This window comes from Dipodomys merriami, unplaced genomic scaffold, assembly GCF_024711535.1.
Source record: "Dipodomys merriami isolate MVZ:Mamm:240054 unplaced genomic scaffold, mDipMer1.0.p SCAF_10, whole genome shotgun sequence".
Classification (NCBI taxonomy): Eukaryota; Metazoa; Chordata; class Mammalia; order Rodentia; family Heteromyidae; genus Dipodomys; species Dipodomys merriami.
In genome coordinates, this window is record NW_027202271.1 from 29,720,984 (window position 1) to 29,792,894 (window position 71,911).

Genomic DNA, 71,911 nt, shown 5'->3' on the forward strand with positions numbered 1-71,911 from the left:
GGACAAAAAAAGGAAAAGTTTGTGAGACCTCATCTCAACCAATAAGAAGTTAGGAAAAGTTGTAGGACTAGGAAGGTGGCTCAGTGGTAGAGCCGCTTGCCTTGCATGCCTGAGGCCCTGGGTTCGATTCCTCAGCACCACATAAGAAAAAGAAAAAAAGCCGGAATTGGTGCTGTGGCCCAAGTGGTAGAGCGCTAGCCTTGAGCTGAAGAGCTGAGGGACAGCACCCAAGCCCAGAGTTCGGGCCCCATGACCGGACCCAAAAATAAATAAATAAAAGAAAAGAAAAATGAAGCAAAAGGTGCTTGGGGTCAAATCGCAGTAAAACACACACACACACACACACACACACATACACACACACATACACAACACACACACACACACACACACACACACACACACACACCTACAAACACCTAATGTTCTTAAACAGGAAAATATTTTTAGAGTGAACAATTAATTTATTATCAAAAGCCTTCTTGAAGCTTTGTCCAGCAAGTTGACATTCTATCAGGTTAGTTATAAATAGTTGGGGATAATCTGGTTATGTATTCTTTTTATTGTGTTACTTTTATTATTAATTGTTCCAAATATATAAAATTAGGTATTAATACAATAAACAGCCATATAACTTCAATTTAAAATTATTAATATTTTCTTTTAATTGCTCCTTCTGTTCAGGATTGCTAAAGTAAGAATTATTACTAAAAATACTTTCAGGGGTATTTTAGATAAACTTTTATTTACTGCTTGGTTTTTAAGTGAATTATCAACAACATATTTTATTTATAGCTTATATTTCCAAAAATATATTACTGAAATAGTCATGATCACATCTAACAAAGTAATTCATAGATTATTTAGGATGAATTTTTTTTTGGTCAGTTGTGGTGCTTGAAATCAGGGCCTGGATGGTGTCCACCAGCTCTTTTAGTCAAGCACTCTACCACTTTACGCCACAGCTCCACTTCCTTGGCTGTTCTTTAGGAAACATTTTAGTTATATAATTTCTGAGTAAAAAAATTACTAGAGGGCTGGGAAGTTGGCTCAGTGGTAGAGCGCTTGCCTTGCATGCCTGAGGCCCTGGGTTCGATTCCTCAGCACCACATAAGCAAAAAGAAAAAAGCCAGAAGTGGCGCTGTGGCTCAAGTGGTAGAGCGCTAGCCTTGAGCTGAAGAGCTGAGGGACAGCGCCCAGGCCCAGAGTTCAGGTCCCACGACTGGACCAAAAAAAAAAACAAAAAACAAAACAAAAAAAAAAAATTACTAGATTACTAGGCATGTTTCTTTTACAGTGATGGGCACACAGAGGCCCTTCCGTCATAATTAGTTAATAGTTCTAGTGCTTGTTGTGACTAGTAAGTGAGAAATAAAATGCTTTAGTTCATGTTAAACGGGACAGAATGAGTTTCCCTCAATTATCTTTTTTCATCATCATCACCATCATCATCATCATCATCATCACTAAAGTACTTGTACAGAGGGGTTTCAATTCAACATATTTTACTTACTCCTGGAAAGTAATTTCATAGTCTTCTTCTCCTCAGTGTAATGATGAAGCTTGCTGCATTTAAATTGAAAATGAAATTTTTACTTCAGTGGTTCTCTTTCCTCACCCCTCCCTTCTAGATTTGTTGAAAGATGACATCACTCAAGCGATAGCTTGTGCAAAGAGGGTGGTCCGTGATCCACAAGGCATTAGAGCATGGTATGTATTAAATGTTCAAGGGAAATCTGTGTACCTACCATTGATGTACACAGGAGAGAAGGCTTGCAAACATCAAGGATCATTGTGAAAACTGAGAACTGCAGGTTTTGACTTAACAAAGCAATGTACTACCTCCACCCTTAAGGAAGTAATTATTGTGACTGATTCAAATCTTATCCTTTTATTCTTGACATTCTTGAATGACCACTCAGGGATTTTAACACTTTCCTCACTGTAGTACTTCCTTGAGAAATCTTGAAACTATCTGCAGAGTAATTAAATGTGCAGTGTATATAACTCAACATTGTGTTCAACATTCTGCATTCTATTGAGACTCTTGGAGGAAGCAATGTACTTTGGTGATATTTCTTTCATTAACAGAAATATCTGAGCCAAGCTATATCTGTACTTTATTTATTGATTCCATACTTTATGGATCCCATGGGATATGAATTGTATGCATTATGAGAGTATGTGTTCTAACCTTTTCTCCATGTTCCCTTTTCTCCATAGGGTGGCATGGAGAAATCGCTGTCAAAACCGAGATGTCAGCGAATATGTTCGGGGCTGTAGATTGTAATACAAAATTTTGTCTGCTTATTATCTCACTTTTTTGCTTTGTATGAGAAGGTATTCAGAAAGTATAACTGAGTTTGTATTCAGTAATGCAATTTAACCACATCTGAGGTAGCAACTAACCCCAGGACTGAGATTACGTATACTGTAATAAATACTTTAATCAAATAACTACCATGTCTTTGTTTATAGGTCTCTGTCTCTGGGGAAAATTATATATACATATATGTATGTAAAAAGATATAGCATCCTTTTTCATTCAAGGCTGGTTCTCTGTCACTTGAGCATAGCCCCACATCTGGCTTTCTAGTGGTTAATTGGAGATAAGAGTATCAGGGATTTTTCTGCTTTGGGCTGGCTTTGAAATTTGATCCTCAGATCTCAACCTCCTGAGTAACTAGGATTACAGGCATGAGCCACTGGTACCCACCAAGAAATGGCATTCTGAATATATTCTGTATTGTCACCTGCACATAAACAGCTGAAGGAAAATCCACAAGCATGCTGGCAAGTCTCAGTTGGAATCCATAGACACAAATCTTAGATGGACCCATCGATCTGCTGGGCCACCTGAGTCACTTCACTGTGATTCTGTGCTGTAGTCTCCACTCTCAAAAATGACTACAGTGACCTTAAGATTCTCTTCTGTGTTCAGAACCACAGCATACCTCTGGCCCCATTTGTGCTCCCTCATTCTCTCCTCTCAACAGTAAATCTTGCCTCATCTCATCCTGAAAGAAAATAAGCAACTTCAGACAAAGTTGTCCCCTGCCATTCACCAAAACACCACCACCATCACCACCACTACACCCCCCTCGTCCCCCCCACCCCTCCTCCGCCCCAGGCTGATCCTGTTTTCCTTCCCCCCATTTCAGGAAATGAATATCCTTTGGCCTTGTCAAAGGCACTGTCTCCACATGAGGTCCTGTCCCAGCCCTCTTGATGCTCTAAGCCAGCTTGTTTCTCTCCCCTTGCTCCGTCTTCTCCATCATGGCCTGCTGTCTTAAAAACAGTACACTCCCCATACAACTCATTCCTCTGCTCCCTTCACAGGGAGACAAGATAAACCTGTAATCACCATTTCCATGCCCTCACCCCTATTCACTTTTTTCTTTCTAGTCTACCTTCTGTCCTAACTCAGCTGAAACTGAGTTAGCCCCCAGGACGTCTCCCATGACTCCTTATTGCAATCTCAGTGAACATCTATCTGTTCTGAGGTCATCTTACTTGGTCTCACAGCATTTGATAATGTGAACCACTCATCAGACATCTGGAGTATTTCTACCTCAAAGAATTTTCTATCTCAGTTCTTTGTTGTTGTTGTTATTGGTGATGGTGATGGTGGTCCTGAGGCTTGAACTCAGGGTCTGGGAGCTGACCCTGAGCTTTTCTCCTCAAAGCTAGAGCTCTATCACTTTGCACCACAGCATCACTTCTGGTTTTCTGCTGGTTAGTTGGAGACAAGAGTCTCATAGACTTTCTAACTGGGTTGTCTTTGAACTGTGACCCTCAGATCTCAGCCTTCTGAGTAGCTAGGATTACAGGCGTGAGCCACCAGTGCCCACCTCTTACTCAATTCTTTATGGTTCTTTCTGCTACTCATTTCTAATTGTGGAAATGCTCTAAGCCTTTTTGATATACCACAGATTTTACTTATTTTGTGTAGCTCCCCCTTACTGACAGTTAATTCTCTGTGGACTCAGTTATAAACATAAAATGAAAGTATAAAATGGAATATTCCAGAAATAAACCATTTCTCCTCCACAACATGCTTGCTCTGTTGTCTTAAAATCCCTTGGTGAAGAAGGGCACTATTTTCCTTGGTAAGTGAATGAATTCAGGTTTGATTAAACACTGAGACTTTCTTACTAAAGTATTGGTGCTTGAATGATTTCAAAGAGAGACTTCTGTGTACAGATGTATGTGAGAGTCTTCTGGAGACCTTTGATCTCTTGATATCTTCATTTTGGCCATGATGGCTTCTCATAGGTTATTAATACTATAGGTCTACCACATGCAAAAACCAAGACTGTGTATCATGGGAGAAAGAAACAAAAGATCTTCTAGTCTAGTACAGGAAATAGATGTAATGGAGAGCATAGGACAAAACATTGATTCTGAGGCATCCCAGTGAGGTGGGGTATAAACAGGAGGTTTCCCCTGGCCATGTGGATGGGCGGAGACTGAGGAAAGAGTGGCAGTGAGGGTTAAGGGGCAGTGAGTAGACATCCATCACCAGGATCTGCGAATGCACTAAAACTAATGGGGGTCTAAACCCTGGATCCAAAACTGTTTTCAAAAAAACAGTTTAAACACTTGATTACTCCAGTACTTCTTGTTTCCCTGTTTCCATCCTCATTCTAATCAGAACAATCGTGTCTAAATGAAATAGTGCAGTGGGTGTAAATTTACAGTACTATAAATGGATGCAGGAAACATTACTTTACTTTATTTTCCTAAATCAAATAAAACGATGTACCAGAGTTCAAGCCCCACTACCGACAAAAAAAAAAAAAAAAAAAAAAAAAAAAGAATTCAAATAAAGCGATGCTTTATCTTCATTTCCTCTAGAGAGGTGAAATGATGCTGTTTCTAATGATTTTTAGTACATTTTCTGTTTGGCAACTTCCAAACTACAAAAATCTGGGAAGGGGCTGGGAAGGTGGCTCAGTAGTAGAGCGCTTGCCTTGCATGCCTGAGGCCCTGGGTTCAATTCCTCAGCACCACATAAGCAAAAAGAAAAAAGCCAGAAGTGGCGCTGTGGCTCAAGTGGTAGAGCGCTAGCCTTGAGCTGAAGAGCTGAGGGACAGCGCCCAGGCCCAGAGTTCAGGCCCCACGACCGGACCCCCCCCCCAAAAAAAAAAACACAAAAAAACAAAAATAAATAAATACGCTAAGTATGACTCTGAAAGAGTGGAGTTTAAGGTCTTTCCAGATTTTTTTTGCGGGGGGGGGGGGGGGGGTCCGGTCATGCAAGGCAAGCGCTCTACCACTGAGCCACCTTCCCAGCCCTTACTTAGGGTATTTATACCCCAGTCATTACCCAAGCTGAGCTGGTCATTGAAATAGCAAATTAGCTCCTGTTTTGAGCTTGTTGACTCACAAGGTAAAACATTGATTACTCCAGTGTCCTAGCAGCTACATGGCATCCAATGGGCTTTTGCTTTTTTCCTGAGCACATGTATCAGTGGAATGCATATTTCTTTTAACTCTATTAAAGGTATTGTTAATGTGGTCTTATTTATAAAAAATATTTTTATGTTTTTTCCTCTTCAACTTTTTCTTTATTACAGTATCTTTTTTTAATTGTTCCTTACATACAATATGAGCTCTTATTTTTTCTGGAATACTCATTTGTGTTCATATTTTATTCTCTGTTGCCTCTATTTTTTCTGAGTTTGTGTTCTAAATGTTTGTTTTCATCTGTCTTTCACATTAGTGGCTCTGATACTTGATTAATCACATAGAAGACTTAAGCACTAGCTTTCATGTAATCCTAACTATTCAGATGGCTGAGATCCAGAGGATCTCAATTAAAATCCATCCTGAGCAAGGAAGTTCATGAATATCTGTTTCCAAAATAGCCAGCAAAAATTCTACTTGGAGGTGTGGAGATGTGGTAGTCTGCCAGCTGTAAGTAAGGAGGCTGGGCGAGCATGAGGTCCTGAGTTTTTGAGAGGTACACAGCCTCTGCAAATGATTCTTTAAGGTCATCTCTTAGCCAGGCACTGGTGGTTCATGCCGGTAATCTTAGCTATTCAGGAGGCTGAGATCTGAGGATTAGATTTCAAAGTCAACTAAGGCAGGAAAGTCCTTGAGACTCATCTCCAATTAAACACCAAAAGCAGAAAGTGAAGCTGTGGCTTAAGTGGTAGAGGGCTAATAATACACAAGCTCAGAGTTAGTGCCCAGGCCCTGAATCCAAGCTCTAGGAAAGGTGAAAATAAACAAAGGTATTACTTAGCTGGCTATATGTTTTTGAGTCAACTTGTTGTTGAAACTCTTGCTGCTTTTTAACCAACTTTTTTTGGGGGGGTGGGGAGGGAAGGGGTCCGTTGTGGGGCTTGAACTTTGGGCCTGGGCGCTGTCCCTCAGCTCTTTAGCTCAAGGTGAGTGCTCTACCACTTGAGCCACAGCGCCATTTCCAGTTTCCTGATGGTTAATTGGAAATAAGAGTCTCACAGATTTTACTGTTGGGGCTGGCTTTGAACTGCCATCCTCAGATCTCAGCCTCCTGAGTAGCTAGTATTACAGGCATGAGCCACCAGCACCCGGCTTAATCATCTTTTATATTTCAACAGGAATCAGGAGGCAAACTATTATGGAAAAGGAGTTAGAAATTTTTCTTTACATTAATCTTATTTATAAAACACTGGCTTATAAACATATAGAACCTATGATAGTAATGTTGTTTAAAGTCTAGTGTTAGAAAACTGAATAATATGGGTCATACTACATGCCCTTTAAGGGATTAGGTATATGTGACATGTGCATTTTGTGTACAAGTATATCAGTTAATTTAAATGAAAGGGATCAATATAAAATAGTGAATGCATATAAAATAGTTAAGTAAAAAAATGAATGTGTGTCAAAAACTATAGCTAAATTTAAGCCAAACAAAAATCATTGTATTTCTTTATGGTTGTTCAAATTCATAATAAAATAAAGGAGAGTTCTTGTCTCAGAACCAATGTTTACTTCTATGTTCTGCCTTAGTCAAGTTTTTAAACAATATCACTTCTTTATTTTCGATAGATTAATTCTCAGCGTATCAGGTTATCTCTCGTTAAACATTAAAGAAAATCCTTTTGAGTCAACAAGCACGTGCTTCTTTGTACACAGCTCAAAAGGTGGAGCCCCCAAATCACTACGGCAGAAGGAAATTCAAAGATGCTTAAATACTGGGGCCTGCTTAGCTTCGTCATCCTTGTGGTCTGGCTTCTCAGTCAACATGAAGGCTCTCCTTATTCTGGGCCTTTTTCTACTTTCTAATACTGTCCAGGGCAAGATTTATGGAAGATGTGAATTGGCCAGAGCTCTAAAGAAACTTGGAATGGATGGCTACAAGGGAATCAGCCTGGCAAACTGTGAGTCTGCTCTCCTTCATACTCTCCAGCTAGTTAGCTGTGTCTGGAACAGAAACCAGGACAGAATGAATGATCAGAAGAGCTTTGAATGAATAAACTTCATCAGTGGTTACTTACCTAGTTTAAAACATTAGTTTTGTCCTTCAGAACAATACATCCCTCCTGAAGGAATAGTAGAGAAAATTCTATGCCATTCTGGTAAAACAGGACACAATATACTCCTCTTCTTTTCCAAGGGGTGGAGAGGGGAGAGAATCTTACCATGTAGGATAAGCTAGCCTCCAACCTCCAAGCAAACCTAGCCTTGAACTAGATTACTCCTGTCCTAGCCTCCCTAGTGCTGGAATTACAAGCATGTACCATCATGCCAGCTCTGATAACTTTTTGATTACCTTCATGTTCCCCCTCAGTGATTTTTTTTTGGGGGGTGTGAGGCTTGAACTCTGGGCCTGGGCGCTGTCCCTCAGCTCTTCAGCTCAACGCGAACACTGGACCACTTGATCCACAGCACCACTTCCAGTTAATTGGAGATAAGAATCTCATAGACTTTCCTGCCCAGGCTGGATTTGAACCTTGATCCTCAGATCTCAGCCTCCTGAGTAGCTAGGATTACAGGCGTGAGCCACCAGTGCCCAGATCAGTAACTATTTTTTAAGAAATGATTGGGCAAATACATGGAATACAGATATGGTTGGATGATATCACAGAAAAGCCTTTCTGGTTCTCTAATTCTTGATTTCAACATTCTTCACATCCAAATTTAGGTAATATGAGAAAATACTATATATTATATATTATAAGAAAATATCTGGGTCGGGCACCAGTGGCCCACACCTGTAATCCTAGCTACTCAGGAAGCTGAGATCTGAGGATCACAGTTCAAAGCCAACCTGGGCAGAAAAGTCCAATAAACCACCAGAAAACCAGAAGTGGCACTGTGGCTCAAGTGGTAGAGCGCTTGCCTTGAGCCAAAGAGCTGAGGGACAGCGCCCAGGCTGAGGTCAAGCTCCATGACTGACCAAAAAAAAAAAAAGGAAAGAAAGAAAGAAGGGAAGAAAAGAAAGGAAGGAAGGAAGGGAGGAAGGAAGGAAGGGAGGAAGGGAGGGAGGGAGGGAGGGAGGGGGGGAAAGGAAAGAGAGAGATAGAGAAAGAAAGAAAGAAAGAAAGAAAGAAAGAAAGAAAGAAAGAAAGAAAGAAAGAAAGAAAGAAAGAAAGAAAGAAAGAAAGAAAGAAAGAAAAAGAAAATACCTGGCCAGGTGCCAGTGGCCCACGCGTATAATCCTAGCTACTCAGAAGACTGAGATCTGAGGATTGTGGTTTGAAGCCAGCCCAGGCAGGAAAGTCTGTGAAACTATTATCTCCAATTAACTACCAGAAAACCAGAAGTAGTGCCTTGGCTGAAAGTGATAAAGTGCTAGCCTTGAGCAAAAGGAGCTCAGGGACAGTGCCCAGACCCTGGGTTCAGACCATGATGAACAAAAAAAAAAAAAAAAAAAAAAAGAACAAAACCCATATATATACAGTTTTATTTTGTTTTTACTATATCAGCCTATATATCTCCAGCAATCTACAAAACTGATGATTCTTGTATTTATAAGATTACTTTTCTGAGGGATGAGAGAAGACAAAGGTTAAATGGACTGCCATTAATATGTTTTAAGTAGCTTATCTTCATCAGTAATGCAAATTTATTCACATAAGGAATTTCTTGGGGACCCTTTAAAACCAAAGTATTAAGTTGAGGCATGTTTGCTTATTTATACCTGCAGTCTCAGCTGAGGTGAGATTATCACCTGAGCTCAAGAGGCTAGACTCGGCAGCATAGTAAGACCTCATCTCAAAACAACAGAAACCACTGATGTATTAAGATATTTTACCAGTTAAATATATAAATTTGTGAAAGAAGGCACTAATGAAATTCTGGGTATATGATGTATTGCTGTTCTTTAGTAAAATCCTTTCTTTCAGGGATGTGTTTGGCCAAATGGGAGAGCAATTATAACACAAAAGCTACAAACTACAATCCTGGAGACAGAAGCACTGATTATGGGATATTTCAGATCAATAGCCGCTATTGGTGCAATAATGGCAAGACCCCAAGAGCAGTCAATGCCTGTCACATATCCTGCAATGGTAAGACAAGACTGTATTTGAGGAATGGCAAGGGACCCTAAATTCCACTGCATATAGGACATGACCTTGAAGAGAACAACAGAGACTTTAAAAACTTCATCTTTACTTCTAGGAGTTGACTGTTATCCCCTTTAAATTTTCCTCCATAAGAAATTTGGGCTAGCTGGGCACCGGTGGCTCATGCCTGTAATCCTAGCTACTCAGGAGGCTGAGATCTGAGGATCATGGTTGAAAGCCAGCCTGGGCAGGAAAGTCAATGAAACTTATCTCTAATAAACATCAAAAAAACGGAAGTGGCGCTGTGGTCAAGTGTAGAGCACTCGCTTTGAGCTGAAGAGCTGAGGGACAGCACCCAAGCCCAGAGTTCAAGCCCCATGACCGACCAAAAAAAAAAAAGAAAGAAAGAAAGAAAGAAAGAAAGAAAGAAAGAAAGAAAGAAAGAAAGAAAGAAAGAAAGAAAGAAAGAAAGAAATTTGGACTAAAGTATAGCTCAGACAAATAGTGCTTGTTCAGTATGCAGGAGTTCCAGTTTCCATTCTCAAAACTGGAAAAAATAGATAAATAAAGAGCTGGTATTTTTTAAGGAAGAAAAAAGTTACTGGGTGCTGGTGGCACACGCCTGTAATTCTAAATGGTCAGGAGGATAAGAACTGAGGATTGCAATTCAAAGCCAGCCTGGGCAGAAAACTGTAGATGGCACTGTGGCTCAAAGTAGTAGAGCAGTAGCCTTGAGCAAAAAAGCTTAGGAACAGCACCAAGATCCTGAGTTCAAGCCCCATGACTGACCAAAAAAAAGTGTTGTTTTTCAATATATAAAAGGTTTTGGAATTACTTATAAATTTATTGTAAATGCCTTTATTCATGTTTTGTCCAAAACAATGTCATTCCTTTTATTTACTGAGGGTTAGTTTAAACATAATTTGAATGTGTGGTCCTTTTTTTTTTTTTTTAACTTTTTTTTGGGGTCCAGTCGTGGGGCCTGAACTCTGGGCCTGGGCACTGTCTCTCAGCTCTTCAGCTCAAGGCTAGCGATCTAACACTTGAGCCACAGCGCCACTTCCGGCTTTTTTCTTTTTGCTTATGTGGTGCTGAGGAATCGAACCCAGGGCCTCAGGCATGCAAGGCAAGTGTTCTACCACTGAGCCACCTTCCCAGCCACATGTGGTCCTTTTTTAATTGTTTTACCTTTGTTATGTAGTGTTGTAAAATACCATAATAAGCAGCCATATAACTGTGTACTATTAACAACATTTTTTTTGGTTTGTCCAGTGCTAGAATTTGAACTCAGGGCCTCAAGCTTGCATGGCTGGCTGGCTTGGCTAGCACTCTACCAGTTAATCCCTACCTCCAGACTGGCTTTTTGCTGGTTAACTAGAGGTGGAGTCTTGCAGATTTTTTCTGGCCCAATTGGGTTTAAATCATAGTTTCCAGAGCCCAGCATTCTGAGTAGCTAGGATTAGTCTATCAGCACTCAGTTGTTTCTATATATTTTTGCTGAAATATTTTTAAATAAATTAAAAACTTATGATTTTTTATTTTTAAATTCTTTAATTTGAGCCTCCGAAAATACAGCTCATATATAACTATTATTTCACCTAACAAATTAACTTCTGGGTTTATGTAATTAGATTTATTAATTTATTATGCCACTACTGTGGCTTGAGCTGAGGGCCCCATGTTTTTGCTTGGCTTTTCTGCTCAGGCTGCACTCTGTCACTTGACCTATACCTCTACTTCCTGTAATTGAAATTTATGTAAATATATCATATAACCTGTGATTAGTGAATACAAATTAGAATAAGCATGTAAGAAAATGTGCCACCCATGAGTTCCCAATTTCCCAATAAATATATTCTTCCAGAATATATTTATCAATTGTGTATATAAGTACAAAGTTATGCCACACATGTATGTACCCTTTACAAACATGTAAACAATTTGTATGCTCACAAAGACATAATTCTGCATTGTAATTTATGACACAGAATTCTTTCCATATCAACAAATACAAATCTGTACTATCCCTGTAAAGGATGAAAAGAATTCCACTACAAAGCATTTTCTAATTTATTGATTCAATTTTTTTCATATTAAGCACATATTTATTTCCATTTGTCCCTTTTATAAATTTCTAAGAACAGCTCTGTGCATAAAATTTTGTGTATATTTCTTATTATTTCTTTTGGATAAATCTTAAATAGTAGAATTGTTAAACTAAGCATTACTCAGAAGTTTTATTATGTTGTCTGAAGACAAGCAATATGATAAAACAGTATATTTTAACATGAAATGATCTTGTATTCAAATATAATAGTTGACTACAAAGAGATCTTTTTATTGGTGGGGGGGGGCGGAACTCTGGGCCTGGGTGCTGTCCCTCAGCTCTTCAGCTCAAGGCTAGCACTCTACCACTTGAACCACAGCACCACTTCCGGCTTTTTTCTTTCTTTTTATGTGGTGCTGAGGAATTGAACCCAGGGCCTTCATGCATGCAAGGCAAGCACTCTACCACTAAGCCACCTTCCCAGCCCCACAAAGAGATCTTTTATCAGATTACTTCACAATTCCAGAACATTCAATGGCTTTAGTAAAGCAAAAGCAAAATGGATCAAATGAGTCAGAACTGGGTAAATGAGATTCTGCTAGCTAAATCCAAACTGAAATCAGATTCCCAGGACAATCTTTTTCATTCTTCACCTCTCTCTTTCAGCCTTGTTGCAAGATAACATCTCTCAAGCTGTAGCTTGTGCGAAGAGGGTTGTCAGAGATCCACAAGGCATTAGAGCATGGTATGTGTTACGTGTTAAAGAGGAAAGTGTTTATCCCACCACTGATAACGTGCAGTCAGAAGACTTCCAAAGGTCACTCTGAGATCAGAAATTGTAGTTTAGGGGCTTATACAAAAATGTTTTACCTCCATCCAGAAGAATAGTCTGCATGTAGAACTGAACAAGAATCTTACTTTTTGGGTTTTCAATTTGTTTATTTTTTTGCACTGCTACTGGGGTTTGAACTAAAAACTTCACATCCTTGCTTAGGTTTTTTGGGTTTTTTTGAACTCTTATAACTTGAGCCACATCTCCACTTTCATCTTTTTGCTAGTTAATTAGAGATAAGAGTCTCTTGGATTTATTTGTCCAGACCAGCTTGGAACTATGATCCTCAGTTCTCAACTTCCTTGGTTTTAGGATTACAGGTGTGAGCCACGGCTTCTGGAAAACCTTAATTTATTTTAAAAGATTTCTAGAGCTTTTAATATTTTTATACTTCTACTAGCTCCTTATCATATCTTGAACTTATTTGCAGTATAAATAAATGTGCAGTGCTCTTGATTCAACATTTATGTGCAGCATTCTGAATTCCACTGGGGCTTTGGGACTGAGCCAACCATCTTTGATACCTACCTTCATGTAATTACCAGCAATGCCTGGGTCTATCACCAGTATTTTACTCAGATTGAATACTTTATGTCTCTAAAGGATGTGAAAAGTGCACAGTACAATCTGACATGTTCTAACCTTTTCTCTGTGTGATTCCCCTCTCCCTACAGGATGGCCTGGAGATCGCATTGCCAAAACCGAAATCTCTCTGAGTATGTTCGGGGCTGTGGTGTGTAACCACAAAAGTTTTCCTCTTCAGTTCATGCCTTCCCTCCTTCACGTTTTAGGAGTAGTTGTTAAATGAGAGGTCACACTGCTATTGTTTCTCCTTTACACAGAATGTTACAGAAACAGGAGTAAAATATAGCCTTTCCCTCGAAGGAGTCTTAGTGTTCATTGACATGGTTATAACTTGATATGAACACTACATTTTTTCCCAGTTTGCTAAGAGAACCAATGTTGGTGAAAGTGTTTCATCTCAAATTCAACTCCGGTGCACTTTTTGGCTTAGGTTTCTTTTGTGAGGGAAGAGGCATGGTTCCTTCTCCATTCCACTCTGGCCTTGAACTCAAGATCCCCCTGCCTCTGCCTCCCAAGCGCTGGCATTAAGGGTGAGCACCACCACACCAAGCTTACCTTCACTTCTTCATCAGTGAAATCAACCAGACTTAATAGCAATTGATGGAAATGCTCTACAATATCAGATGATATCTATTATAAAACAAGTTTATCTTAAAACAAACTGGTCTTACACCAACCTCAACTATGTAGGTATCTGATACCAACAAATAGCCACTCTCGGGCTGGGAAGGTGGCTCAGTGGTAGAGCGCTTGCCTTGCATACATGAAGCCCTGGGTTCGATTTCTCAGCACCACATAAGCAAAAAAGAAAAAAAGCTGGAAGTGGCGCTGTGGCTCAAGTTGGTAGAGTGCTAGCCTTGAGCTGAAGAGCTGAGGGACAGCGCCCAGGCCCAGAGTTCAGGCCCCACGACTGGACCCCCCCCCCAAAAAAAATAGCCATTCTCTTGGCATACCATAAACATTTTACAGAAGTGGAATTCCAAATGGCTAAAATTTCATAAGGTATGTTACCTTTGGCTTCACTAATTGCTTGAAATGTTTCAGTTATAAATCTTTAAAAATAGACTCACAACTGATATATCCGTGTTAACACTTAAACGTGTTCAATTTTGTGTATCTGCATAAATATAAAAGAATTAAGGAGGGATTAAATGAGCTGCTGCTGGTTCTTAATTTGGATATCTTAGATTTGTGCATATCAACTAAATCTAAGATAGATGATCTCATATTAGTGATATTATCCATATTGTAAAAACTAAAAATACTATCATTAAACGTTTGCAATGCATACATTGTCTGTAGTTATTTAGACCCATCTAGTGTCTCTGGTAGAAAAAAAAAAGTGATCATTACCTCTTAAAGAAGAATATTCGGTTTGGCCAGAAAACTAAGTTGCTGTTCCTTCTTGACTTCAGAAGAATGGGAAGATCACTCTTTGTGGAGGTGAATCCAAAATTATAGACATGAGACTTAAGGTACTGCTAAAGGGCTGGGGATGTAGTTCAGGGGTTGTGTTTGCCTACCATACACTGAGCTTAGGGTTTGAGGTAAACACTGAAGAAGAAGAAAAAAAGAATAAAAACAACAACAAAGTAAGGGTTATAATGCTCTAGTGAAAATAAAGAGATGAAATGAAAGTCTACATTTTTGTAAGCTATACCCTTGACTTTCAAGTTGCCCCTACTGAGCTTGTTGACTTGGGGATGCCACTGTTAACCCCAATAAAGCAGGATTCATTAGGAGTCTTTTCTGGGTAAGTGTCTGAAGTAGGAGACAAGAAGTATTACTACTAATATTTAGCTCCATAATGAAATGTCTACTATTGCTCAATTTCCTCTGGTATGACCCATCAGAGATCATAGATTTTGTCTTCAGCTTTAGTATTTAAGTCTATATATATCTATATCTATCTATCTATCTATCTATCTATCTATCTATCTATCTATCTATCTATATCTATATCTATATCTATATCTATATATATACCCAACCGACGATCTCCAGATACATGGGAAAAGCAATTAGTGTGAAAGACAGATCAAAGTAAACACTTAGAGAACAGGAACTCTGAATAGAGATAATAGAAAACAGCTATGAATTACATGACTATCTCAGAGGCTTAAAATAGCATATCCAGGGAGCAAGAAAGCTAATGCAATATATAAATAATCAGAGCTGGGCACCAATGGCTCATGACTGTAATCCTAGCTACTCAGGAAGCTGAGATCTGAGGATCGTGGTTGAAAGCCAGCCCAGGCAGGAAACTCCATGAGACTCTTATTTCCAATTAACCAACAGAAAACTGGAAGTGGCACTGTGGCTCAAGTGGTAGAGCGCTAGCCTTGAGCTGAAGAGCTGAGGGACAGCACCCAGGCCCAGAGTTCAAGCTCCACACCCAACAATAAAAAAAGAAAGGAAGGAAGGAAGGAAGGAAGGAAGGAAGAAAGAATCAGAGAATTAAAAATTTACAATAAGGAAGTGGCGCTGTAGCTCAAGTGGTAGAGCGCTCGCCTTGAGCTGAAGAGCTGAGGGACAGCGCCCAGGCCCAGAGTTCAAGCCCCACAGCCAACCAAAAACAAAAAAACAACAACAAAAAATTTACAATAAGACTACACTGGTGGTACATCTAGTAGGAAAGCTAAGAAATGTCCTGCATCCCACATTTTCTTAAACAAATTTCAAATAACCACCCTTCCACCCTATTTCCATTCCTCCCCTCCTACTTCCTTTCTGAAACAGTGTTTGGTGGGTTTCATTGTGCTCTATTCTTACATATACACATATTCATTCATATATGTGTGTGTGTTCTTCAATCCACTTCACCCTTCAGTATCCCCTCCATCCCCTTTCTCCCATTGATCTCCTCCTAGACTGGCCCCTTTCCATTCATGTGCCACTACCATACCAGTATCATCTCCACTGTCATCTTTCTAGATGACACAAACGAGCAAGGAGACCTTTGTCCCACTTTTATAGGTGGCCCTCCTACTGGAGGGCATCTTGCTGCTGTAATAACTGAGCACTCACAGTTGCCTTGAGAGTCCACAAGTTCAGGAAAGTTCTATTACTGAAAGACCACTTTAGCCCAGGCAAGGACTAGTGTGTGAACATCTGAAATGTGGCCATGGAAGACTGAAGCACCGAGTTCTACCCAGGTTTTCTGATTGTGTAGTTTTGTGAGACTCTTGGAAGCTCCTGAATACAGATTCCACTAAAGCAGTTTGGGGTTTTTTGTGTATTTTTCTTGTCAATCATGGGGCTTGAACTCAGCTCTTCAGCTCAAGGCAAGTGTTCTACCACTTGAGCCACACAGAGCCACTTCCACTTTTTTTAAATTTTTTTTTTTGGAGTCCGGTCGTGGGGCCTGAACTCTGGCCTGAGAGGAACTGGGAATTTATTCCACATAATATTCCCAACCACTCCTACTCTTCGTTATACTGCCAGCCAGTACTTCTTGCAGAGTTATAGGGCAAGAACCAACCTGATTTTCACTGATTTTTCCTTCTGCAGGAACTTGGATGTTAGCTTCCCTGTATCCTAAATTACTCCTCATCCACTGAGGATCACGAAATTTTCTTGGTGTTTCTTATCTGTTATCTCTTTTGCTTTGCCATTGCTTTTGGTAGCTTATATATTTTCCTCATTCCGACTCCTTTGCTCCTTCACTTGTTTTTTTCTTTGTTAGTTTTGAGACAGTGTTGCCCATGCTGGCCTCAAACTTCTGGACTCAAATGACCTTTCCACGGCATCATTTTATGTAGATAAAGGCATAGATGATCCTGCCAAACTTGGATTCAAGAAACATCAGGTGTCAAAAGGTTAAGGTAAAGTCTTTCCTTTCTGTGCTGATGGAGCTGCCCCTCACACAGCTGTGTCTTATGACACAGAACCCAGAGCCACTGCTTCCTGCGCGGGTCAGAGTGGTTACCTGTGGGCACGGTCTGCCTCCGCAGTGTGTAAAATTCTGGTCTACGAGAACCTTGAGGTTCATGGATTACTAGGAAATTTTATACGGTTTGGGTTTGCCAAATCCAAACCAGAATGCCAGAATGTGTCTCTGATCATGTAAATAATGTGTCTCTGATCATGTAAATAATATTTATCCAAATGAGCTGCAGAAAATGGAAACAGATTTTTTTCTTTGTTTTTTTTGTTTACTTTGTCTTGTTTGTTCATTTACCCGTCTTTGGTAGGATAAGGGGAGGCACTGAAATTGCAGGACACAGGGTAAGCAAATGCAGCAGTGGTACTCACTATGGAGAAAACGAACTATACAACTTGTAGGTCGCAATGGAAGGGAAAAACTGTGAGAGAGTGAGGGAAGGGGTGACATCCAAAAAGAAATGTACTTCTTACCTTACTGTAACCCCTCTGTACATCACTTTTATAATAACAATTGGAAACTAGAAAAGAAACTAGGAGCTGGGAAGGTGGCTCAGTGGTAGAGCGCTTGCCTTGCATGCATGAGGCTCTGGGTTTGATTCCTCAGCACCACATAAGCAGAAAAAGCCAGAAGTGGCGCTGTGGCTCAAGTGGTAAAGCACTAGCCTCGGGCTGAAGAGCTGAGGGACAGCGCCCAGGCCCAGAGTTCAGGCCCCACTACCTATATATAAAAAAAAAAAAAAAGAACAAAAAACAAACAAAACAAAATGAAACAAAAAAAACTATTCAACCAGTAAACTGGGGATTCCTTAGAACCTCAGGCTGTTATGATCACCCATAAGAAGTTCAAATAGTGTTCATTGTCCAAACTGACCTGGTCATTCAAAAGCAAGAGGCTTCTTTACTGAGCTTCTACACTCTCCCCAGCAGCTACATGGCAACTGAGAGGACTTGTACCATTGCCCAGAAAACATTTTAGGAGAGAGATACTTTTACCTCTTCTACTAAATATGTTGTTAATGTGTTCTTATTTATAAATACCAGTAGTTCCTTTTAAAAAAAACACTACTCTGATTTTTTTTTTATTATAGCACCCTTTGCTTGTTGCACGGACATAATATTTCTCTAATCTCTCATTCTCTAATCTCTCTTTCTCACTAGGGTTTACATTTTATTTTCAGTTGCTTCCGTTTCCTCTGCGTTCCTGTCCTCTCAATGTTTCAATCTGTCTTTCACATGAGTGGCTTTGATATTTGGTTAACTACATGTAGGACTTAAGCACTAAATAGCTGAATGCAAAAATCTGTGAGCTTGGGTGAGTCCCACTACAGGCTACTGGGCAAAAGTGGCTATGTTATTGGAGGGCCCAAATACTGGTATGTATGTCTTTTCTCCTGGCTCAGATAATGACCACATCTAAATATCCTCCTGGGCCTTGCCTAGAAGGTCACTGGGACAGCCAGAAATGGAGTTGCTCAAAAAGGGGCAGACTGGGGCTGGGAAGGTGGCTCAGTGGTAGAGCGCTTGCCTTGCATGCATGAGGCCCTGGGTTTGATTCATCAGCACCACATAAGCAGAAAAATAAAAAGCTGGAAGTGGCGCTGTGGCTCAAGTGGTAGAGTGCTAGCCTTGAGCTGAAGAGCTGAGGGACAGCACCCAGGCCAGAGTTCAGGCCCTATGACCGGCCCCCCAAAAAAAATTTAAAAAAAAAAAGGGGGCCGACTGAAAGCTAGGAGGCTGGCTTGGGCCTGAGAAGACAGCTTTCTACTTCATCTGCTTGTTTGCCTTTAGCTGGTATTGAGAGAGATCCCAGTGCCTTGTGGATTTTAGCCAAAACTCTATCACTGCCCTACATCTTCTCCTCATCCTTTTATCTGCCTGGAATATAAAGCCCAGAATCTCTGCTTCATCCTCTCCTCTGGCAATCTTTCCATCCTCTTTCTATGGTGTCTACAAAGGACAGCAACCCAGTTTCCTGGCCTAGGGGAGAAGAAATGGAAGTTTAATGCTCCACATGGAGACCCCACCAGGCTTCCTGCAGAGTTACCTGGGGTTTTTTAGGTTGTAGGTCAAGAATGCTCTTTGTTGATTTCTCCTCTACAGCTATTTGGGTTTCTTCTCTGCTTTCTCTAATGTTTCCATGTAGCCATCTCTTCTGAATTTCCATTGTCATTGTTGCCTTTATACCCTTTTTTTAAATGAATTTCTTTTTTGAGACAGGATCTTGCTATGTTGCCAAGACAGTTCTCATAATAGTAGGCTTAAGTGATCCTCTGATGTCAGTCTCGTAAGCAATTGGGAGTCTTCGACTACAGATAAGCACCAAAGTACCTGGCTCTGTTTACACTTTTTTTTTTCCTTCGGTCGTGGGGCTTGAACTCTGGGCCTGAGCGCAGTCCCTCAGCTCTTCAGCTCAAGGCTAATGCTCTACCACTTGAGCCACAGTGCCACTTCCGGTTTTCTGGTGGTTTATTGGAGATAAGAATCTCACGGACTTTCCTGCCAGGGCTGGCTTTGAACCGTGATCCTCAGAGTAGCTAGGATTACAGGTGTGAGCCACCAGCTGGCTACTGTTTACACTTTTTGAAATGTCTTTTGTTGGTATTTAATGGCATTTTAAAGAGAACAATAATCCACCTGTTATGAATAATAGAAAAAGGAAAAGGACAGGCTCAGTCTCAACAAGCTCTGATTGTTTATTGAGGAACAGGAAGGGGCAACAACTTTCCTATGGGACTAGAGGTTGTGCAGGGAAGTGGGGTTGGAGTTAGGCTTTTATAGGGTCTGAGCAAGGAGACAGAGGTTACTTTAGTTCAATACAGAGAAGATGACTGCAGGTGTGGGCAGAAAATAGGGTTAGTATACGTAGTCATAATTGATTCCTAATCATTAGGGAGCAGAGAAAGGGGATTTTACTTCCAAGGTCTCAAACTTCTTAATGTTCAGACAACTCTACATCTTTCTTGCTTTTTTTTGTTTGTTTTTATTGTCAAGGTGATGTACAGAGATCCGTCTTGCTCTGACTCAACTTTTCAGGGTTCAGTTCTCAGCCTTCTGGAATTCTAACCTCTTAACCCTTTTCTGATCGCTCAGCTGGGCTTCAGAGTTCTCTATGTGTTAGGCCACAATGGAATGTTGATGGGCAAGTTTAGGCCATATTTCCCTGCTTGAGTCAAGCACATTTGTGCATATCTGAGTTTTGCCAGAGACTTGTATGCACATGGGAAAACAGGGTGCAGTCAGTTCTTCACTATTTACCATCTTTAACAAGCATTCCATACAACATTCTTTAGGTGGCAAATATTTGTCTTTTACGGTTGATTTCAATTTGAGAATGTAGTCAAAAGTCTGAGAGATTCTTGATCAAAGTCCTATTCCTAAACCCAAAATCCCCACTATGCAACACAATTAACTCTTTTTTCTCTATCTTGGGAGACAAAGATTCTGAATAACTTATGACCTTTGCATAATTAATAAGTCATTCTCCATCCTAATACCTAAAATCTCAGAAATATGAACCTACTGTAAAATTACAAAACAGGCATATTATATCAAATAAAACATGCATACATGCAAACTTTCTGGGAGAAAATAAATCTCTGCCTCCAACTAATCCTGTTTGCTATTTTATCTTTAAATAGCTTGTTGATTATTTCAAATTAGAAGGTAAAATTATCACTGAGTCTTATCACCACTAACTCTTGATCCAATTTAGGGCATCAAAACCACCTCCTATCCCAAACTCATTCTATGAAGCCTATATCACACTCATCCCCAAACCAGGCAAGGATCCAACAAAAAAAGAGAGCTACAGATCAGTCTCTCTGATGAACACAGATGCAAAGCTCCTCAATAAAATATTAGCCAACGGAATGCAGAAGCAAATAAAAGGTTATATATTAGGACCAAATAGTTTTCATTCCACAGATGCAAGGCTGTTTTAACATATGTAAACCAATAAATGTAATTCATCACATTAACAGAGCCAGGGTCAAGAACCCATGATTATTTCATTTGATGCAGAAAAAGCCTTTGACAAAATACGACATCCATTCATGTTAAAAGCTCTGGAGAAAATAGGAATAGAAGGAACATTCTTTAAAACAATAAAAGCCATATATGACAGACCAAGAGCCAATATCACACTAAATGGAGGAAAACTAAAACAAATTCCCCTAAAATCAGGAACAACGCAAGGATGTCCACTCTCTCTACTCCTTTTAAATAAGTTCTGGAATCTTTTTTTTTTTTTTTTTTGGATCCGGTCATGGGCCTGAACTCTGGGCCTGGGCGCTGTCCCTCAGCTCTTCAGCTCAAGGCTAGCGCTCTACCACTTGAGCCACAGCACCACTTCCGGGTTTTTTTCTTTTTGCTTATGTGGTGCTGAGGAATCGAACCCAGGGCCTCTAGGCATGCAAGGCAAGCGCTCTACCACTGAGCCAACTTCCCAGCCCCAAGTTCTGGAATCTTTAGCCAAAGCAATAAGGCAAGAAAAGGACATTAAAGGGATCCACATAGGGACAGAAGAAATTAAACTATCCCTATTTGCAGATGACAGGATCTTATACCCAAAGGACCCAAAACGCTCCACTCCCAAACTCATAAAGCTGATTAACCACTTTGGCAAAATAGCAGGATACAAAATTAACCCACAAAAATCACAGCCTTTCTGTACACCAACAATGTACAAGCAGAAAGGGAAATCAGGAAACAACCCCATTTGCAATAGCCTCAAAAAGAATAAAATATCGAGGAATTAATCCAACCAAAGATATAAAGGATCTATTTAGGGGCTGGGAAGGTGGCTCAGTGGTAGAGCGCTTGCCTTGCATGCATGAGGCCCTGGGTTCGATTCCTCAGCACCACATAAGCAAAAAGAAAAAAGCTGGAAGTGGCGCTGTGGCTCAAGTGGTAGAGTGCTAGCCTTGAGCTGAAGAGCTGAGGGACAGTGCCCAAGCCCAGAGTTCAAGCCCCACGACTGGACCAAAAATAATAATAATAATAATAAATAAATACATAAAGGATCTATTTAGTGAAAACTATACAAATCTAAAGAAAGAAATCAAAGAGGACATCAGGAAATGGAAAGACCTTCCATGTTTGTGGATAGATAGAATCAATATTGTGAAAATGTCTATACTTGGGTTGGGAAGGTGGCTCAGTGGTAGAGCACTTGCCTTGCATGCCTGAGGCCCTGGGTTCCATTCCTCAGCACCACATAAGCAAAAAGAAAAAAGCTAGAAGTGGTGCTGTGGCTCAAGTGGTAGAGCGCTAGCCTTGAGCTGAAGAGCTGAGGGACAGCGCCCAGGCCCAGAGTTCAGGCCCCACGACCAGACCCCCAAAAAAAAAGAAAAAAAGAAAATGTCTAAACTGCCAAAAATGATATACAAATTCAACGTGATACGCATCAAAATCCCAATGATGTTCTTTCCTGAAACAGAGAAAACAATCTAAAAATTCATGTGGGACAACAAAAGACCTAGAATAGCCAAAGCAATTTTAGACAAAAGAAGCAATGCAAGTGATATCACAATACCAGATTTCAAGCTCTACTATGGAGCCATAATATCAAAAACAGCTTGGTATTGGCACAAAAATAGACCCAAATACCAATGGAATAGAAGACCCAGAAATAAAATCACATACTTATAGTCAGCTGATATTCGACAAAGGAGCCAAGACATATAGAGTGGAAAAAACAGCCTCTTTAACTATTGGTGCTGGAAAAACTGGGCAGCCACATGCAAAAAACTAAAAGTGGATCCCTGCTTGTCACCATGCACTAACATCAACTCAGAATGGATTAAAGACTTCAACATCAGACCTGAAACTACTGCAGGACAGAGTAGGAGAGACACTAGAATTTATAGGCATAGGCAGGAACTTCTTTTTTTTTTTTTTTTTGTCAGTCGTGGGGCTTGAACTCTGGGCCTGGGCGCTGTCCCTCAGCTCTTCAGCTCAAGGCGAGCGCCCTACCACTTGAGCTACAGGGCCACTTCCGGTTTTCTGGTGGTTTATTGGAGATAGGAGTCTCACGGTCTCTCCTGCCCGGGCTGGCTTTGAACCGAGATCCTCAGATCTCAGCCTCCTGAGTAGCTAGGATTACAGGCGTGAGCCACCAGCGCCCGGCCAGGCAGGAACTTCTTGAACAGAGTTCCAGTGGCACAACAGATTGGAGAGAGACTCGACAAATGGGACTACCTTACAATAAAAAGTTTCTGTATAGCTAAAGACAAAGCTACTAAACAAGGAAGACAGCCAACTAATTGGGGAAAGATATTTACCAGCCATACATCAGACAAAGGCCTAATATCCATTATATACAGGGAGCTCAAGAAACTAATCCCTCCCAAATCTAACAAACCAATCACTAAATGGGCAAGGTAGCTAAAGAGAGACTTCTCAGTAGAAGAAGTAAAAATGTCAAGGTAGCTAAAGAGAGACTTCTCAGTAGAAGAGGTAAAAATGGCAAGGTAGCTAAAGAGAGACTTCTCAGTAGAAGAGGTAAAAATGGCAAAGAAACACTTGAGGAAATGTTCATCAACCCTGAGATACCAACTTACCCCAGTCAGAATGGCCTATATCCTAAATTCAGACAACAACAAATGCTGGCAGGGATGCGGAGAAAGAGGAACCCTACTGCAGTGCTGGTGGGAATGTAAACTAATACAATCACTGTAGAAAGCAGTCTGGAGGTTCCTCAAAAAATTAAACATAGACATAGCCTACCACCCAGCCATACCACTCTTAGGTATCTATTCTGAGCAGCAGGACCCAGGATACGACAAGAACATCTGCACTTCCATGTTCACTGCTGCACTGTGCATAATAGCCAAGATATGGAAACAATTCAGGTGCCCCACTACAGATGAATGGATCCAAAAAATGTGGTACCTACATAAAATAGAATTTTACATAGACATTAGAAGGGATAAAATAATGTCATTCACTGGGGATGGATGGAACTAGAACAAAACATGTTGAGCAAGATAAGCCAAGATCAGAGAGAAACTGGACATAGTTTCCCTGATGTGTGGATGTTAGATTCAAAATACAACGAGATATGACAAAATAAACAGGATTCAAGATACCCATACACAGTGAAACTAAAAGAGGTCAGTTTTGAGAGAAAAACACCAAATACCCAAGGAGCTCTTCATATGTATATAAAAATAATACACAGACTGAAAAGAACCCCAAAGACAAGGAAACCTCTTCTTAATTTGTCTTACCATTTTTTAGATGACTCTGTAGTCTTTACTTCATATATGGTGTATACACATGCATATCTAAGGGAAGCTGGGAGAAGGGCACAGAGTCAGTGGAAAGTGGGTGAAAATTACAGCAGAGGAACCCATCAACCGCACTGGACACGGATGAAAGTAAACTAAGCAACTCAATGGCAGTGATGGGAGGGAGGGAATGAGAGAGAAAGAGGAAACAGCTGTTACTAAGCAAAAGGAAAGAAATGTACATATTACCCGATCTGGAAGAAATAGTTTTATTGTTAATGTCCATAGAGTTCATAAGCTTTGTAGATTAGAATGATGATGATTATCATTGTGAAGGTCAAAATATGTTTGTGACTATCTAAGTACAACTACACAGTACTATGAAATTTATGTAATTACTTAATCTCAATAAAGACATCTTTGGAAAAAACAAAAAAAAACACCTCCATCATTTGAGGTTGACACATAGTAGCAATGCTCAGTTTAGCTCTGGTAGGCAAGCAAATATTTAGGCCTGGTCTGAAAAATGGGATTCTTGATTTTGGATAGGATTCCCAAAGAGTAATTTAGAGCCGTAGATGGTTATCTTTACAGGTCAAACACAAAGAAACTGCTATTGATCAAAGCCAAGGGTGACTACCAAGAAACAGTGTGCAAAGCATCCCAGAAGGTTTCTTCCTACGCTGATACTGAACCTGGTTCTCTCTGAGTTCTAGTAGTATTGTTTCTGAGAAGGTTCACAACCTCCTGAGATGATTATTTTTAAAGTGAATAGTAATGCACATGAATTGTTTTGCTCTTTGAAGTCCTATTGCTTTATACTGACCATTCATGTTAAAACATAAACATAGGAAAATGTTCACATGAACCATATTTATGAGATTAATACATTGATTTATAATATATAAAATTTACTATAGTAACCAAAAAGTCCACAATAGAAAACTGGCTGATCATGTGGGTCAAACTTGTGTCATGCAGTATACTGATTAAGAAGACAAACAGGTGAGTCTTGTCCACTTTATGTCAAAGTGAATATGATAATTAAGTGAGAACAATCAATACAAAATTGGGAACGCACACACAACAATTTAACAAAAATGAATAATGGTCAAAACTCACAGCTGATTTTAAGCTTCACAGAATGTCATTTGTTTCTTTACAGCTGTTCATAATAAAATATGAGAAGCTTCCTCTTTTGAAACAGTGCTACTTCTCCAATTCTTTTTGATCCAAGTCATTAAACAACATCATTTCATCATTTTTCTTGTTCATTAACTCATAGAACATCAGAATCTTTTCCGGCTTTGCACAAGTGTAGCCCTCAAACCACAAGAGGAAGAAGGAAGTTAGAAGATGCTTAAATACTGGGACCAGCTTACCTTAGTCAGCCTAGTGATCTGGCTTCTCAGTCAACATGAAGGCTCTCCTTATTCTAGCGGTTCTTCTCTTTTCCTCCACTGTCCACAGCAAGATATTTGAATGATGCGAGTTGGCCAGAACTCTAAAAGGAGGTGGAATGGATGGCTACAGAGGAATCAGTCTGGCAAACTGTAAGTCTGCTCTCCTTAATATCTCCAGGTAATTAACAGGGAATGAATGCTCAGAAGGCCCTGAACATTTGTGGCCTGACAGTGACTGAAAACATCAGTTTGGTTCTTTTAAATCAGAGATGCTTTGTGAAGGAATAAGGGCTTGGGAGTCAAAAAGTCTACAGAATTCAAAAATCAAACTAGCAGATGGTTCTGCTGGAGCATCTGGGCTGGCCAGTTGCCTCAGACTCAATGGCCCGTGCAAGCGGAGTAAAGGATATGTCAGAGAGCTGCTCTCAAAGAGCTTAGCGTGATGCAGTGTGTTTTTTGTAAATTCTGCTGCCATTCCATGAGATTCTTAACAGAAAAATATTCAAAAATTGTATGGAACCTCCACAAAGGGCATAAATAACATTTTCTGTTAGACCCTGCTTAAATAAGGATCTCTGAAATTCAGCATGAAGTGCTGTTATCATTTTCCACTCTATATTGACTGTTTTCCATATTATTTGACTCAATCAAAGATGATCATGAAAAAGAGTTCCTTTATACTTTATTCCATATGTATCAATCTTATTACTGTACTTTTCACAATCCCCCCTCAATAAACGTTTTTGAATGAATGAGTGAATAGATGAATGGATAAACAGAATACAGCCTTTCCTGTCTATAATTCTTGTTTTCAAGATTCTAATTAGCCAGATGTAATGGTTTACTTCTATAGAACTAGCACTTGGGAACAAAGAAGAAGAGATAAAAAGAAGTATAACTTGATATTATTAGAAAAATAACTTCTAGACAATCTTTGTTTTTCCTAATAATAAACATTTTCCCCATCAGCCTAAGTTTCTGCTGTGAATTTACAAAATCCCCTCAACAACTCTTGAATTTCTATCCTAGACTAAATGATACCTGAGGACAGGGAAGAGTAAAAGCAGCCTGAGAAGGGGCTGTTGTCCTATCTTCTAAAGGCTTGAGTATCACAATTTGACTTGCTCTGCAAAGAGTTGCTCCCAGGGCCCTCACAAATGAAATACTGAGCCCCACACATGTACTTGGAAGGCTGAAGCAGGAGGATCAGTTGAACCCAGGAGACCCTGCCTCAAGACAACAAAGAACACTGAATTTAAACATTTTGTCAGTTAAATATGCCTTTATACTTGTGAAATAAGGCACTCGTAGAATACAATGAGCTAAACGTGGGTATATAGTGTAAGTCATCTACTGTTATTGTTTTGTTATTAAAGTCATTTCTTTCAGGGATGTGTTTGGCCAGATGGGAGAGCAGTTATAACACAAGCGCTACAAACTACAATCCTGGAGACAGAAGCACTGATTATGGGATATTTCAAATCAATAGCCGCTACTGGTGCAATGATGGCAAGACCCCAGGAGCAGTCAATGCCTGTGGCATCCCCTGCAGCGGTAAGAGGAGACAGTGTTGGAGAGATAGCCTGGGACTGTAACCCCAAGAGCAGAACATCTAGCCTTGAAAGGAATGTTAGAAACCTTGGAAAACCCTTAGCTTCTAGAATGTCATTACGTTCAGGCTCAGAATTAGCTACATAAGCTATTGAGCCTTGATTTTAGCTCAGTGGTAGAGTGCTTGCATATACAAGGTCTAGTATTCCATTCCCAACACTAAACACATTAAAGAGGTGTTACCATAAAAAAACAAAATAAACTGGGAAGGTGGCTCAGTGGTAGAGCACTTGCCTTGCATGCCTGAGGCCCTGGGTTCGATTCCTCAGTACCACATAAGCAAAAAGAAAAAAATAAGCCAGAAGTGGTGCTGTGGCTCAAGTGGTAGAGCGCTAGCCTTGTGCTGAAGAGCTGAGGGACAGCACCCAGGCCCAGAGTTCAAGTCCCACAACCAACGACAAAAAAAAAAAAATGGTTGGTATTCCTGCCAAATGTGTGGCCCGGGCCTATAGTCCTAACTACACAGGATGCTGAGATTGGGAAAACTGTGGTTCAAGGCCAGTTTGGACAAAAAAAAAAAAAGAAGTTTGTGAGACCTCATCTCAACCAACAAAAAAGAAGTTTGTGAGACCTCATCTCAACCAACAAAAAAGAAGTTTGTGAGACCTCATCTCAACCAACAAAAAAGAAGAAGTTTGTGAGACCTCATCTCAACCAACAAAAAAGAAGAAGTTTGTGAGACCTCATCTCAACCAACAAAAAAGAAGAAGTTTGTGAGACCTCATCTCAACCAACAAAAAAGTTAGGAAAAGTTGGATATAATGGTGCCCAGGTGTCATCCCAGCTACAGAGGCATAAATAGGAGGTTCATAGATTAGGTCTGCCCAAGCAAACTATCAGACTCTATTTGAAAAATAAGGAAGCAGGGGGCGGGGGGAGGCTGGGAAGGGATGGGAAGGGTAAACAAAGGAGGAGGCTACAATACTTGATAAGAAATGTACTCACTATCTTGCCCATGTAATTGTAACCTTTCTGTACAGTATTTTCACAGTAAAAAAAATAAGAAAAAGAAAAAGAAGGAAGCAAAAAGGACTTAGGGACATGGCTCAAAGATACTCTGTCTAATAATCTCAAAGCCCTGAACAATTAATTGTAAAGAGCCTTTGTCATTGAAGCTTTGTCATAGTTGACATTCTATCTGTTTAGTTATATATAGTTGGAGATAATATAGCTGTATAGTCTTTTATTGTTTTACTTTTATTATGAATTGTTCCAAATATACAAAATTAGGTATTAATAAATGGAGCCATATAATACAGCTATCTAATGCAATTTAAAATTATTAACACTCATAATGACTTCTGTTCAGTGTTGCAAAGTAAGAATTATTACTAAAAGTTTTTACCTTGAATGGGTGTTTTAGATAAACCTTTGTTGATAGATTTTTTTTTTTTTGGGTTGTGGGACTTGAACTCTGGGCATGAGTGCCATCCCTTAGCTCTTCAGCTCAAGGAAAGTGCTCTACCACTTGAGCCACAGTTACATTTCTGGTTTTCTGGTGGTTAATTGGAGATTAGAAGACTTTTTTGCCTGGGCTGGCTTTGAACAGAGATCCTCAGATCTCAGCCTCCTGAGTAGTTAGGATTACAGGCGTGAGCCACCAGCACCCAGGTGTTGCTAGATTTTAAAGTGAATTATAAACACAATATTTTAGTTACAACTAATATTTTCAAAAATATATTATTGAAATAGTCATGATCACATCTAATTAAATAATTTAGAGATTAATTGTTGAGGATGATTTTTTTTTGGTCAGTTGTGGGACTTGAATTCTGGGTGCTGTCCCTGAGTTCTTTTACTCAAGCACTCTGCCACTTTGAGCCACAGCTCCATTTCCTTGGCTATTTCTTTAGAAAAAGTTTTTAGTTGTATAATTTGACTAAAAATTATTAGGCGTGTTTCTTTTACAGTGTTGGGTACAAAGAGGGCCTTCCCATAGTTTTTAGTTCTAGTGCTTGTGATAACTGGTAAATGAGAAATAAATTATTTAGTTCATGTCAAATGGTACAGAATGAACAGTGTTCTTCAATTATCTTTTTTCACTATTATTACTATTAAAGTATTTTTACAGACAGGTTTCAGTTCAACATGTCCCCTAACTATCTTACTATTAGTTTCTCTTGCAAGGTAATTTCCTAGTATTCTTCTCCTTGGTGTAATGATAAAGCTGGCTGAATATAAGATGAAAATTAAATTTTTACTTCAGTCATTGTCTTTCTTCGCCCTTCTCTTTTAGCTTTGTTGCAAGATGACATCACTGAAGCTATAGGTTGTACAAAGAGGATTGTCCATGATCCACAAGGCATTAGAGCATGGTATGTATTAAATGTTCAAGGGAAATCTGTGTACCCTACCGTTGATGCATACAGGAGAGAAGGCTTGCAAACATCAAGGATCATTGTGAAAACTGAACTGCAGGTTTTGACTTAACAAAGTAATGTATTACCTCCACCCTTAAGGAAGTAATTATTGTGACTGACTCAAATCTTATCCTTTTATTCTTGGCATTCTTGAATGACCACTCAGGGATTTTAACACTTTCCTCACTCTAGTACTTCCTTGAGAAATCTTGAAACTATCTGCAGAGTAATTAAATGTGCAGTGTATATAACTCAACATTGTGTTCAACATTCTGCATTCTATTGAGACTCTTGGAGGAAGCAATGTACTTTGGTGATATTTCTTTCAATAACAGAAATATCTGAGCCAAGCTATATCTGTACTTTATTTATTGATTCCATACTTTATGGATCCCATGGGATATGAATTGTATGCATTATAAGAGTATGTGTTCTAACCTTTTCTCCATGTTCCCTTTTCTCAATAGGGTGGCATGGAAAAATAACTGTGAAAACCAAGATGTCAGCATGTATATTCATGGGTGTACATTGTAATTGCAAAATTTTGTCTGCTTGCTCTTGCTGCTCTTTTCTTGCTCTCTCTGTTCTATTCTAGCTCACTCTCTGTTCTTTTCTTGCTCTCTCTCTTTCCCAGCCACGTGGAGTGCCAACCTTGCCTGGTCCCAGCAGGTCTACTGAATAAACCTACCCCTTACCTGAATACCACGTGCGTGCTGGTGCTGTTCTAACTCGGCTACCTCTTTTTAAAAACCTAACATAAATGGTGCCGTGACTCGGATAAAGGCTTAAAGTCAGCATAGCTGGGATTTCTCTGTTTTTTTCCTCTTTTTTCTTTTTTTGTTCTTCCCTTTTTGCTCTGAGGAATACCCGCAGTTCTGGCGGCCTTTTGCGAACCAGTCTGTCTGCGGCGGAGTCAACGCATCGATACCATTGCTGCCTTTACATCCACGTCCACACCACTTCTCTACTCTGGTGAGTGAAACTACTCTACGGCTCTCTGTTGCTCAGTCTCTGTCCAGACGTGGTGAGACGCCAGAGAGCTCCTACGGCCTTTAGCTGAAAGGCCGGTCACCTCTGAAGCCGAGGACTCTTGGCTTTGGGGGCTTGGCCATTTCTCTCTAGAGGACTCTGGGGGAAGTCGGGACGCCGCTTCTGCCTGGTCAGCTCTCCTTCACTCACCAGACTGACTCTCCTACTCATTTAATGGGGTGCTACGAATCATGCCTGAGCCGTGAAACCCCTTTGAAATGTCTCCCGCGCTCCCTGGAAAGCCAGAGAGCCTCATTTTTATGCCATTCTCAGAAGTACAGTTTTTGCTACTGCAATGGTAAATGGTCAGAAGTCTGTTTACTTTTGGGCGCTCTTTTCTCTCTCTCTGCCATTCATGGGCAACTTTCTACCCTTTTTTTCTACAACTTTTTGGCTTGTGCCTTGAAGGGTGCGACACAGGCTGGGTCCCAGGGACCCCCCTCTAGGTTCCCTCTCAAAGGCTAGCCAATGTAGGCTTAATCTATTCAGGCTTTCTTTGCATTCTTTCAGAAATTCGCCATCTTGAATTCGCCATCTTGGCCACGTGGTGGGTTAAGGGTTTGGCCCCATCTGACCCTTAACCTTCCACTAAGTTTACTACTCCATCTATTCCAAGGTGCCTTGCTAACAAGTTGCTCTTTTCACAGGCCCTGGTAATGGAGGCCCAACCAGCTGATATGCTTTGTTAGCAAAGATGTCTAAACGTTGTCGAAATTTTAGGTTTTAAGTTTTGCCTTTTTTGTTTTGTGTTGTGTATTCTACTACTGACTACGTGGTTCTAAAATACTGGGCATATCTGTGCTAAAATTCTCATCACATCTAATGAGTTTTGTCATTTCAGAATAATTGTTGGCAATTCTTGATAAGAACCAGGTAAGCTCTACTTATTCTACTTGATCTCCTTGTTGCTTTAATTGGAAATAATAAAGGGCTTTTTTGGCAAAGATTTCAGTTCAAAGCCAGCTCGGGCTAAAAAATCCCTAAGACTCTGTCTCCCAGCTAAACTCTGCAAGTGATTCTATAACTCAAAGTGGTTCAGTGCTAGCCTTGAGCAGAAGTGCTCAGGGACAGTGCCCAGGCCTTGAGTTCAAATCTTGAATACCAACTGGGACAAGCCATCCCAGCAACGAGCACCTAGACTCAGCCAGTCTGGGGAACAAGGGAACGTGGAAAGGAGTAAGAGGAGATGATGTCACATCAGCTACTTTGTGCCTGCCCTTTCAAAATTAACCTGAGCCGGGAGGTCAGTAGAAATAAGAAGCCTGCCCATCCAATGTCTATACCTGTCTACCTATTAACTGAACAGGAATTTATATTCTTGCCTTTGTCACCTGAATTCTCTACCTAGTCGCCAGATGTCAGAAGTAACTAGGGACATAGACAACATTTTCAGCCCAAGTCCTTCCTCTTGCCATTTATTTGCTCTCTAGTATTTTTTTCCAGCCCCTCAATGCTCATGAGACTTCTCCTGACTTCATCTAAGGATTCAACGCCACCAAGGGACAGCTGCTGCTCACTGCCTTCTCTGGGAGGGGACCAAATTCCAGCCTTTTACCCCTATTGTCCACGCCCCTTTTCAGCAGGAAGTAGCCAGAGAGAATCCTCGCCCTATTTCATGATTATTAAAAGGCTGGAATGTAAGGTCCGCTCCTGGATGGCTAGCAGACTCCACCCTCCTCGCAGCAAAGTCTCCACCCAGTACCTGCGTTACCTAGGCAACTGGGACACCTGGAAGAGGTCACATCTGCATCCGCTGAGGTCACATCTGAATTTGATGTGGTCACACCTTTCCCTGCCCATACCCTACATAAGGCCTAGCCCAGGCCCAGACCCTCTCTTGCTGCTCTTTTCTTGCTCTCTCTGTTCTATTCTAGCTCACTCTCTGTTCTTTTCTTGCTCTCTCTCTTTCCCAGCCACGTGGAGTGCCAACCTTGCCTGGTCCCAGCAGGTCTACCCCTTACCTGAATACCACGTGAGTGCTACTGTTCTTACCCCTCTCTCTGCTCTTTTCTCTCTCTTTCCTCTCTTCCCAGCTCTCTCTCATTCCCAGGCCTTTCCCAGCCATGTGGAGTGCCAACCTTGCCTGGTCCCAGCAGGTCTACTGAATAAACCTACCCCTTACCTGAAAAAAAAAAAATTTTTGTCTGCTTATTATCTCACTGTTTCACTTTGTTTTCTTTCTTTTCTTTGTTGGCTGTGGGGCTTGAGTCACTGTTTAACTTTGTATAAGAAGGTATTCAGAACCAATAACTGAGCTAGCATTTTGTTAATGAAGAGTCATGCATTTTTTCTTTACCCATCCTGAGGCTTGAACTCAGAGCCTTGGCAGTGTCCCTGACCTTCTGTTGCTCAAGGGTAGCACTCTACCCCTTGAGCCACAGCACTTCTGGTTTTTTCTGTTTATGTGGGAATGAGGAATTGAACTCAGAGTGTTATTCAAGCACTCTGCCACTAAGCCACTTTCCCCATCTTAGTTATGCATTTTGACCACATCTGAGGAAGATGATCTAATATTAACTAACCACAGGATTGAGATAACATATATTGCAATAAATACTTTAAACAAATATATACCTTGTCTGTTAATACCTATCTGTGTCTGGGGAAAAATATATATACATATATGTGTATAAAAATATTTTAAAAAGTACAGTCATGTTACTATATTCTGTATTGTCACCTGCACATAAAGGTTGGATTTTTCTGAAGGAAAATCCACAAGTAGCTGACAAGTCTCATTTGGAATCCACAGACACAAATCTTAGATGGGCCCTTCCATCTACCTGGCTACCTTATTCACCTCTGTGCTATAGTCCTCACTATTAAAAATGGCTATAGTAACTTATAGTTCCCTTCTGTGTTCAAAATCACAACATACACACTTCCCACCCCATTTCTGTTTCCTCATTCTCTACTTTCCTCTCAACAGAAGATCTGGCCTCATCTTACCCTTTAAAAAAACAAACAGAGGGGCTGGGAAGGTGGCTCAGTGGTAGAATGCTTAACTTGCATGCATGAGGCCCTGGACTCAATTCCTCAGTACCACATAAGCAGAAAAAGCCAGAAGTGGGGCTGTGGCTCAGGTGGTAGAGTGCTGAAGGGCTGAGGGACAGCACCCAGGCCCAGAGTTCAGGCCCCACGACTGACAAAAAACAAACAAAAAACAGAATTTTACTGAATCAAGGCTTAGTGTGCTTATTACTTGACAGTAACACTTTTCCATCTTACCCTAAAAGAAAACAAGCAACTTCAAATTAACTCAAAAATTCTAGCTGGAGATGCGGATGTGTGGTAGACCCTCAGCCATAAGCAAGGAAGCTGGGAGAGCATGAGGTCCTGAATAGGTGCTGAACACGTTCCTGAGTTTTGGAGAGGTACACAGCCTCTACAGATGATTCTTTAAAGGCATCTCTTAGTAACACCTAGGCTTAATTTTGAAAGGTGCAAGTGCTTCCCAAGATTAAATAAAAACAACCAAATTTTACCTTAACACAAACTGATCATAGGCAAAATCCCATCTGTGTGGGTATCTGATGCCTTCATCTGTGTGGTCATCTCAAAAACAGTAAAAAATCAAACAAAAAAAAAACCATTAACTGCTATGTTGGACAAAATAAAATTTTTTAAAGGATTGAATACTAAACGCTTAAAAATGGAGAGCCCTTGAGTTAGGAATTTTGTTTTCATAAGGTTTATGACCTTTCATTTTTAAGCACTGTCTTAGGTGGCATCCAGAGAATTTAACAAGTGATGCAAATTTATATATGACTGGGTTTTAAGTCTTTAAAGAGTGCTGCAGGCACTTTGCTGATTATGAATCATTAAAAGGATTAACTCCTGTTGCCAATCCTTAATGTTGTTAACTTAGATTCATCTATTTCAAGCAAATCTTAGGCAGATGAGCTTGCATTACTAATTAACCTAATGAATGAAATTATGCATATTGTAATACAACAAATATTAAAAGGCAAATACAGAAAAATATAAAATATTATTAAAGGACTTAAAATTGCATAGCTTGTCTTTGCTTATTTAATGCCTCTGGAAAAAAGAGTCACATACACATTTATGATGAACTATTTATAACATATGTGTGTATGTGTGTGTGTGATATGAAACATTCTTTGTATCTTCTATAGCATCATCTGCACATAAATCTCTGGATTTTGCTGGAGAAAAATCCACTAGCACGCTGACAGATCTCCTTTGAAATCCATAGCCACAGTTCTCAGAAAGGGTCCTCAGGCAGGCCTCGCGTCATTTACTTCACCTCAGTGCTGTGCTGGGGTCCCCAATCTCCAAAATCACTATGGTTATTTTTTATGTCTTCCTTTCTCTGTTCAATGCCCCAACACACAAATTCGGTCCCTTTCTGCCTGCCTCATCTTCTGTTCTCCTCCACTCTTAGCAGGTAATCTGGACTCCCGTTGCCCTGAAAGAAAACAAACAATTTCATGTCAAGTTGTCCCTTGCATGTTACCAAAACAGCAGTCCCCACCTTCCTTCGGCTGATCCTCCCTTCTTCTCACTGTTTCTGAGGTGAATGGCCTTTGCTGCTGTCTCCACATATAGCCATCCTAGTGTGAGGCTTTCATCCCTCCCTACTGCATCTCCTGCATCCTCAAACTGCCCAGGAGTCTCTTATCTAGCACAAGGATCCAACTAGCTAGACACTGGTGCTTGGGAGGCTGATAATGGCAGGACCATGGGTCAAGGCCAGCCCAAGCATACACTGGAGAAAACTTCTCAAGTGTTAGGAAAGCAGTTTTAGCTGAGCAAGGACAGAGGCACATTAGAAAAGCGGGAAAAAGGGGCTGGGAAGATGGCTCAGTGGTAGAGCGCTTGCCTTGCAATGCATGAAGCCCTGGGTTCAATTCCTCAGCACCACATAAGCAAAAAGAAAAAAGCCAGAAGTGGTGCTGTGGCTCAAGTGGTAGAGCACTAGCCTTGACCTGAAGAGCTGAGGGACAGCGCCCAGGCCCAGAGTTCAGGCCCCACAACCGGACCCCCCCCCAAAAAAAAAAAAGCTGGAAAAAGAATGGGAGGTGAGGACACCAAAAGAGTTGAGTACATGCTATGAGTCTTACTGTGAAGGAAGCAGAGGATAGAGTTGTGGTTGGAGGAGTTTGGGGTAAATGAAGTGGTTTTTTTATGTTTAATCAGAAAGAATGGCTTGATTAAGGTATAATTTACACACCAGAAAGACTATTTTAAATGTACAAATCACCATTTTAATAAATTTATCAAAATGTGATCGTTTCTGCAATCCAATTTTGCAACTTCATCACCTCAGAGATTCTTTGCACCTCTGTGCCCTAATTCTCTGTTTTCATACTGAATACAGGAAGTGACTGATCTCTATAGATTTGCCTTTCTTGCACACTTCATACAATTTGAATCATATAACATGTGATCTTTGGTGTTGGTTCATTTTACTTGGCATAATATTAATGAGTTTCATTCATGTGTAAAATGTGTCAGTACCCTTTTCCTTTTTAATTAATTAACATTATTATGAAGTAGTTGTACAAAGGGGTTACAATTCCATAAGTCAGGTTATGAGTATAATGCTTCTTTGTCAATGTTACTCCTTCCTCTGTTCTCCTCCATCCTTGTTCCTTTTTTTTTTTTTTTTTTTTTTTTAAGGTTTTGGCAGTACTGGGGTTTGAACTGTAGGCCTCACACTTTCTAGGCAGTGCTCAACTACTGAGTCATGCTTCCTGCCCTTTTTTTTTTTTTTGGGTCCGGTCGTGGGGCCTGAACTCTGGGCCTGGGTGCTGTCCCTCAGCTCTTCAGCTCAAGGCTAGCGCTCTACCACTTGAGCCACAGCGCCACCTCCAGCTTTTTTTCTTTTTTGCTTATGTGGTGCTGAGGAATCGAACCCAGGGCCTCAGGCATGCAAGGCAAGCGCTCTACCACTGAGCCATCTTCCTAGCCCCTTCCTGCCCTTTTTTTGCAATGGTTAGTTTCAAGATAGGGTCTTGCTTTTTGCTCAGGCACATGCCTGAGCCATAATCCGCCTATTTTATACTTCCCATCATAAATTAGATGACAGGGCTGGGAAGATGGCTCAGTGGTAGAGCGTTTGCCTTGCATGCATGAGGCCTTGGGTTTGATTCCTCAGCACCACATAAGCAAAAAGAAAAAAGCCGGAAGTGGCGCTGTGGCTCAAGTGGTAGAGCGCTAGTCTTGAGCAGAAGAGCTGAGGGACAGCGCCCAGGCCCAGAGTTCAGGCCCCACAACAGGACCCAAAACAATTCAATAAATAAAAATAAATGAGATGACAGGCTATATTTACCTACTTCTTCTGTTGAAATAAAGTCTAGTGGATTTTTCTGCTATAGCTGAGCTGGAACCATAATCTTCCCAATCTCAGCCTCCCATAAGATTCCAACATCACAGTTTGTGGGATTCCAAGTCTTATCTCAGGTCTATGTAAATGTAATTCAGAAACCAGTCAGAGACCTTGTATACAAGTGTAGCCATAGGCTTCAAGATTCTTGATCCATAGTTATAAGAATAAACCCAAAAGAACAGGAATGTTTTTGTATCAGCATATTATGAGATATATGGAGAATGAAAACAAATGAGTCAAAATAGGGGAAAGGCACTTTCTGTGACAGATAAGAAGCTGCAATAGGACATATCCAAGAAGTATTAGGATAGCCCAACATGCTGATAGAAAAAAAAAATGCCAGAGATTAGCAAAAGGTGCTTATTCTGAGAACAAAATTAATATCAGAATCAGTGTTTGATAACTTTCAGAAGAAATTCAGTGTTTATGTTGCCGTGAGCTTTTCATGTGGCACTAACTATAACTAAGCCCTTGACACATTTCTATTTAGTGGTTTTTACTTGGAGATAGACTTTCCTCCCCAGGTTGGCTTTGAACTACAATCCTCATATCTCAGCCTCCTGAGTAGCTAGGATTACAGGGTGAGCCACCAGTGCCTGGCTGTATGTCATTTTTATAATAATAAAAATTTTCAAGTTATTAAATGAATTACTAAAAATTATATTCAGCAGGAATATTCTACATTTATCTTAATGTTAATATTTTAGTTACTTTTATAATGTTTAAATATTAAGCTTCTATTACTTCATGTTGTTTTTTTTTCTGTTTTTAGATACTGATTTCCCAGGATAGCAGCTAAAAGTTAAGCTCGCAATCTTCTCAATGCCCATCACATATAGCATCTTCTGAAATCCATCTTCCAAATGTAAACATAATTATATGCAATGTCAGTGTGATTGTCTATTTGTTAGATCAATACTGAGCACTTATGTAGCTCTAAGTAACATTTACTGTTTCTTGTACAAGACTTTTTCTATAGGGATAATAACCACATGAGCCTTAATCTGTTGGTTGTTTCTGTGTGTCCGTCATTATTTCAACTCCCATATACTACTCTCTCCTTAAAGCTTCAGACACAACTGAAATTCTGCCCATCCCATTCATCTGAAGCGGTATCTCTCAAAAGCTTTTAACTTCTCTACTTCAGGACAGAGTAGGAACTTATAAGCACAGGCAGGAACTTCCTGAACAGTGTCCCAGGGTCACAACAAATTGGAGGGAGACTCAATAAATGGGACTATCTTAAAATAAAAAGTTTCTGTACAGGTAAAGAAACAGCAACCAAGCTGGGCTCACGCTTGTAATTCCTAGCTACTCAGGAGGCTGAGATCTGAGGATCACGGTTCAAAGCCAGCCCAGGAAGGAAAGTTCGTGAGACTCTTATCTCTCAATAAACCACTAGAAAACCGGAAGTGACACTGTGGCTCAAGCAGTAGAGTGCTAGCCCTGAGCTGAAGAGCACAGGAACAGCACCCAAGCTCAGAGTTCAAGCCCCATGACTGACAAACGAAAAAAGAAAAAAAGCAACCAAACTAGAAAGACATCCAACTAATTGGAAAAAAAATATTTACCAGCAATATATCAGACAAGGGCCTAATACCCATTAGATACAGGGAACTCAAGAAACTAACCCCTCCCAAATCTAACAAACCACTCATTAAATGGGCAAGGGAGCTACAGAGAGACTTTTCAGAAGAAGAGATAAAAATAGCAAAGAAACACATGAGGAAATGTTCATCATCCCTGGCTGTAAAGGAAATGCAAATAAAAACAACACTGAGATACCACCTTACCCCAGAAAGAATGGCCCACATCCTAAATTCAGCCAATGACAAATGCTGGAGGGGATGTGGAGAAAGAGGAACCCTACTGTGTTGCTGGTGGGAATGTACACTAATACAACCACTTTGGAAAACAGTCTGGAGGTATCTCAGAAACCTAAATATAGAACTCCCCTATGACCTAGCCATACCACTCCTAGGCATCTACTCTCAGCATCAGGAACCAGGATACAAGGACATATGTACCTTCATGTCCATTGCAGCACTGTTCACAATAGCCAAGATTTGGAAACAACCCAGAGGCCCCACTACTGATGAGTGGATCCAAAAATTGTGGTACCTATATATACAATGGAATATTATGCAGCCATTAGAAAGGACAAAATAATGGCATCTGCAGGGAAATGGATGGAACTATAGCAAATCATTTTAGAGAGGTAAGCCAAGAGCAAAGAGACAAATGGCACATGGTCTCCCTGATATGTGGATGCTAAAGCCAAAATGCAAGCAGATATGACAAAGTAAACAGGACTCAAGAATCAAAGGACTGCCACTCATTTTGTTGTATCATTGCTAAATGACTCCATGTTCTTGACCACATATGTGGTATATGTATATGTGCATGAGGGAAGCTAGGAGGAGGACATAGAACAGAGGGAAATGGCAAAAAACATATAAGAGGGGCCTATCAGCTGCACTGGACATAGATGAAAATTAACTAAGCAACTCAAAGGCAGTGATGGGAGGGAGGGAATGAGAGGGAAAGGGAACAGCTTACAATAAGCAAAAGGAAAGAAATGTAAATATCACCTGATGTGGAAGAAATAGCTGTATTGCCCAAACTCATAGAATTCACAAACTTTATAGACTATGGTATGACAATTTGTCTTGTGAAGGTTAAAATGTGTTTGTGACTTTAACTAAGTATCACTATTCCACACTACTGTGAAATATGTGAAATGTATGTGATCACCTACTCTCAAAATTTTTTTTTAAGTTTTTAATTTCTAATCTGGACATTGCTATCCATGCCTGTACATAGTGATCTTCCTAGGCTCTTTCAGAAGCATCATGGGATTGTTATTTTCTCTGTATATTTTATTTCTATTGTGTTTCTCATATTTCATTATTTTTCTCTATCCTGGCAAATTTGCTTGTTTTGGTGTACCAAACTTTCCTGAAAGATTGCATGAGTTTTTTTTTTAAATTTTATTTTATTTTATTTGAGAACATACTGTACAGAGGGGTTACAATTACATGGGCAGGATAATGCATACATTTCTTACCAAGCATTGCAGCCTCCTCCTTTGTTTACCCTTCACCTCCCTTCCCAGCCTCCCCCCTCCCCCCCACCCAATCGTACCCCCCTCCCCCCCAAGATTGCATGAGTTTTGTTGTTGTTGTTCTAGATTTAGCATGTCTTAAACTTGTATTCTATAATCACACTTGGTAAAAGGATGAGTGCTGAAGACAAGAAAGTGTTTTCCTTCGGCATGTTAAGTAGCATGGTTGTTAAATTCCACTGATGATCCTGAGCAATCTGAGGATATTCTGATTTCAGTGTACCACATTAAAGTGTGTGGGACCTTTTCTTTATTCTCATATTCTGAAACTCCTTTTTAAAAAAAATGTATCTTTAATTGCATAAAGAGGTTTCATTTCGACCTGGCTCGGTTTGCATTTTTGCACTTGCTGCTTGGTAGGCTCTTTCAGTGTGAAATTTCATGTCCTTCTGTTTTGGAGAAGTCTCTCAAATCATTTACTGCCAATAATAATCTTCCTTCTATCCTCCCCGGCGAGTCTGGAACTCCGGCAGCGCGCCGTCCGGTTGTCATAGCAGCGACGCGGCGCGTGCGCAGTCTGCACGAGACACCGTTGCGCCTGCGCAGGGCGGCGTCGCCGCTGCAGCCGTCATCCCGCGTTGCGTTCCTCTCCAGGTCCGCGCCGGGCTGAATGGCCTACCCGGATGCCGCGGGCCCGGAGGAGCTGACCACCGCTCAGCGCCACGAGCTTCCGTGACCCGCCTTCCCTCACCCGGACCCCCGCGCCTGGGCCCGCGCAGGAGGAGCGGGGCCTCTGAGGGGAGCGGCGACCCCGCCGGTCCCGAGCTCTTTCCAGGCGGCGGCGGCTTCTTCCGTGGGACAATATGTTCAAGAGAATGGCCGAATTTGGGCCTGACTCTGGCGGGAGAGTGAAGGTCAGTGCTCGGGTCCCTGCCGCACCGTCCCTGCTCAGGCTGGAGCCCAACCGCAGACCGGGGATGCCGAACGACTGACTAAAACTCAGCGTTCGAATCCCAACTTCCGCCGCCACCGCCTCCCTCCCCGCCCCGAGTACCTCCCGTGACCGGAAGTGCCTGGGCTGGGGCGGGGCCAAGTCGACACCGGGAGATGCTGGGAAATACTGGCTCGCTGCACCTCAGCGGGCAACCCCGGTCCTGGGTGAATGGGCCGGGGTCGTTCGCATAACGGCTGCACCGGGGGCCCGAGTGCTCACGGGGTTTCCAAAGGCTGGCCGGGAAAAATCATAAATCCAGGATTGACAGACTTGCCTGACTTCCGGTTTACAAAGCCTCAAAGCCAAGCGCTTAGGGAACACTGAATTTTAGCTCTTGTCCCAAGTAGACCCCCTCATAATGCTGGACATTGCGATGCTTTATTTCCGCCCACCTTTTTGCACACTCAGGCCATTCATTCATTTATTGTGCCAGTACTGGGGCTTGAACTCAAGGCTTCAAGCTCTCAGTTGGCTTTTTCCTCTCCAGGTTGGCTCTCTACCTCTTGAGCTGCACCTCCACTTCCAGCTTTTTTGCTCATTAAGTGGAGAGAAGAGTCTCCTGGTCTTTTATGCCTGGTCTGGCTTTGCACCGATCCTTAGATCTCAGCCTCCTAAATAGCTAGGATTACAGTTAATCGTAAGCTAGGTGACTGACTAGCTAGGTTCTTTGATTTTTTTTTTTTTTTTTTTTTTTTTTTGCCAGTCCTGGGGCTTGAACTCAGGGCCTAGATATTGTCCCTGAGCTTCTTTTGCGCAAGGTTCACACTCTACCACCTGAGCCACAGCACCACTTCCGGTTTGTTCTGTGTATGTGGTACTGAGGAATGGAACCCAGGGCCTCATGCTTGCTAGGCAAGCGCTTTACCACGAAGCCACCTTCTCAGCCCAGATTCTTTGACTTTTAGGAAGACACCAACTGGTTCCTGATCAATATTTATCTTCTTTCTCTTTTTCTTTCTTTCTCTCTTTCTTTCTTTCTCTTTTTTTGTCGGTCGTGGGGCTTGAACTCTGGGCTTGGGCGCTGCCCCTGCGCTCTTCAGCTCAAGGCGAGTGCCCTACCGCTTGTGCCACAGCGCCACTTCCGGTTTTCGAGTGATTTTTTTGGAGATGAGAGTCTCACAGAGTTTCCTGCCTGGACTGGCTTTGAACCGTGATCCTCAGATCTCAGCCTCTTGAGTAATTAGGATTACAGGCGTGAGCCACCGGCGCCCGGCATATTTATCTTCTTTCTGATTCTCAATTTTATTACAGAAAGGACATTTTCAAAAGGAATTTCCCATGTTTGCACAAGTCTGATAATTGTTAATTTTTGAGACCTAATCTGTCATATTATTTTAAAATGTATTTATAGTGTGTTTACAGCTATTCCTGTTATAATATCACATGTAAAATGTAAATTCTTTGAATTCCAAAACAGCTCAAAGTTAATAGAAGGGGAAAGATATCAGGTCAAAAGTTCGTAGTAGCAGAGGCTTCAGAAACATGAACATTTTACCTTTAACTTTAGGCAAGCTTCTGGAACAAAACTACTACAAAGAAAAGAAGGATTAAACACTAGATTTTGAGGGAAAAGGAATAGAATTTTTCTACTGTTAGGCTCTACAAGCTTTTAAGTTTCAGGTGAGTTAAGGAGGTGAAACCTGCAGCCTTCTGATGATTTTCTACCAAAAGTAGTCACATAAAGCTTTAAAAATTAATGACTTATTTCTCCTTGATGATTGCTATGTGATCTTTTTTTTTTAATTTTATTTTATTTGTGAACATACTGTACAGAGGAGTTACAATTACATGGGCAGGATAATGCGTACATTTCTTACCAAGCATTGCAGCCTCCTCCTGTGTTTACCCTTCACATCCCTTCCCAGCCTCCCCCCTTCCCCCCAATCCCAATCCTTCTCCTTTCCCCCCCTTCTCCCCCTCCCCCCCCCCCACCGACGTTGTAAAGCTCGTTTTGGACATGACAACTTGTACTTCTCATTGTTGCAACAGGTCCACCTGTATCCTTAAACCACTGGTTTTTCCCCATCTCCTCCACAAGTTATACTGACATCAAATATAGTGAAAGCAGGGGTTATACTGTGGGGGAGGGACATACAAAGCAACAAAGAGATAATATTATAAATGCGTTAGAAACACATGCATGAAAGAAAAAAACCTTAAAATACACATCTAAGGGTTCATTTTCCATGTGATCTTATAGGTATCTTTTTCCAATTTAGATAAATCTTTATCTTTTTCATTGGTGAAGTCTTCAATTGTCTAACAACATACAGGAGCTTAGGTTAGCACTTGAACTCACTAAGTCAAACCTTGAACTTGAGGCCCAGTTGATGGTTAACAACCAGTGCTTCTGTAGCACTTACTCAAACATAAAAACTGCTTGCCTTTTTCTAAAGTGACTTTAGCCTTAATTTAATTTTTCCCGTTTTTTTTCTTCAGACTTCTTTTGTTGTGAAAATACCATACAGAGGGGTTACAATTACACGGGCAAGATAATGAGTACATTTCTTATCAAGCATTGTTACCTCTTTGTTTCCCCTTCCCATCCCTTTCCATCCCCCCCCAAGCCCCCTTAACCCCCCTTTTTCCTATTATTTTATTACTAGTTATTGATTATGTTGACACTGCTTCAGATACAACTAGTGGACAGTGTGGCCTAAGATTCACGTGCAAAACTGGGTTCTTTTCACTTGAAACTTTTTCTGTTGTTATTGTTGGTCCTGGGGTTTGAACTCAGAGCCTAGGTGCTGTCCCTGGACTTTTCACTCAAGATTAGTAGTGTTCTACCATTTTGGGTCATAGTGCCACTTCCTGTTTCTTATAATTGGAGATAAGAGTCTCATAGACTTTGAGGGCTGGTTTTGAACTGCAGTCCTCAGATCTCAGCCTCCTGTGTAGCTAAAATTACAGGTATGAGCCACCAGTGCTCTTTTATAAGTGCTCTGCCTTTATAATAATCACATATGAGGAGAAATTTGTAGGTCATTGGAGAACTGGGAACAGTTGTAGCAAACATACCATTGAGTCAATGTTACCATCTTTGCCATAGCTGAATCCCAATTGCAATACTTAATGTAGCATTTATAATTTTTACTGTTATTATAAAAGTGATGTACTGAGGGGTTACAGTTACATGAGTCAAGTAAAGAGTAAATTTCTTTTTGTACAGTGTCACTCCTTCCCTCCAAGTTCTCTCCCAGTTTTTCCCTTCCATCCCCACACACAAGTTGTATAGTTCATTTTCAGCATTTTATCCAGTGAGTACCATTGCTGCATTTGTTCACCGTTTGTCCTTCCATTTCTGTGCCTCCCCTTACACTCCCAGAGACATATAAAGGAACAAACAGAACAAAGACATAAAGGAACAAACAGAACAAAAAGAAAGAACAAAAACAGCAAAAAAGAAAAACCCTCTTGTTGGTGTAGCATTTGTATTTAAATGATTTTTCAGTTTTTAAAAGCCTCTTAGCATTTGAAATCATGGGTTTGAAATTCTAATTGTAGTTCTTTTTCTAAAGGGACTAAAGTAAATACATTGTATGAGCTTTTTATCACTCTGACAAAATACTTGAATATTTTGAAGGACTAAAACTTGTGTTAGCTCATGATATTAGAGGTTTCAGTTGAAGGTTGTTTAGCGCCCTCTCTACACGCCCCCAGGCAAGATTGAACATCTTGGTAGGAAGTCTAAACAAAGCTGCTTACTTCACTGTGGCAGAAACAGGTGGGGGAGGGCAGAAAAGGAGAGAGGAGAAAGGGGGCACAGAGAGCAAGGAGCCAGGGACAAGATAGTCCCAGTGGCCTCGTTCCTCCAGGCCTCACCTTCCAAATCAGCCATCAGCTATGAAGTCCTCAGTGGATAATCTGTCGATAACATTAGTATCCTCAAGATCACCTCTTCATTACTTCCGTCAGCTGGGGACCAAGTTTTCAACACATGCGCCTTTTGAGGGTGAATGACGTATCCAAACCATACATACATAGGAATAGAACAGAAAGTGTCCCTTCTTCTAACTAAACTTCTCTCACAAACTGCCCCTGATTTTTTTTTTTTTTTGCTAGCATACCTTAGTTGAATGAGAAAGGTTTTAGGTGTGCCATTTCCACACATGTATACAGTGCATTCCAATCAATTGTAGCTGCCTTTAAGATGTGTGCTATGCTTTGGTTAATAGTGGTTAAACTAATTAATACGGTTGTTAACATCAGGAGATGCAGCTTTGGGTCCCTCCCCTCCCCCCAGAAGCTTTGCTTTCAGATTTATAAGTAAAGGATCTTTTGTGTTTCTTTTAATAAAACTCTCAGCTGCTTTACATGGTGATTTAAAATTTTTCAAATAGGATGCATTATAATACAATCTTGTGTTTATTTATGTTCTTTTGAAACTAGAGTGACTGAAATAGATTTAAGAAAAATCTATGTTAAGAGAATTATAATTTTTCTTTTAGGGAGTTACTATTGTTAAACCAATAGTTTATGGTAATGTTGCTCGATATTTTGGGAAGAAAAGAGAAGAAGATGGACATACCCACCAGTGGACAGTATATGTAAAACCATATAGAAATGAGGTAGGCACTTGTTTCTTCCTCTAACATTTTTTTGAAGTAGTTTTGCTTGAAAATGAATTGTATCATTCTTTTGTAGTAACTTTCCAATTATGAAATTGGCCCATTATGTGACTGTTGCCCCAAACCTTTTTTTTTCAGGAATAAAAAACTCTCATCTTCATGTACTTTTAGAAATCAGTTTTCTAAAAATGTTTTCTAACTAAATTAAGACAACAAGTTATTCTTCTACAAACACAGTACAGATCTATTTTCCAAACATCACATTTATCTTAATATTTAATTAGGTGTCTCAGGAATAGCAGCTAATACTTACAGTAAAGATGTATAATAAACCTTCAGAGATAGCTGGGCACCGGTGGCTGATGCCTGTAATCCTAGCTATTCAGGAGGCTGCTATCTGAGGATCACAGTTCAAAGCCAGCTCTGGCAAGAAAGTCAGTAAGACTCTTATCTCCAATTAACCACCAGAAAACTGAAAGTGGTGCTGTGTCTCAAATGGTAGAGTGTTTGCCTTGATCTGAAGAGCTGAGGGATGGTACCCAGACCCAGAGTGCAAGCCTCATGACCGACAAAAAAAAAGTCTTCAGAGAATGTGGAAAACAGATGTACTGTAATCTGATTACTATTATTTCTGCTGTTAAATCTCTAGTGCTTGGAAAACAGCCAGTACACAGTCAGTATTTAACAGATATTTACTGAATTAAATGAATTATTCAGTGCACATATGATTGTAGCAGCATAATTCAAATAATGAAAAAGTAGGAAGAACCCATATGTCTCTCCACTGATGAGTGGGTAAATAAAATGTTTATCTATAAAGTGGAATATTATGAGGCAATAAAAGGAAATAAAGTCCTAATACAAACATATGGATGAATATTGAACACATTTTGCTAATCAAAAAAGGTAGACATAAAATGCTATATATTGTATGATACCCTTTATATGAAATGTTCTGTAAGGGCAAATTCATAGACACAAAATATATTAGCGGTTGTCAGTGGGTAGAAGTAAGAGAGAAGTTAGATGTTCAGTACTCCTAGATGGAAGTTTATTCTTTTTTTTTTAGTTGTCAAGGTGATGTACAGAGGGGTTACAGTTACATAAAAGACAATATGTTGGAAATGAGCTGTACAATTGGGGGGTTGGGGAGGGAAAGTAGGAGAACATTGAGGGAAGGGGTAACAAGTTTGACAAGAAATGTACTCATTACCTTATTTAATTGTAACCCCTCTGTACATCACCTTGACAATTAAAAAATTTATTCTTGTGTGATAAGAAATGTTGCCAGGTGCTAATGGCTCACCCCTGTAATCCTAGCTACTCAGGAGGCTGAGATTGAGGATCGTGGTTCAAAGCCAGCCTTGGCAGGAAAGTCCACAAGACTCTTTTCTACAATAAACCACTCGGAAAACCAAAAGTGGCATTGTGGCTCAAATGGTAGAATGCTAACCTTGAGCTGAAGAGCCGAGGGACAGTGCTCAGGCCCAGAGTTCAAGCCCCATGACCAACCCCCCCTCCCTAATACCTAGTACCTGAGAACTGGTATCTGATACAGCAATTTTGATACTTGCCCAGATATTTGTATAATCAGGGAAGTATTACTGAAAGAATCTTCAAAAATGCTTATGAAAATCTTCCTCAGAAAGAATACTTACAGAATAATAGGAGACAAATCCCAAGGCATTAAGATATAATTGAAGTATAATCCCAGTTATACTTTTTTTTTTTTTTTTTTGCCAGTCCTGGGCCTTGAACTCTGGGCCTGGGAGTTATCCCTGAGCTCTTTTGCTCAAGGCTAGTACTCTACCATTTCAGCCACAGCCTCATTTCAGGCTTTTTCTGAAATATAATTGGAAATAATACTTTCCTGCCTGGGCTGGTTTCAAACACAATCTTCAGATCTCAGCCTCTTGAATAGCTAGGATTACAGGTCCCAGCCCTTTTAAAAAATATATATATATTTTTTGGAAATAGGGTCTTGCCAAGTTGCCCACACTAACCTCCAACTTTCAATCTTCCTGCTTTGGCCTGCTTATATATTGGTAGACTCAGCTAACTCATTTTTTTAAAATTAGATGCCATAAAATTTAAAGGGAAGTATTTTATAAAGTGATGTACATATTCTTAGTGTATTGCCATTCTGATTTTTATAGGTAAATATAGAACTAATTAATTTTTCTACAATTTAGGATATGTCAGCATATGTGAAGAAAATCCAGTTTAAATTACATGAAAGCTATGGTAATCCTTTAAGAGGTACAGTATAACTTCTGATTTACAATGTACAAAGTTAAAAAGGACCATAAAATTAAATCTGTAATTCATAATTGTTTGTTGTTTTTTTTTCCCCCCTCTTCTCTTTAGTTGTTACTAAGCCTCCATATGAAATCACTGAAACAGGATGGGGAGAATTTGAAATAATCATCAAAATATTTTTCATTGACCCCAATGAAAGACCTGTGAGTAATGTTAATCTTTGCCTATTTTAGTGACTGTGAAAATGTAATAGTAATCGCTAGGTAGATTTGTCTACCCATGCTGGCTTCCAACAGTAATCCTCAGATCTCAGACTCATGAACACCTGGGATTACCCCCACAAAGCCACTAGTACCTAGCCCTTCCCTATTCTCTGTGTGTGTGTGTGTGTGTGTGTGTGTGTGTGTGTGTGTGTGTGTGTGTGTGTGTGTGTGTGTGTGTGTGTGTGTGTGTGTGTGTGTGTGTGTGTGTGTGTGTGTGTGTGTGTGTGTGTGTGTGTGTGTGTGTGTGTGTGTGTGTGTGTGTGTCATATTAGGGCTTAAATTCAGAACTCAGTCCCTAAGCTTTTTCACTCAAGGCTGGCATTGTATCACTTGAGCCACAGCTTCTATTCTGAATAAGAGTCTTGCAGATTTGTCTACCTGGACTAACTTCGAACCAGGATCTTCAAATCTCAGCCTCCTGAGTATCAAGGATTATAGATGTGAGCCACTGATAACTGATTTGAAATATTCCCCCCCCCCAATAAATTTGTAAACTTGACTGTTCACAGACAGTTATAATAATCAAATTTTACTTTTATAGAAAAAGTAAGCCGGGCGCTGGTGGCTCACGCCTGTAATCCTAGCTACTCAGGAGGCTGAGATCTGAGGATCGCGGTTCAAAGCCAGCCCGGGCAGGAGAGACCGTGAGACTCCTATCTCCAATAAACCACCAGAAAACCGGAAGTGGCGCTGTAGCTCAAGTGGTAGAGCGCTCGCCTTGAGCTGAAGAGCTGAGGGACAGCGCCCAGGCCCAGAGTTCAAGCCCCACGGCCGACAAAAAAAAAAAAGAAAAAAAAGAAAAAGTAATTCATATCTTAGTGATTTTCCAGGTTTAATTTCTATAACTGTATCTTTGTTATTTTTGTGCGTAGTTATTTTCTAGAGGCCTCAATAGATTCTTAACTTCTTCAAACCGTTCTTGTTATTCTAGATGTTCACACACAGTGAGGCCAAAGGGGGGTATTATCAGGAAAGGCAAAGACACAATGTTTGTGTGCATCTGATCATATAAAATAATACTTACTGAAATGAACTCTGGGAAATAAAAACAAGACTTTTTGTTCTTTGTTGCTGTTTTTATTTTCTTTTTGTTCCTTTATCTGTCTTTGGGAGGACAAGTGGAGGGCACAGAAATGGAGGGACAAAGCGTGAATAAATGCAGCAGTGATCCTCAGTATATACTCTGTTGAAAATAACCTATAAACTTGTAAGTAGGGACAGGAGAGAGACTGGGAGAATGTGAGGGAAGGGGTGACATTTTCCAAGAAGAAATGTACTTATTACCTGATTTGTATAACTGTAATCCTTCTGCAGAACAATAAAAAATAAGCCGGGTGGGCTAGGAAGGTGGCTCATTGGTAGAGTACTTGCTTTGCATGCATGAGGCCTTGGGTTCGATTCCTCAGCACCACATAAACCGAAAAAGCCAGAAGTGGAGCTATGGCTCAAGTGGTAGAACACTTATCTTGAAATGAAGTGCCCAACCCAGAGTTCAAGCCCCACGACCGATCAAAAACAAAGAACAATAAAAAATAATAACTTTTTAAAAGTTTGTGTTAGCTAAATATGGATAGATGGTGATACCTAATATGAAAGGTAAAGGAGTAATTTGCTACAGTAAGTTATAGTTTAATCAGGTTTAATGAAGATTGTAATTCAGTTAGAAATGACAGTGTTAGGCTAGCGAGAAGAGGATTGGTGAGTGAATACAGTCACAGTTCTCAATGTAGATGCACAAAAATGTAGCTAGGAAACTTGATGAGATTGGTAGGGGTTGGATAGATGGGATTGGGGTAGAAAAATAGAAGGAGTGACTCTACTCTTCAAAAATGCATTATACACATAGATGGATATGTGAAATTGAAACCACCTTGTGCAGTATTTGAAGATAGTTTTTTTAAAAAAACAAAAAGAAATGACAGTGTTTCATTGTGATGTAAACAGTTACATAGATGTGACATGTTTTTATATTGCAGGTAACCCTTTATCATCTATTAAAGTTGTTCCAATCAGATACCAATGCAATGCTGGGGAAAAAGACAGTGGTTTCAGAATTCTATGATGAAATGGTAAGATTCTATAGTGCATGTTTTGAAAGCATTTCAAGTTGGAGAATTTTGAAGTTATTAGGTTTTTTTTTTTTAATCTCAAGATATTTCAAGACCCAACAGCAATGATGCAGCAGTTACTAACAACGTCTCGCCAGCTAACATTAGGAGCCTATAAGCATGAAACTGAATGTAAGTACCATGTATTCTCAAATCTGAAAGGTAAGAGCATGCCTAGCATGTCAGCAAAGAAGAGTGAGCAGGGGAAAGAGAAAAGACATCAGCCAAGTTAATAGAAGACTGGTCATATGGAGACTTGTGGGTAACTTTGAGGAATTAAGATTATTAGATTGAATGAGATGTAAGTAATTTGTGAGTATTAAGCAGAGGTATGAACATCAGACCAGCATTTTCAAACAATCACCCTGACTGCTGTGTGAGAATAGACTATAAAGCAGAATAGTTGGGGGGACGTTCCAGTAATCCAGTTGTAACACGTGTCTGGACCAGAGTGAAGGCAGCAGTGAGAAAGGGGCAGACCCTCCCTATCTTAGAATTTGCTAACGGTAAGCCAGGTGCCAGTGGCTCACACATGTAATCCTAGCTACTTAGGAGGCTGAGATCTGAGGATAACAGTTCAAAGCCAGCCTGGGCAGGAAAGACCGTGAGACTCTTACCTCCAATAAACCACCAGAAAACCAGAAGTGGCACTGTGGCTCAAGTGGTAGTGCGTTTGCCTTGAGCTGAAGCACTCAAGGATAGCGCCCAGGCCCAGAGTTCAAGCCCCACAAATGATTTAAATAATAATAATAATAATTTGTGTTAAAAATATATTACAAAAAGCAAGCTAATAACAATGAAGAAAATGTTTATTTCCTGCATATTTTTTAGGTGCTGAATGTTTTCCATGTAATTCACTTACTCCACATACTTTTTAAAATACCTCATTTTTAACTGGATCATATAGAAAAAAAAAACTGAGGGACATTGAGAGTTGTCCACATTTTCCAACTTACTGAATTTGGCTAATAAGAGCCAGGGGTATGTTTGTACTTAAATCTTTCTGATTAAAAAAAATTTTTCACCATTTTGTCTCTGATTAGTGACCATCTTGTTATTTTGTAAAATGTCACTATACTTCAGCAATAATTACCTAAAGTGGCCACAAGATGGTGATGTTGGATGCAAGCAGGCATTTTTCTTTGTAAAACACTAGCCAATTTGCAAATTTGTATCATATTTTACAGAAATGAGATTTTCTTGAGTACTTTTTTATGTACCCAGCTAGCATGTTTGCTTTTTTTTTCTGTGCCAAGGATTGAATCCAGAGCCTCGTACATGGTAGGCAGGTGCTCTACCAGCCTCCAGAAATTTGCAAGTATAGTTTAATGTTCCTTTGTCCTCCTAAGTCCTCATAATAGTTGATAGGGGGGTTTATTTACCAGACAGTATTGTTGGTATTTCATATGAAATCTTCTCAAGAAATAGTATGGGGTATATGCTGTTGAAATTTCTGTTTCGTAAGTGTTGAAATGATAGTGTAAGGTTGAAATAACCTAGAGAGTGTCAGTTAATAAGTAGTAGATCTAGAACTCTTGACTGATACTTTTGAAAAAGGGCATGGGTTTATTTGCATAGTGTCACTTTGTTTATGTAAGTTAGAAATAATTTTAGTTAGCTTTTTCATTGGCTCATGTCTTTTGAGTTTGCATAACCCTCTATCTCCAAAGTACTATGTATTTACATAGAGAAAAAAAAAGAATTTCTCAAATCTTAACTGTGAGTTTGTGGCCAGAATTTCATTCTTAGTTGTAAGAACAGCTTACATCTTCTGTTGGAAATTTAGACATTCTAAAGTTAGGCCTTCTTCCACCCACCTGTATATATCTTACCTTGTCTACAGTTCATCCCAGAAGCACTACCTAAGGAAATACTCCTTTTATTACTCCATGATATAGCTTATAAATGTGAGAAAGGGCTGGGCACTGGTGGCTTATACCTGTAATCTTAGCTACACAGGAGGCTGAGATCTGAGGATCATGGTTCAGTCAGCCCAGGCAGGAAAGTCTGTGAGACTCTTATCTCCAGTTACCCACCAGAAAACCAGAAGTGGTGCTGTGACGCAAGGTGATGGAGCACTAACCTTAAGCAAAAATTGCTCAGGGACAGTATCCAGGCCCTGAGTTGAAGCCCCACTAAGGACAAAAGAGAAAAAAGAAAAGAAAAGAGAAAAATTAAATAATTCATCGGAAGTATTTGTCTTCCTTAGTTGCAGAACTAGAAGTGAAAACCAGAGAAAAACTAGAAGCTGCCAAGAAAAAAACAAGCTTTGAAATTGCAGAGCTTAAGGAGCGGTTAAAAGCAAGTCGTGAAACTATAAATTGTTTGAAAAATGAAATCAGGAAACTTGAAGAAGACGATCAGACAAAAGACATATAAACAATTCTGAAGCGAACTTGGTGTAATCTAAACTGAAAATAAGGTAGACATTAATGATTGAAGAAATGGACTTAATGCAAATACTATGGTGTTTCTTAAAGAGGAACTACATAAATAGTTGTCAACCATGGATTTTTCCAGCAGTGGAGTCAAAAGTATTCATACTGTTCAAGCAATATTTAATAGAAAATAGATGTATATAATAAGAATGGATGCTTTGTAGGCATTTTATGGAAATTTCATGATATTGAGCACAATTTTTTAAAAATTTTTATTGGAATGTATATGAAGCATATTTTTCTTTTAATAGGCATCAAACATTTCTTTGTAAAATGTAACTTGTACAAATTTTGTACTTCCAATTAGTGTGTATATTTAATTTCTTCTTAATCTTGTCAGCCCCCATTCTACCTCATTTGTATAAGTTGATGTGCCCCATAAATGTTCAATAAATGAAAAAAAAAGTTCAATAAATGTAGTTTATAGATCTGGTTTCTGCCTATTTTTAAGCATCTTTGGTTTGTTTGCTTATTTCTATCTTGTGGTATCTTTGGTACCTCTTTGAGGATTTTCTGGAACTCCATTAATAAATTAACATTTCTTCCTAGTATTGTGATATTATATCTTTATTCAAGAAAATACTTCATTTCTTTTTAAGTTGTGGCATTTATAAGCACTATGGAGGTGTGTGAAGGTCTCTGTAGTATAGAATTTCTTCCTAGATACTCTGGGACTTGAGATGGGCATTTATCCCTGTGTCAGCCATCGTGCAGATTTCCCCTACCTTTCAGTTCAGTGTTTGCCAGGCCTATGAGGATAAGAGTCACCAGTGTGGGTTTGAGGCCAACCTTAGGGAAAAGGGTAGAAATATGCTTGGGAATTTCACTTTTCAGCAAACCAAGCATCTGTAAGGTAAGATTTACTGTTATTGATACAGCCAAATTCCTATTGTCAAATTTTTGGTTTGTTTTCCTCTAGTTAATATTGTCAACTCATGTTCTCAAATAAATGAGAATTACTGCCTTTAGCTGATTTAATTATATTCATGAACTGAACCTCAAATCTCTTTACTCATTTTGCAGATGAGATGATGCCGTTATTTCTTACATTATTGAGATCACTGTCATTCAGTTAACTCTAAACTTCTCCCTTCCCAAGTTTCTTTCTTCTCACCAATCCTGCTTTATTTCTTCTCTCGTAATGTTCTCTTTTTGTCGTTTTAAATTCCAATTTATACTATGTACTACAGAAAATTTATAATTAGGGTAAGACTTTATTGAACTTCAGTTTGCCCTGGTGATTTGAATGCTACCCATCTCATGAAATTCTGCTTATGAGTGAATAAAGTAGCACATGTAAAGCACTTGAATTGTAGGACCGAAGAAGGTAACATTGTGTCTACTTGCAAAGAATCCTCAACAAAGTTCTAGCAAACCAAGTCCAATCACATATGAAATGGATTAAGTGATTCCATTGTCAAGGGATATAAGACTCAACATATAAATCCAGTCAATGTAATGTACTATTATGGATTTAAAAATTTATGTTGGAGTTCAAAAACAGCAATACCTCCAAATGTGACTGAATTTGGAGTATCCTTAAAGTGGTAATTAATAAAAGGGCCACAAGGAGGAGCCCTCATTCAATTTCACTGAAACGCACAGTAGAGCACCAAAGACCACAATGAACACAGAAAGGCACAGCTTTTTCTGATAAACGAATCATGTCCAAACCTTGATCTCAGAATCCAGCCAGAAGAATTGTAAAAAAAAAAAAATAATATATATTGACTGAACTACCCTGTATATGATAGTTGCAACAGCCTTAGAAAACGAATATGTACATCATCATAAAGTAGAATACAGGATAAAAAGAAAACTGTGGTCTTCTGAATAGGTGTAGAAAAGAATATCCAGCTGGAAACTGGTGGCTCATGCCTGTAGTCCTAGCTGCTTAAGAGGCTGAGATCTGAGTAAAATGGTTCAGAGCCAACGGCATGAAAGTCCAATTAAGCACCAAAAAAGCCAGAAATGGAACTGTGGCTTAGGTGGTAGAGTGCTAGGCTTGAGCGAAAAAGAATCTCAGTGTTCAGGCCCTGAGATCAAGCCCCAGGACTTGAACACACACACAAAAATATCCAGTACCTTTTTATGATAACACTCAACAAGGGCTGGGAAGGTGGCTCAGTGGTAGAGTGCTTGCCTTGCATGCATGAGGCCCTGGGTTCGATTCCTCAGCACGACATAAGCAAAAAAGAAAAAAGCTGGAAGTGGCGCTGTGGCTCAAGTGGTAGAGCGCTAGCCTTGAACTGAAGAGCTGAGGGACAGCACCCAGACCCAGAGTTCAGGCCCCACGACCAGGCCCCCTCCCCCCCCCCCCAAAAAAAAACGAGCTAATAGTGTAAAGGAATTTCCTCAACCTGAAGCATCATACATACCCCTTAATGCTGTATCCATGATTGCAGTGGGGGTTTTAGCCAGGACAGTTAAGCAAAGTAAAGGAATAAAAGCCATCCAGATTAGAAAGGAAGAAGTAAAATAATCTCTAGTCACAGATTATCTGTCCTTGCCAGGAGAAAATCCTAAGGAACCTATCTACACACTTCTCAGACACATACGTATGTGTGTGAGCACACATACAGTATTAGATATAATAAATGGGCTCAGTAGTGCTGCAGGAGGTAAGATCTATATACAAAAGTCAATTAAGTTTCTATGTACTTGGAGTGGACAATTTGAAAATAAAACAATTCCATTTATAATAGCAAAACATTTTTAGAAAGTAGTACTTAAAACTCAAGGGATCAGATGAAAAGTTGATAAATTCAACTTAAAACTGGTGCTTTATTTGGGTGCCAATGGCTCAACCCTGTAAGCTTTTTTTTGCCAGTCCTGGGGCTTGAACTCAGGGCCTGGGCACTGTCCCTGAGCTTCTTTTTGCTCAGAACTAGCACTCTACCACTTGAGTCACAGTGCCACTTCTGGCTTTTTTCTATGTATGTGGTACTGAGGAATCAAACCCAGGGCTTCATGCATGCTAGGCAAGAAGTCTACCACTAGACCACTTTCCCAGTCCTCAAGCCTATAATCTTAGCTAGTCAGGAGGACTGAGGTTGGGAGCCAGCCCAGAGGAGAGCCAATGAGATTCTTATCTCCAATTACAAAGATAAAGCTAGAAGTGGAATGTGGACTCAAAAACTGGGATGAAGACTGAAATCACTAGAGTAATCATTGTCATCATTTAAGAAAAACTTACTTTTAGCAATCAATAAGGTAAAAGATTGGCAAGAGACTATGAGGGTGTGGTCTTTTTTGAGGTGCCAGAGGCCCAAGAAGAATTTCAATAGCACTGCATGAAAAGCTGCTTCTCCATGGTCAGGCTTGAACTGACAAGTTTTCCTCAAGATGCTCCAGGTCACTGATAACTAATCATGACATTCCATCAAGACTACCTGTGCTAGGCCACAACCTGGACAGCACAGTACCTGACTGCCAAAGAAAGTGCTGAGAATCCACACAAAGAAGGACTTTGTGGAGCATCCCTTTTTGTTGAAAAGATCCATTCAAGTGAAATCTAGGGCATTATGTCAACATACAACTGTCACCATCTCTGCTTTTCTAACCCAGAAAAAAGTGGTCTCCATAGTAAATAAACTTACCAAAACAGAGAAACCATAAATTGAAATCGTGTAGCTATACATATGCATGCATGAATCCATGTCTTATAGGTATGTGAATCTCTTTTTATCACTATGATAAAATACTGAGAGAATCAACTTAAAAAGAGGCAAGGTTTATTTTGGCTCATAGTTTCAGTCTGTGGTCCCTTGGCCCTATTGCTATTGGCCTGTGGTAAGGAAGAACATCATGGCAGAGAGAACCCATACCTGGTAGTTGCAGTTTTGTTCATTTAACTCCTTTGATAAAGACGTATCTCCCTAACATGGCTAACTGATCACAAGCAACACACCTGGTAATTACAGTTTATTTTTTTAACTCTCAATACAAGGTTCATATTTCTATGACAACAAACAGTACAGAAATAGTTATGATTGAAGGGAAGGGGAAAAAATGGGTGCTGGTGGCTCACACCTGTAATTCTAGATACTTAGAAGCCTGAAATCTGAGGATTGAAGTTCAAAGCCAGCCCAGGCAAGAAAGTCCATGAGACTCTTGTCTCCAATAAACTACTCAGAAAAAGCTGGAAGTGGTGCTGTGGCTCAAGTGGTAGAGTGCTAGTCCTGAGCACAAAGTCTCTCAGTGGGCAGCACCCAGACCCTGAGTTCAAGCCCCAGGACCAGCACACACACACACACACACACACACACACACGCACGCACGCACGCACGCACATGCACACACACACACACACACACACACACACACACACACACACACACACACACACACACCAGACAATTCCAGGAAATACCAATAGTACACAAGATAAAGGTACTTTGGTTCGATAGAAATGACTGCTTTTTCTCTTACTTCCAAGGAGCCTCATCTCCTAGGTTTCACCATGTCTCAGTAATACCATCAAATTATTCATCAGTACATCAGTGCATTAATCCATTGATTAGGCCAAAGCCCTCATGACCCATTCACCTCTCAGTCATACCACAAGCTTGGGACCAGCCTTCTAACACATGAGTCTTTTGGGAGGAGCCTTCATATCCAAACCATAACAATAGGTAACCACTTAGCAGTGTTAAATACTGAGTTCTTTATGCATCCCAGGCATTGTTATAAACATTGCCAGTGAATAGAAGTCTCTACCATTGTGATATTAGCATGTGAGAAGGCAGTCAGGAAATGTTTAAACAAATGTAACAGTATATAAACTAATCATAGATTTAAATTAGAAAATGTTAGGCTGGGTGTTGGTAGGTCACATAGTCATAAGGATCAAGAGATTCAAAGTCAGTCCTGGTAGAAAAAGTTCCTGAGACTCCATCTCCAATTAAGCAGCAAAATGCAAGACTAGAGAGGTAGTGTATCAGCAGATCAAGCATGCCAAGGGAGTGTGCCAGGCCCCTAAGTTCAAGCAGAGTAGATAGATGATAGATAGGCAGGCAGACAGACAGACAGATAGATAGATGATAGGATGATACTGGGAGATAACAAGGACAAGGTTGGAACTTTAAATGGGAGGGTGTCTAGCCTTTATTGAGAAGTAGGCAGCCGGGCACCGGTGGCTCACGCCTGTAATCCTAGCTACTCAGGAGGCTGAGATCTGATGATCATGGTTCAAAGCCCGGGCAGAAAAGTCCGTGAGACTCATTTCCAATTAACCACTAGAAAACTGGAAGTGGCGCTGTGGCTCAAGCGGTAGAGTACTTGCCTTGACATGAAGAGTGCAGGGATAGCATCCAAGCCCAGAGTTCAAGCCCCATGACCGACAGAAAAATAGAGAGAGAAGTAGACATTTCAACAAGATTTGAAGAAAGTAAAGAGAGAGCAGGCAGTGAGGGTAAACCTCCTGAAGTAAGAGCATTCATGATGTGTTTAGGGAACACTCAAAGGGCCACTGAGGCTAGATCCAAGTGAGTGAGAGGAGAGGAGCATCCCTAGGAAGCAAACCACAAAAGGGCTTGTTGCTATTGCAAGGACTTTTTTTTTTTTTTGCCAGTCAGTCCTGGGGCTTGAACTCAGGGCCTGGGCACTGTCCCTGAGATGCTTTTGCTCAAGGCTAGCACTCTACCACTTGAGCCACAACACCACTCTGGCTTTTTCTGTGTATGTGGTACTGAGGAATCAAACCCAGGGCTTCATGCATGCTTGGCATGCACTCTACCACGAAGCCACCTTCCCAGCCCCACAAGGACTTCAAAAAAATTCTGAGTGAGGCAGAAAGCTAGAAGTAGATAAGCATGTAAGTCTACAAAAGTTACCCCAGGCTCATCTGGAAGGGAACAAGGGGAGTACCCCAATGATGGTCGGGAAGCCAATTGTGTGGTTTGCACAATTGCAGATTCATCTGTTCAGCAGATGTCATAGGCACTATGCCATGAGCTGAGCTGCTGTGGCGACCAGCCTGGTCACATTCCCTCCCTTACTACTGTAAACAAAGAAATAGTTGAAGGTTTTTGCTTTGGTTTGTGTCTTTTGTCTTTTTTTAAAAAGAAATTGTAAAGATGTTGTGCAGGGGGGTTACAGTTACATGAGTAAGGTAATGAGGGCATTTCTTGTGGAGCATGGTTACCCCTTCCTTTGTTGTTCTCCCATGATCCCTTCCCTTCCCCAATGTCTTTTGTCTTTTGAGATAGTGTCTCACGGTGTAGCCCACGCTAGCTTCATACCCATGATCTTCCTACCACAGCCTCCCAAATTGTAGGATTGATAGGTGTGTGACAGCATACCCAGTTCAAGAGTTAACTTGTGGCTTGCTACAAGTCAGCTGGGCTCTTTGCACTTGAAAGATAGTCTCTCCATGAACTTGAATCCATCCCAGGGCTTGGATTTAATAAATGCACATTAATTCAAATGTATGTTGCAGATGTACCATTATTGTTCCTATTTCAAGTGAGGAAAGTGAAACACTGCATTAACACTGAAACTGTACAAAGTGAAGTTAGGATTCAAGAGCGCAGAGCCAGTGCCACCGATCATGATGGGAGTTATAATAAGATAATATAGGAACAAAGTAGGGAGGAGGGGACACTGAAGCTGAAGCTTAACTGGAATTAGTCAGGAGAAGAGTGGGAAAAGAGAAAGCAGGAGTTGAAGAGGCTATACTCTAGGGAGAAGGAATGAAATGCAAGCACAAAGGAAGGCCTAGAAATAAGAAGATAGGACACTGGAAAGCCTGAAAAGCCAGCATTTGGGATCTGGGTTTGGTAGGTGCTACTGTAGTCCCAGCTACTTGGGAAGCTAAGCCAGGAAGATTGCTTGAGGACAGGAGTTGAAGGCCAGCCTGAGCAACATAATAAGACTCCTGACTCAAACCAACCAACCAGAACACCCATAGAAACAAGAACACCATTGCCAACTGCAATGGGTCTTCAATGTGTGAAAGGAGGTAATGAATGAGTTGTAAAACAGGCAGAGACTAGCACTTGTCTTAATAAATGCAAATATATTCAAATGTATGTAGCAAACGTATATTTGATCAAATTCTGATTATAAATGTGCCTTTACATGTTTCTTCTTTGGGATCTCACATTGTGTAATGCATTCATTGAAAGAAAGTCAAAGAAGCAATGGCTGCCCCAAGAGTACCCTGCAGTGGGGAGCCTAAGTCCTTATCATCTCCATCACCACCGCATTCTAATCCAAAGAGATGCAGTAAGTAAAGCAGTGATCTAGATATGCAAACAGTTTCAAGACAAGTCCCTAACCTGTCTAATACAGAACTCTTAGTGCCTGTTAAAGTCAAGTCTACCTGAATCCTGCCTGCTCTCCCATTTATGAGCTTTGAAATAATACCAGTGACTTTACATCCATCAACTTTATTTATATACTCAGTAAAGTACACATATCGCTCATCACTCTCAACTGAACATACAAGTTTTCATATTTGACACTTATTTGTTTGTAAAACTCACATTTTGATAAAGAGTGTATTTTTTTATTATTTCCCCAAGAACAAATTAGTCTGAAGTAGTAGAGAAATAGAAAAAGTTCAAATGCTTGAATTCCACAAATTTTATCCTCTTCATTCCAGAACTTTCTCTTTGGTTTACTTCAAACTAAAATGGGATTTTCTTAGTTTATGCCCAGAAGTAGCACAATTCATCACTTCGTGTGTGTGTGTGTGTGTGTGTGTGTGTGTGTGTGTGTGTGTGTCCAGTATTGAGGCATGTGCTGACACTGTCCCTTAGCTTTTTGCTCAAGACTGACACTACCACTTAAACCACTGCTCCACTTCCAGTGTTTTGCTGGTTAATTGGAGATGAGAGTCAGATTTGTCTGCCACGGCTGGTTTCTTACCAAAATCTTCAGCTCTCAGCCTCCTGAGTAACTAGAATTAAAGGTGTAAGCCACCAGTACCTGGCTTGCACCACTTTTTATTGAGAGAATCTTCTCGATTTCCAAAGTGAGAGCTAGGTTGGCCCATTGAGATGGGTGCAAACATTGGAATTAGGCTGATTGGAGATTAACAGGATGATGTTGATTTTCAGTGGCATTGGGAGTGAATTTACCTGGCTTTCTTTCTCAAGGGAAATGTTTGCTATAAGTTATTTGTGGGGAATTCCAACAACTTGGCAAGAAAAAATAACTCCACCAAAGTATTGTAGTCATTAAGGATGCAAAACTCTGAGAAATCCCACCCAAATTCACAAAGAATATAAACTGAGTAATTCAAAAGCCACAGACTCTTGCCTGGTTCAAGCACACACTTATACACATAAACAGCAGCACTAGGGTAGTGACCAGGAATTAGGAAAACAAGAAAAGGGAAACATAGAAATTTGTTTTCCAGGCTGGTTTAGCAGCACTCTACTTGATATTTCTAGTGTAATTGGGCACAAACTCATAGTCCTTAATGGCTCCAAACCAAATTCATTTAGTGTCCAAAAAGTATAGTCATGAGCCATATAACATTTTTCTGTTAACAATTCATCACATATACTACAATATCCCATATAATTATAATAGAGCTAAAAACTCTCCTCAGCTAATGTGGACATAGCCATTATAATGTCCTAACACATGTCTGTGGTGATCTGGGTTTAAACAATGCTCCTGCACTGGCAGTAGAAAATGGATAACATAGACAATTATGCACCGTTTATAATATTGGATGATAACAAATGGCTATGTCCCTAGACTATATCATTTCTCATTGTTTTAGAGTGCACTTCTATGTATTAAATACTGCTGACACCTGCCTATAATCCCAGCACTCAGGAGGATGTTGAGGCAGGAAGATCATGAATTCGAAGCCAATCTGGGCTACATACTGAGACACCATTGCCAAATAAACAATATACCATGAACCGTTATGCCACATCATGGCATCAGCAACATGATACATCTCATCTCTTACTGTCTTTTGTTTGCATCAAGAAGCTGTTTGGAGGCAGTCTTGGTAGTACATGCCTCTGATTCTAATATTCAGGAAGCTGAAGCAAGAGGACTGTGAGGTTTTTTGTTTTCTTTTGTTTTGTTTTTGTCGATTGTGGGGCTTGAACTCTGGGCCTGGATGCTGTCCCTCAGCAATTCAGCTCAAGGTGAGCACTCTACCACTGAGTCACAGCACCACTTCCGGTGTTCTGGTGGTTTATTGGAGACAAGGGTCTCACAGACTTTCCTGCCTGGGCTGGCTTTGAACCATGATCCTCAGATCCTAGCCTCCTGAGTAGCTAGGATTATAGGTGTCAGGAGATTGTGAGTTCTTATGTAGCCCAGGACTGCTTGAGCTACACAGCAAGTTTCAGTCCTACATAGCTAGACCCTGTCTCCAAAAATAAGGCCACGTAATTAACTTGTACCTCTTAGGTTTGTGTGTTTGTGTGAGCAAGCTGTGATGTCTTCACAAGGAAATCACCACTGTCACGCTTGTCAGGGTACACCTTTGTCGTTATGGGATACATGACTCTATTTGGAGCTAGAAATGGACCCAGGGGTACCAACTGGAGAGGAGGCACCTCGTTGCTTAGTAAGTGGCTACAGCTATTAAAGTGAAGATTTGTGAAGACAGTGGAAGGGAGTGTGCTTGCAGAGAGAAGATCATTGGAGAAACAGATGCTGAGGGAGAGAAACATGAGGAGTTAACACAGGAGGAAAGTGGCCAGGGACCACAGAACAAGGAACTTCTTTTTAGCTGCTATGAGCATGGTTGCCTGAAGGTGGCGTGTCTCGCTGAAGAACTCTGAAGATTTAGAAGTAATACATTTGGGAAGGTCAGGTCACATCCGTTTTTGATTTGTCATGTTCTGTCAGCACTTCTGTGAGAACAGAGCCATTACACTGGCCTGGGAAGCCAGAGGCAGCCCAGTGCTCCAGACCTCTGAAGCAAGGCTACCTCCGAAGCCCTGGGTCCTATGTCACTGGGAAAAAACAGACTTGGAAAATGCTGATGCATCCCAGCTTCAGCTCTGGGTCTCTGCCATGGCCACCAGCTCACCTGCAAACTGTGCTTCAAAGAGCAAACAGACCCAAAGAATTCAACCTGATTAATCAATTAGTCAAACAACACAACATCAACACCATACAACCTAGAGACTTTTCAGTCCTCTAGTGTGTTCAAGAAAAAGAAATCCTCCTGACATGTAATCATTCCTTAGCCACCTTTGTGGTCATTCTTCCTCTAGTGTCCAATTCAGATGTCATGTCCTCTGAGGTCCCACTTTCTCTTGTAAATGTCCTTGAAAAAATCCTCCATATACTCTATATATACATCAACTGTGCTCATCAGACTTTATTGTTGCATGCTTGTGAATGAGAGCTCCATCAGAGGGACTGTACCTTCCAAAGCATGGAATTGTATCATCCAAAGAAAAAAGTAATCTGGTAAGCTTTGAAAGTTGCCCAGGTATTGTTTTGTGGTGTCAGGAAATAACAGAAGTTAAGGCTGAAATTGTGGTTGGGCCTGGATGGTTGAAGATCCTGAGTTTTGGATTTTTATTCTGTGACAGGAAACTCCTAAAAGTCTTTATGAAGAATGAGGTGGGAAAATAAGTTGTCATTGCTTCAAGATTTAAATATAACTAGATTGCTGAGAAGAATCTTGACTCATTGCCTCATTCCCTCAGCTACTGAATTTGGAGCAGGAGAAAGACATATTGTTGTGGTAGTTTAGAAAGATCATTTTATCAGGGTGTAAGAAATGAGATTAAAATGCAAGACAGGAGCACAATGACAAATAGGGAGTGCTGGACTTATGACATCCTGAATAAGTGCTTTGGCAATTAAAGGTAAGGGGTAGGCAGTGATTTGCAGCCAGGCTAACTGTGAGAACTCAGAAAAGTTACTTAATTGGTAGAGACCCAGTTTGGTCATGTGGTGGATCTGGAAAACAAAAGGATGAGCTACATTTCAGACATATTAAGTCTGAGGTATTAGAAACACATCTGTAGGGTATCCCCAGAAGAAAATGTGTGACGAGAACCAGAGGCGTGACAATTAAGGACAGAGAAGATTTGGCAGCTCTTCACATGAAGGAATGGATGGCAAAGGCTAATGGCTCCACTCAGCCCACATAAGTGAATCAAAACTTAGAGGCAAAAACGCATTTCATGTAAGGGGCAAGAGGAAAACAGCCAGAAAATTTGACATTAAGATAACACTTGGACCCTTAAAAATGGCCAAGACAGAGGTGCAGATGTAGTGCAGTGGTAAGGAAAATGCCTACCATTCGTGAGACCCTTCGTTCTATACCAAGACCACAAAAAAAACAACAACAACTGAGATTCTAAGTTTTATCTTATGTGAACTTTAATAACATATTTTACTTGGGAGAGAAAGAGGCTTGGCTCTTAACCCTTCCTCTTACCTTTACCCTTAACCCTTTGTCTTAGCCCAGCCCAGCCCTAAGTGATCCTTACTGTACTTCCACCTCTGTGAGTTTGCATATTCTGATGCTTTGTACAGTAGGCTTATGATGTGATCTGTGGTCTTATGAGTCTTTCATCTGTCCATATTGTAGCATGGTTTAGTTTTTGGCTACATATTGTTCTATGAATCTGCCATAGAGCAATGATAGACGTGGACTGTTTCCACCTTTGGTGGCTCAAGTGATAGAGCACCTGCCTAAGCAAACATGAGGCTCTGAGTTCAAGCCTCAGTACCACCAAAAAAGAAAGAAAGACAAAGAAGGAAGAAGGAAAGGGCATGGCAGGGGCAGCAGTTCGGTAAATAAACTTCTTTTCCTGTCTGAATATCATGTGGTGTTCTTCATCAGCTACCTGATAAAAACTACCTATTTAATATACCTTACAGAAGGAAGAAGGAAGGAAGAAGGAAGGGAGAAGGAAGGAAGAAGGAACGAAGGAAGGGAGAGAGAGAAGAAATATATCTCAGGGGATTCGCCATTTAATCAGCTGTTAACGTTTTTATTGGTATAATTTTATTAAATTGTTTTTTTTTTTTTCAGACAAGGCCTTACTCTATAATCTAGGCTAGCCTCAAACTCACTACCTAATCAGTCTGGCTTCAGACTCACAATTCTCCTGTCTCAGCTTCCTGAATGTTGTGATTACAGGAGGGTACTTCCCAGCTCAGTTTTATCATCATCTTTTAAGTGACTTCTGCATTTTGGGTACTCAGCTAAGCCCTGGGGATCTCCAGTGGAGTAAAATAGATGTAGAAATAAATGATTGCCACAGAGCTGTAGCTGTCATAAAAGGGTTACTAAACAACAGGGCATTCTTGAGAAAGCAAAAGAGAAGTAGTCTGGAAAAGTTTCTGAGGAGATAGTTGAGTTTGTGTGAGAAAGATGAGTTGTAGTTGTTGGGAGGACATGGGGCAAGTCCAGGAAACAAGATACACAAAAACATGGGGCATTCTGGGAACTACAGCTAATTCCATGTATTTCAGAGTGCTCTTGACAGTGGGAGAGAATGAAATGAAACATAAATGGTCAGGAAACTTGGACTTTCCCTATAGACAGGGAAAAGTCATAGAAGAATTTTAAGCACAACAGTCATGTCATCAGGTTTTAGAAAGAGTGCAGAAGCTAGAATCAGGGACATTGAGTAGGCCAAGCTTTTTCTTTGCTTAGCATAGATTAATTGTTCAAAATTATGGATTTCATTATGAAGTTTTCATGTATGTATATAATGCAGTCAGATCATAGTCACTTCTCCATTATCCTCTATTGTCTGCTTCCCCCTTTTGCTGCTCCTCTTCCTATTCCCAAATAGTCTGGGAGAGACTATTTTCCCTTCCTTCCTTCCTTCCTTCCTTCCTTCCTTCCTTCCTTCCTTCCTTCCTTCCTTCCTTCCTTCCTTTCTTCTTTTGTTCCTTCCTTCCTTCCTTCCTTTCTTCTTTTGTTCCTTCCTTCCTTCCTTGCTCCCTCCCTCCTTCCTTCCTTTCTTTTGTCTATATCTTTTTTTTGTTGTGGGTTGTGGGGCTAGATCTCTGGCTTGAGCACTGTCCTTGAGCCTGTCAGCTCAAGGCGAGTGCTCTACTACTTGAGCCACAGCACCACTTCTGTTTTTCTGTTGGTTAATTGGAGATAAGAGTCTCATGGACTTTTCCTGCCCCGGCTGGCTTTGAACTGTGATCCTTACATCTCAGCCTCCTGAGTAGCTAGGATTACAGGCATGAGCCACTGGCTCATGTCTTTCTGTGTTTGGCTTAGTTTTTGAATGTGATGATTACCAGTTCTGTCCATGTTCCTACAAATGACATGATTTTTATTCATATTTATGGCTAAACAGTACTCCCTTGTGTAAATATATATATCACATTTTCTTTACCTATTCATTTCTTGATTTCCATTGGTTGTCTATTGTCAGCAGGGCTGCTGTAAACTTGGGTGTTTAGGTATCTCTATGGTCTTTGATTCCTTCAGGTATATGTACAGAAGTAGCAATACCAAATAGTAGTTTTTTTATAGTGTTCCTGTGTGTGTGTGTGAGAGAGAGATAGAGAGAGAGACAGAGAGAGACAGAGACAGAGAGAGACAGAGAGAGACAAAGAGAGACAGAGAGAGACAGGGAGAGAGAGAGACAGAGACAGAGAAAGAGAGACAGAGAGAGAGTGCTAAATTAAAACCCCAGTACTGGTACACACACACACACACACTCATACACACACACACACACACACACACACACACACACACACACACACACACGAATTTGGATAGAGCTCCTGAAAAACAAAGTATTGGAGTTTCTCTTCTGGTGCTGGAAATCAAACACAGTTCAAGCATGCTAGGTAAGCAGTCTAATTTTAAGCTATACCCATGACCCTCAAAGAGCGGGCTTTGCAGTGAGCTTGCTCAGAGCCTTGCTGTCCCCAGAGCTGATTGCCATGGTGGGGTGGGGGTGGGGGTTATAGCTCCGTGTGAGGAGCAGAGCCTCCCTTGCACCCACACAGCCAGAGCAGCAGCAGCAGCAGCAGCAGAACCGGTTCCCAAGGCAGCCAGACCTGACTGGTGGAACTCTTATCACCCTCAAGAAGGAGAAGCAGCTGTGTGCTGCGGGCGGTGGCTTTCCCAGGGGCTGTCTGGAGGGGTCTTGGATTTCACAGCTCAGGAATGTGAGTAAATCACCACCACTCTGACCAAAAGAGAAAGGCAGGAGGTGCCTTTTGCTCCTCCATGGGCAGTTTTTTTCTCCATTCCCCACTGACTGCCTTTTTACTAACTCTTCTTCTCCTGGAATTGTAACTTCCCTTTTAATAAACCATTAGCATAGACCTTGCCTTAGCCTTTGTTATTGAAGCTAGAGTAAAGCATTACAGCTATGATTCCCAAGGTTGTTGTTTTTTTTAATCATGTATTTGTGGGTGCTACTTCAGTTTAAATTCTCTATCAGGATTGGGAATGTGGCCTAGTGGTAGAGTGCTTGCCTAACATACATGAAGCCCTGGGTTTGATTCCTTTGTACTACATAAACAGAAAAAGCCAGAAGTGGCACTGTGGCTCAAGTGATAGAGTGTTAGCCCTGAGCAAAAGAACCTCAGGGACAATACACAGGCCCTGAATTCAAGTTCCAAGACTGACAAAAAATAAAAAAATAATTCTCTATCAAACTGGTAGTAGTAGTACATGCCTATAATCCCAGCACTGAGAAAGCTCAGGAAAGAGGACTATAAGGTTGAGGCCAGCATGGGCTACAGAGAAATACCTGTCTCTAGACAAATACAGAAATCAATTCATAAAAATAGTCTATTCCAAAAACACAAGCAGCCGGGGCTGCAAAATGGAACAACATTTAAATATTTTTCCTTTTAAGTAAATCATTATTTATAGAGACATCCATTAAAAAAAATTAGTCAGGGGCCAGGTGTGGATAGTTGACACTTGTAATCCTAGCTACTCGGGAGGCTGAGGTCTGAGAATTGTGGTTCAGAGACAGCCCATGTAGGAAAGTTCATTAAGACTCATCTCTATTAAACAACCAAAAAGCCAGAAGTGGAACTGTGGGAGAGACCTAGCCTTGAACAAAAAACCTCAGGGAGTAAGTATATCCAAGCCCTGAGTGCAAGACTAACACACAAACACACACACACACACACACACACACACACACACACACACACACACACACACACACACACACACACACACACACACACACACACACACACACACACACACACACACACACAGAGTCAGGGGTAGTTCATGCCTGTAGTCTGAGCTCAGTAGGCTCAGTAGGATCACTAGAACCCAGAAGTTGTTTAAACACTCTTAGTCTTAAAGGAGAAGTCTTAATGGCAGTCAATTAACAACAAGAAGAGACAAACATTTAATTGTCTTTGAGCTTGATAATGATCCCTTTAAAGTGCATTATTTCTCAACGCATCAAGCCTGTGTTGACAAGTTTCTTGAAAGAGCGATAAAAGAATAATTGACACATAATTATCATTTGCTTGATGTTTGGTTATCTTAATGCCATCTAATATCAATAAAAGCAAACCATGAGTGTCTGACTTATTTTCAATTGCCAGATATAAGTACAACATTACATTTAGGCATTCTTCTGTTTGTCACAGACATCTTTTTGACGCAGCTGAGTTTATTTTACATTGTCTACACTTAGGAGTTATATATAATTAATAGAAAAAATCTTCAAGGGAGGGAAAATGAGGTTTGACCATCAGGAGAAGTGCAATCACCTTGACTTTCTGGCAGCTTCTGTACATTGGATCATTAGCCAAGATAAATGAAAAACATAACTTACAAGAAAAAAGACTAGCCTTCGTAATCTTACCTGACATAAGAAGACTAAAACTTTTAGTATGTTGCTACATTACCCAGAACAGAATCATATAAGTGAACTAAAAAAGGCAACTGAGTAAGCATTGTGTCTGCTCTAAGAAAGACCAATAGGAGAACTGCTATGTTGAGAGGAGTCTGCTAAGAAAGGTAATCCAGTCAATCCATTAAAGATGACACTCTTGAGCATTTACATTGGAAATATTCTGAGAACAGAACAAAATGCTTCTGACTGAGAGAGGAGAAAATAGCATTTCTGATGAACTATATACCTGTGAAACAGCCAACTCTCACCTATCCTACTAATGGATGAGAGTAGTGGTCTACAATCAAATCAGTCAGCAAAAATTTGTTAAATGCAGCTGGGTTCTGGTGGCTAACACCTGTAACCCTAGCTATTCAAGAGGCCGAGATCTGAGAATAGCAGTTAAAGGTCAGCGCAGGCAGAAGTCTGTGAGACTCTTATCTCTAGCAAAAAGCCAGAAGTAAAGCTACAGCTCAAATGGTAGAATTCCAACCTTGAGCAAAAAAGCCAACAGAGCACAAGATCCTGAGTTTAAGCCCCAGTACTGGTGCACGTGCACGCACGCACGCGCGCACACATACACATACACAGAGAGAGTTAAGCACAAATGATGAGAATTAAAGAGAGTTTTACATTGTTTATTGCATAAACAATGGGCTTCAGACCATTGCCTAGGTTCCTGCAACTATGTTCCCTCATCAAACAGGAAATGGGCAGCATCATCTATGACCTGCATTCTAATGAAGCCTGCTCTTTCACCAGGTGCCCTGAAAAGATAATGACTTGTAGGAAGGAACAGCTCCAGGGGTAGGATGTCTCAAAGGAGGCCAGACAAATAGTGCCCTAAGGAGAAGAAGAATGGGGAAAAACTTTTGGAATCACTTAGCTGTTTCTCAGAAGAGCAGGTTCAGACACTCCAGTTTCTGGCTATCATGTAATAACTAGATCTGCAATGAACCTCCAACAACTAAGAAAAAGGACAAAAGACACGACAAATAGGAAAGAACTGTTTTAAGACTGTGGGCAATGGGTAGTATGGTACTGACATCCCAGAGAGAAGGTAAGGCAAAGATTAGCTTGGTTTCTGGCCCGGAAACACATACCTGGTCATGGAACAGAGCAGAAAATCTAAGTGTGGGCATCTTGATTTCAAGACTTCTGGCCTCTAGAACTATGCATTGTTCTAAGGCAATTAGTTTGTAGTACTTGTTACAGCAGCCTTGGGAATCTAATACAAATATTAACTAAGGAGAATTTGTCTCTGAATTACTGGCTTTCAAGCTTTGTTGTCATAGGAAGGAATCAGCATAGACTTTACACTAAGAAATCCTTGCTATTCTTACTTCCTGTTAGGCCCAGAGACATGCTCTGAGAAACAGGCCTCTTTGTTTGTTTTGTTGGAATTATTATTTATTTATTTACTTACTTATTTTGGTTGTCATGGGGTTTGAACTCAAAGCCTGGGCACTGTCCTTGAGCTCTTTAGCTCAAAGCTAGTGCTCTACCACTTTGAGCTCCAACACCACTTCCAGATGTCCGGTGGTTAACTGGAGATAAGAGTCTTGTAGACTTTCCTGCCCTGGTCTGGCTTTGAACCATGATCCTCAGATCTCAGCCTCCTGATTAGCTAGGATTACAGACATGAGCCACCAGTCACCTGGCTTTCATTTGTTTTTGGAGACAGGCTCCTCTCACCATGTGGCCAATGCTGCCTTAAATCAAAATTTTCTTCCCTCAGCCTCCCAAGTACTGAAATTACAGGCTTGCTACACCACACTCTGTTGTCTATTTTTTTTTTTTTTTGGCCATGTAAAACTAACACTATTACACTAGCAACACTTAGTTGGAGCCAGAGTCTCTTTGAGATGAACTAGTAGAAGAACACCAGAAATTGATGTCAAACTGTCTAATGAAGACATTGTATTGGACAGCTTCAAATCAACTCAACTAGGAAATATAAATATTAAATAAAAGAATTTCTAGAGGCTGGGAAGTCCAAGATCAAGTGCCAGCCAAATTCCTGTGGAGGGTACTCTTCCTGGCATGCAAGAAGCTACCTTCTCACTATGTTGTTGTATGAGTTTTCTTGCCCTGAGGTAGGGAGACTGCTCTCTCAATCCTCTTCTTAGAAGGCCACTAATCTTATTAGGTTAGGATCCCACCCTTATCACTTTACTTCAGCTCATTCCATCCTAAAAACTCCAAATATAATCATATTGGGGACGAGGGACTTCCACGTGTCAATTTGGTGGTGGGAGAAGAGGACACTAGTCCATAGAAAACCTTCAAGTATCTAGTTAACATAAGCTAGAACACATGTATGTAACAAAATAAGTACTGATATTTAATATGTATTAAAGGGCTAGGGAGGAAGAAAATAAGGCTGATCTAAACCGGTGCCACTAGTTTCTCCTCCTGTACATCCTGGTGGTTTCCTATGAGCTCCCCAGTCCTCTGAGTTCTCCCATGCAGAAAGTCTGCCAGGAGCTTCATTTGTGGAATTGGCCCAGCTCTGCTGGAAGACAAGATATATTCTAGGCATATGTGCACAGGGCTCCATTTATTTTTCTCCTTAAAATTTTGTTAGAATCCTTTCACCAGAAAAATAGCTAGCTTATTCATGATACAAGGGTCACACTGGAAGAACTTCTATCACTTCATAGACTCAAAATGCTTCTAATTGCACACACACACACACACACATACACACACACTTCATATGTGCCAGGCATTGTGCTGATATATATAGTATGTGTTCACTTCATGTTCACTTCATCCTTACAAGAACCTCATGAGGCAAGTTATTAACTCCTCATTTAACAGGCAAGAAAATTGAGGCAGAGAAGCTAAGTTGCTCAAATTCATACAGCTAGAAAATGCTAAAGATGCTGGTGGCTCACGCCTGTAATCCTAGCTATTCAGGAGGCTGAGATCTGAGGATCGCCTTTCAAAGCCAGCGGGGCAGGAAAGTCTCTGAGACTCTTATCTCCAAATAACCACCAGAAAACCGGAAGTGGTGCTGTGACTTAAGTGTTAGAGCGCTAGCCTCGAGCTGAAGAGCTCGGGGACAATGCCCAAGCCTAGAGTTCAAACTCCATGATTGTCAAAAAGAAAAGAAAAAAAGAAAAAAGAAAATGCTAAAGATGGGACTTGACCTATACAATAATGGTATCAGAGTTAACTAGTACCCTTGCTGCCAAATTAATAGACCATGGAACCTGCCTCAAGAAACTTATGCTATAGTGGTTAGCCCAAGGGAAAAGCAAATGAGATGGGAAGGTTAAAAATATAAATAAACCTCTGAGTGCTGGTGGCTTACACCTGTAATCCTAGCTACTCAGGAGGTTGAGATCTGAAGATCATGGTTCAAAGCCAGCTGGGCAGAAAAGTCCTTGAGACTCTTATCTAATCAACCACCCCAATACAAGCTAGAAGTGGAGCTGCAGCTCAAGTGGTAGAGTGCTAGTTTTGAGCAAAAAAAGCACAGGGACAGTGTCTGGCCCTGAGTTCAAGCTCCAGAATGGACACGGACACACACATACACACACACACACACACACACACACACACACACA

At 40.5% G+C, this 71,911-nt stretch overlaps 3 protein-coding genes and 1 pseudogene across 3 annotated transcripts in view; all 4 read left to right on the forward strand.

Annotated features, from left to right (window-relative positions):
• Positions 1 to 2,457, forward strand: part of LOC138804185 (lysozyme C) — a 4,407-nt gene extending 1,950 nt beyond the window's left edge. Inside the window, exons 3-4 of the mRNA XM_069988440.1 lie at positions 1,632 to 1,710; positions 2,224 to 2,457. Coding sequence (XP_069844541.1) covers positions 1,632 to 1,710; positions 2,224 to 2,290 — 146 coding nt within the window. The 3' untranslated portion in view covers positions 2,291 to 2,457. The remainder of the gene's footprint in view (positions 1 to 1,631; positions 1,711 to 2,223) is intronic.
• A 4,728-nt stretch (positions 2,458 to 7,185) lies between these two features.
• On the forward strand, positions 7,186 to 14,255 carry LOC138804195 (lysozyme C). The gene is made up of 4 exons (XM_069988441.1): positions 7,186 to 7,373; positions 9,342 to 9,506; positions 12,217 to 12,295; positions 13,057 to 14,255. The coding sequence occupies exons 1-4, from the start codon at positions 7,238 to 7,240 to the stop codon at positions 13,121 to 13,123; spliced, it is 447 nt and encodes a 148-aa protein (XP_069844542.1). The 5' UTR covers positions 7,186 to 7,237; the 3' UTR covers positions 13,124 to 14,255.
• An 11,243-nt stretch (positions 14,256 to 25,498) lies between these two features.
• On the forward strand, positions 25,499 to 32,995 carry LOC138804207 (lysozyme C-like; annotated as a pseudogene).
• Positions 32,996 to 40,454: 7,459 nt separating this feature from the next.
• Positions 40,455 to 52,974, forward strand: Yeats4 (YEATS domain containing 4). Its single transcript, XM_069988442.1, has 7 exons — positions 40,455 to 40,817; positions 45,346 to 45,465; positions 47,658 to 47,724; positions 47,833 to 47,927; positions 49,964 to 50,056; positions 50,140 to 50,227; positions 52,305 to 52,974. Exons 1-7 carry the CDS (start codon positions 40,767 to 40,769, stop codon positions 52,472 to 52,474), a joined length of 684 nt encoding a protein of 227 aa, XP_069844543.1. The 5' UTR covers positions 40,455 to 40,766; the 3' UTR covers positions 52,475 to 52,974.
• Positions 52,975 to 71,911: the final 18,937 nt, after the last annotated feature.

Bases quoted from the DNA above. Each gene is read 5' to 3' on its own strand.
- LOC138804195 (XM_069988441.1), top strand. From the start codon at position 7,238: ATGAAGGCTCTCCTTATTCTGGGCCTTTTTCTACTTTCTAATACTGTC. The intron at 7,374-9,341 runs GTGAGTCTGCTC...CCTTTCTTTCAG, and splicing joins GGGAATCAGCCTGGCAAACT to GGATGTGTTTGGCCAAATGG. The intron at 12,296-13,056 runs GTATGTGTTACG...CTCTCCCTACAG, and splicing joins CCACAAGGCATTAGAGCATG to GATGGCCTGGAGATCGCATT.
- Yeats4 (XM_069988442.1), top strand. From the start codon at position 40,767: ATGTTCAAGAGAATGGCCGAATTTGGGCCTGACTCTGGCGGGAGAGTG. The intron at 40,818-45,345 runs GTCAGTGCTCGG...TTTTTCTTTTAG, and splicing joins ACTCTGGCGGGAGAGTGAAG to GGAGTTACTATTGTTAAACC. The intron at 50,228-52,304 runs GTAAGTACCATG...TGTCTTCCTTAG, and splicing joins CTATAAGCATGAAACTGAAT to TTGCAGAACTAGAAGTGAAA.